This window comes from Rhopalosiphum padi, chromosome 2 (assembly GCF_020882245.1).
Source record: "Rhopalosiphum padi isolate XX-2018 chromosome 2, ASM2088224v1, whole genome shotgun sequence".
Classification (NCBI taxonomy): domain Eukaryota; kingdom Metazoa; phylum Arthropoda; class Insecta; order Hemiptera; family Aphididae; genus Rhopalosiphum; species Rhopalosiphum padi.
The window spans coordinates 16,404,932-16,455,763 of NC_083598.1; the positions used below are offsets into that span (position 1 = coordinate 16,404,932).

At 30.1% G+C, this 50,832-nt stretch overlaps 2 protein-coding genes and 1 pseudogene across 2 annotated transcripts; all 3 read right to left on the bottom strand.

Moving 5' to 3' along the window:
- Nucleotides 1–18,526: 18,526 nt before the first annotated feature.
- On the bottom strand, nt 18,527–19,711 carry LOC132923230 (uncharacterized). The gene has a single exon (XM_060987086.1). The coding sequence runs from the start codon at nt 19,709–19,711 to the stop codon at nt 18,527–18,529; it is 1,185 nt and encodes a 394-aa protein (XP_060843069.1).
- A 2,553-nt stretch (nt 19,712–22,264) lies between these two features.
- On the bottom strand, nt 22,265–26,468 carry LOC132923233 (uncharacterized; annotated as a pseudogene).
- Nucleotides 26,469–29,200: 2,732 nt separating this feature from the next.
- LOC132923456 (tetratricopeptide repeat protein 28) lies at nt 29,201–49,640 on the bottom strand. The gene is made up of 30 exons (XM_060987454.1): nt 49,224–49,640; nt 47,945–48,015; nt 47,462–47,852; nt 47,149–47,390; nt 46,873–47,077; nt 46,449–46,657; nt 46,195–46,380; nt 45,891–46,130; nt 45,545–45,823; nt 45,257–45,485; nt 44,966–45,198; nt 44,722–44,905; nt 44,546–44,652; nt 43,585–44,478; nt 42,603–42,834; nt 42,435–42,543; nt 42,206–42,349; nt 41,987–42,141; nt 41,729–41,918; nt 39,899–40,076; nt 39,730–39,837; nt 39,399–39,659; nt 39,124–39,333; nt 38,969–39,046; nt 38,124–38,277; nt 35,532–35,732; nt 35,359–35,466; nt 35,044–35,270; nt 34,737–34,962; nt 29,201–30,267 (listed from the first exon to the last, which is right to left on the bottom strand). Exons 2-30 carry the CDS (start codon nt 47,966–47,968, stop codon nt 29,462–29,464), a joined length of 6,810 nt encoding a protein of 2,269 aa, XP_060843437.1. The 5' UTR covers nt 47,969–48,015; nt 49,224–49,640; the 3' UTR covers nt 29,201–29,461.
- Nucleotides 49,641–50,832: the final 1,192 nt, after the last annotated feature.

Genomic DNA, 50,832 nt, shown 5'->3' on the forward strand with positions numbered 1-50,832 from the left:
TGTGGATCAATATTACAAAGGTTATTTAAAGGCTATAAATGTTTGATCTTTCATACAGATATGGCGCCATTATTTTAATTTTCGGTTCCCAGGCTTGGGTGTTATATGTTTTAAAAATATTTTCCGCTTTCACTTAATGACGAATATTACTACAAGTGTCAAATGTCAATATTGTCAAAAGCGTTGTATAAAACTAGTATAACCGTGACGACAACAATAACATGTTATCAGAGCTGTAAATTTAATGTATTTGCATGTTTTTGCATATTTAACAGGTTAAAGCAACAATTTCCAACATTTTTAGTAATGCGTAACAGTACCACCAATTTTGTAAGAAAATCTCAAAGACCCACTAATGCACACTTATAATAATAATAATATATATAACTATTATAACTATATAAGTTATATCATAAAAATACATAATAATATTATTTTAAATATATACGTTAGTAATGTTAATATTTTATGGTCTACGGGTCGCAGCCCAGTATCACGCTGCCCGCGGGCCATGGGTTGAAAATCGCTGGGTTAGAGCATAATATAAATCCATAATTTCGTATTAATGCTTTTTTTTCTTATGTTTACTTATATTTTTCTAATCAATCTGGTCTAAAAAATGTATCGCGAGATACAATCTTTCAATAACATTTAATTTATACTTATATGAAACACATAATATTATACCGCGATATATATTTATATCGCGTGTTCAATGACCTATATGGCTATATTATATAGGTATAATTATTTCAAATTACTTTTAACATTTCCAAAATATTAACTGGTGAAGAAGAAAACGTAAGTGATTTGGATAAGATTTAACTAGTAGCAACGTTACATATTTCAAGTTTTCCCCAATAACATCGATAAATATAAAACGTTCATGTTTTTAAATAAATGTCTTAGCACAAAACAGGAAGTATTTCAAATTCGAAAATCTCAAGAAATCATTGATTGCATAATTCAATAATAACTTTATAGGTAAAAAATTTAATTTATATTTAGTTATGAAATCTGTTCTAAGCATATATTTTTTTTTAGGTGATATTAGCGACGAAGATCAAACCTAGTGGATAGTCTTAAGATTCAAAGATATATATTTGAATTTTATATTAAAACTATAATATAACCATAGATATTATTACATGTTTTTTGTAGTAGCTATGATTATAAACTGATATATCTAAAAAATTATATAATAAATAAAACATTTAAATATAATTATTATTGTTTTTTTTTTTTTTTGCAGATTTTGATATTTTTAACATTTTTTATTACATATTTGGATGTTTATTTTATAGAGTTAAGTCCATTAAATTCAAACCGCATAATGTTATACTATTAAAAATGGCATTAAGTTTATTCAATTCAAGTATATATTATATTATGGGTAAAAGTTTTTTTTACTGCGGAATCACACTTGAATTAAAATCGGAAAATATTTAGATACCACGATATTATCGTTTATTGACTCCATACCTAATAGTGCAGACTAAAACATTTATTCTAATCAAGGGCGTATTTAGGAGTGAGTGATATGGGTGTTAGAAACCCCCCCCTCTCGTCGGCTGTATTTTGTTATATTTGACCAAACTCTAAACTTACTAGCAAGTAGCAGTGTAATTTGCTCTACACGAGTGCAAGAAATAATAATTTATAATAAATTGTAATTCTATTATTTTTCCTACGATTCACAGACTGTTGGTTATATCGGCAACGATCTTTGTCATTATACATCATCTGAGAGTGTACGCTCCTTTTCAACACTCCGTACACTTAAAAGTTATTTAAGAAATACCGTTGAAGAAAACAGGCGAATGGCTTTGCATTAATGAATATCCATAAAAATATACCTATATCTAGGGCAGAGGAAAACGCCCCCGTAAAATAAATCCTGGATACGACACTGATGACTCTAATGTTCTCTGCTATAAATTGAAATTTAGCCTCCGAGTTACAGACGGACTGCAGCGAAATTAAAACCATGATCGTCGCACTTCAAGCGGTTATTATTTCCAAAAACTACAATGCTATCGGTTCTATCCCAGTCGTGGATCTAAGAGCCCCCGCCCCCCCAAGACTAGTGAATTTTCTAGTATGTCTATTTTCGGCAGCAGATAAATTTGTTTTGTTTATTATTTTATTTTTATTTAATATTTATTGTTTATCATATATCAGTATTAATTAAACCATGTATATTACATTATTACTAATCTAATTATTATATTGACAACATTAATCAAAAAGGAAATGATTTTTGTAATATTTTAATTTTTTTTTATATAAAATTATTTTGTAATTTTTAAATGTTTTATATTTCATGTAAAATTAACTTAACCTAAAAATTATTCACACCTTTTATTTTGTTTTACTGATAAACTGGAATTTATATAATAATATTTACCAATTTACCTATTAGCTTACATAGTATTTACACTTTTTTATCAGACTGAAATTGTATTAAAAATGCCCCCCTCCCCGTAAATATTTTCTGGATCCGCGTCTGACCTAACCATGCTACCGTCTACACCGAGGCAAGGCCGTAACTGAAAAAAAATTTCGGGAAGGGTCCAACATTTTTTTTAAATATAAATGCTAACATTTTTTAGTCAATAAACTATATTCACCACTAAAATATTTCTACTTTTAACAACTTCGGGGGGTGTCCGGACCCCTTGGACCCCCCCTCAGATACGGCCATGCACCGAGGTGCCACGAGTTAACATTAGCGCAAAAAATTAGTCTGTCTACTCGTCATACTCATATATAAACTTGCCGCGCACCGTGGGCGCTTTTTTCTTTGTTGATTTAATGTAATTGTAAAGCAAGACGTAGCATTTAAATGCATTGGCCATAGATACTAGAAAACTTCAAAACGTTGACTGAATGTTGCGCTCAATAATTGTCACTTATTAAGTATTCATTAATAAACTAAGATGGTTAAAGGCAATAACGTTATAATTTATTTTATTCTATTTACTACTAAACAAATTAGTAGAAAATATTTGTACATGAACGATTAACAAAATGTTCTACAAAAATATAATATTATGAAGTATGATGGTATGAAGACTACGTATTGTGGAATGTAGATATAGATACGAGACTCGAAAGTTAGTAATGTGCGAACGCCGAACAGATCGCTCTCATGTGGCAATCTAACGAAAAGATACCTACGTATGAATCCAAAGGGGATTGGCCTATCGGTAAATTGGTAACCTTCACTTATGTGGGTTGCTATATTATTATACAATAATATGAAGAATGTTATATTTTTGTAAAATACGAATAAAAATAATATTACACATTTACAAACAATATACAGATAATATGTTGATATTTTATTGTTTTTTGAATTTATATTTTATTACGGTTTAATAAAATTGATTAAACCATATGGTGTAATACATGTAGAATGTAGTCTCACACTCAACGGTACTACAGTGTGGCATCGATTAGTTGACGTTTTTAATAAATTTTTTATGCGTTTTTAAGAGGAGCAACGAATGTATTGATTTTATAATATTTTTTTTTACTTTTTTGCAATTAAAAAATAAACAACTGTAAATATTTGAAATTCTCATAAAATGTTTATCTTTATATTTCTTACACATGGTATTATTTAATATTTTCTGATTATTTTGACTCTTTTTAAACTAAACATTTGAAATTTGAAATTTTTTTCCTTTAAATAACTATAAAAAAAACTATTCACTAAATCAAAACTTTTGAAAATTTAATACAAGATTGCACACAAGTTGTTCTTACATAAATGTGTAAAAATATTTGAAAATACATATCCACAACTTTTTTATATACATATGATTTTTAAATTTGGACAAAATTACATATTTAATAATGATGAACAAGATGTTAATATTTTTTTATAATTTAAAAACATTTAGTTTAATATTAACTTTACTGTTTTACGGTAAAATGGTAGGTATAGTATTACTATAGTATTGACTCGAAAGTTAATAAATGCAATGTTTTCTGCAATAATTAAATCAACCTATTGTAATACAAATAGTACAACAAATTAGTCGCTTTAATAGTTAATATATGAAATTGAAATATATACTTTACTGATATAGCTATATAAGCTAACAAACCCGCTCGGAATCATTTTTAGTGTACAAATGTACAATGATAGGTTTATCATTGAATTCAAACTTCATCCATTGTTATGAACACAGTGACCCATCTATACTCAGTACACTGATACCAAACCGGTTGTATACTTGTATGTGTACATAATATGATTTTATGAGGACGTTAAACTCGCGTGTGTTGTTTCTGTCTTACTAACGTACTTCATAGCAATTTTGCGTTCAGTAGAATACATTTTATATTGTTAGCTTTAATATTAAAATCAATTTACCTATTATCAAACTTAAAGGTAAGAACTAAGAATATTATGACATGTTATATTAATAATATCAATTTTAAACCGAGTTATATCTACGTAAAATGTTACAATTTAAAAACGTTCAAAGTATGAATATTATATAATATATAAATATAAATATTTAATGTTATAGTTATAACTTAGAAGGAACACGAAGAATATAATGATGCACCTAGAATTAATCTAAGAACTATTCGGTATTTCGGTTTATGTTAATTAAAAATAAAAGTAATATAATCGTGATACACTGATGCGCAAATAGCGATGGTCATTATAATTTATTCTTTATCAACGTGGAACGTTGATAATAAAGTGAAATACTAAAATATGTGTTCTATATAATTCTTGAATATTTACGCATAAATGTATGGCGTATTGACGTACCTACCTCCTACTCTTTATTTATCACTTATATTGATTGTGCTTTGTGCAAACATACTCACTATACTTACAGATTAACCGGATTATTATTAGTATCATTATTCTATACTATATTATAATTTACTGTTTTTCCTTGTTGGTTTTTCAAATATTTGAATAAATATTCAATACTATTGTGCAAACAAATGCCAATAAGTGCGCTGTATATCTATTAAGTATTATTATTACGGTCTGTGAACTTTTACTCGGCTGTAATATGTTCTATATGCATATAGAACATATTAATATACTTATACATTACACACCAGTGTAGGTGTATCGTATATAGTATTAAGTATGTCAGTTTTCAATATACATAATAAGTATCTATTACCGTGATTGTTATTTAGAATTCATCAAGTCGCAGTTATTTTTATACACGCAATATGGCCAATATGCAAATGTGGTAGGTATATCGGTATGACGGTATATATTATAATAATTAACTCTCTCCCGTCGACGTTGAACGAAACACATTGTAAATATGTGTAAATACTAAAAACGTCATAAATAAAACAATTATATGTATACTTTTTGTAACATTCGTAATTGTAATGTTTATTATTTTAAGTATACTAGCTAGTAGCTTTAAAAAAAAAATGAAAAACCAGGAGAATGTAATGTTTATGTGAAAATAAAATATTTATAGACGAGATAGCTAGCCTGATGAGGAATCACCTGGCACCTAGTCCCACCCACAGATATAGTTAATATCACGATATATAAGTACGATAAATAGTACCTATATCTTAATTCGTGGTTAATATTTATTATTCATGATCAATATCTACACTCCTACCCCATTACCCTACTGGTATTGATAATCGTGAACATAACCTTTTGCATTTTGATAAGGTATCCACAATCCACTAGTCATCAAATTATTTATCTCAAATACTTGGTTTCTTGAGATAAGTCATAATTTATTTCTGATTAATGATAATTGATTAACAATTTTTAATTTAACAGAGAAAAATTGTATTCAAGTCATAGCATTGAACTCCGAATAATTTAAATAACGCCAGCAAAATAAATTTCAAAATACTAAAGTCTATAAAAATAACAAAGCAACAACACAAATACACAATACTGTTACTGTATAATCATTAGTTAATTACCATACATTTTTATGTGTTATGGCGGGCACGGCAATACTATAAAATAAAAATCAATAATCATCCATAATATGGTGCGTTATCCGACTGTTGTATCAAGGTTCTTGATATAGACATCAGCCACCGCGCACCGTTGCGGTCGCCGTCCCAAATGTGTAATCAGACGTTATAAAATCTCCGTATCCCCTCTTAAACGTTATACGCCAACTGTTTATACAAAAGTTCCTTAATGCATACAATACGCGTATACAACTCTAATGAGAGAAAAAATAAAATAAATAATAATACTACGATAAGTACGATATTTCTATAAAGGTGTTACTGTTAGGTGACATATTATCTGCAAATAATAAATTAAAAAAGGTCAATGCCCAAGTGTTCTTTTTAAATACCAAAGTATAACAACTGTAAAAACAATTGTTACCTCTTACCTACCAATAATGTTATATGACCGTATAACACGTAAATAATGCATTAATGATATCTATCATATTGTATTCATTTATAATAATGCACATACGCATGTTATAGTGTATAGTGTAGATATACTGAAGGTCATACTGCAGTCATTAGAAACTCAATATTATATTTTATATTTATATGCAGTCTTTTCTAGGCTTCTACTGCTTCTAGCATACCTATTAAAATGCAGTTCCTAAAATATTTGTTAATGCCACTTTTAGAATATTAGTGATGTCCATGTCCAACATTTTAATGAAATAATTATATTTCTCTTAGTCTTAAAATGTTCGACAAATAATAGAGAATTTTTAGGATATTTTCTTCAAGTAGTTTTCATAATTAATATTAAACATAATACATAAACATGCTCTAATAAGCAAAACATTGAGATTCTTTTTCTTATCTCTTAGCTGTCATGCGATGATGGGTCTGTGTCCGTTGGAAGAAAAAATTGTATAACGTTGCTATAGTAGTTTATACCATTATACCCATACGGCCATACTAGGACATAGAGAACATTATTTATATTTTATACCACACATTATATCATTACATTCACTTTATTACATTGGCATGAAATAATTACTATCTTTAATTTTGTCGAACAATGTAATATTCATTTTGATATGCGTTTGCGTATTATAGCTTATATTCATAGACCTTAAAAAGTATAAGATTTATGCTTAAATTATTAGTAACAAAAAATACAATTATTAAATTTAGCTATTGTAATGTGGTTATATCATATTATATTATGTAGGTAATGCTTTGAAACGTGTTTTAAGAGTTTAAATTCAAAATTGTACCTCATTTATTTTACGAATAGTGTGTTGGTACTAATGTACTGTATAAGTATAATATATATTACGTCAAGTAAGTAATAATGTAAAAGTACCTATCTTAGATACAATTTGTACTTCCATTTCTTGGTTTATTCTTGCCTCTTGGTTAGGTAAGTTATTTTTATTATTTTATTTTTTATAGATAATGACGAGTATAATCTCTTTAGTATTATTATTGCAATAAATGGTATGATGTTCTGTTTTCTGTATTCCGTCAATATTTCATGTTTTGCATTGATCGGATAGATTTTTAATATTTATATTTTTTATAAGTATAAGTATGTTTTAATTTTAAATAATATCGATTATTTTTATCCATTAATAATTTATTCAAAATTGTAAATATTAAAAATCTATCCGATCAATGCACAAAAAATACTCTTCTTTATAAAATATATTATAGGTGCTTTTGTCCTAAACTGAACCAGAGAGTCGTAATCGTGGAAATACGGAGTTTCTTTGTTCCTATATTATGTGGGAGATAGACAGAGAAAACAAATGCCGGTGTAGCGGCACCATAATGTTAAGAGGCCGTCCCAGTAGAAAAAAATAGACCGAAAAACATGCTTTCGTACTTCCAATAGTACTCAGGCCTCGTTGATCTTAGAAACATGATTTTGGTATCAAAATAATCACGAGAAGTTGTACTAAATATTCTTGGAACAGAATTTTAAAATTTTTTTTCGTTCCAATTTTATATGTGTTTGAAATTTGTAAAATTTTTCTTTTTTTAAAAAAATAATATAAAACCGGCAAATTTAGATATCGAAAATCTGTTCCAAGAATATTTAGTACAACTTCTCGTGATTATTTTGATACCAAAATCATGTTTCTACGATCAACGAGGCCTGAGTACTATTGGAAGTACGAAAGCATGTTTTTGGCAAAAAATTACGAATTTGCCATCGTCATGTGCTGCTAAAGCGATTACAGCGGCAGCATTCTGAAATAGTACTTATTCCACCACCCCGCTTGCATATGCAGCCGTACCGCACCTTAGGTCAAAACTGGTTATTTATCGCAGCCGTGCACTGGTTATAAATAGCCAAGTACGTCAATACGAAAATAATAATTTTGTCAATAAATAATATTATTTTATTTTTTGATGTTATAATTCGTAATTGTATTTACTATCGTATTTTACGCAAAATGGAACTACGACCATTGATTATAAATAGTATTTATAATCAATGCTACGACATAATACTATATCGTAAAATTTTCACAAATCAGCTAGAAAACGTACGATTTAAACAATTTTATTTTCAATTATAGACAATTGTTCTATAAAATTAGCGTATTGACATTCAAGACGAAATTTATTAAATTTAAATTAGTATAACTGTATAAGTAAAAAAAGGTAAGCAAGTGGGTGTCGATCTGCTTTACAGTAGGTTACAAGTGAGTCACTATATACTTACTGGATTATTGTGTTAAATTTGAATTCAATGATATAATAACATTGTATAAGAAAAACGAATCTTATCGAAGACGAAGAGTCAGCCTTGATATATTATAATATATATTTTTAACTACAAAATAATTTAAAATTTGACAAATTTTTTCAAAATTCAAAATTAATATGCTTATAAAAAAAATTGTACCCATTTATTTTTAATATTTTTCAAATGCTATTGTAACGATTTATCTACATGAGCCTTGAATTAAATTTTCACGCTTCTTGACCCAACAAATTTAATAACTAAATAATTAATAACTATGGAATAAAAAATTGAAAATGTCCGTAAAGAGCTCAGAAAGAGTGAAAATGTTTTGAAAATTTTATCAAGTATAGCAATTGATAAAATAGACATATAGTGTAAATTATTTAAAATATCTAGATGCAGTTATTTGTTTTTTTAATTACAACAAAATAAGAAAATCGCTAGGTACATGATAAATCGAGTGAATACCAATGTTGTAAAAATTTGAACTTTTCAAACACTCATAAAAGTTCTAATTTAGTTTCTGGTAGAGATAATTTTTTTTTTAAATTAGACAAACTTACGAGGAATCTTGTATTAAATTTTTAAATTTTAGATTTAAAAAGAAAAATTTTTATGAATTTTTAACAAAATAATTTGCACATTTTCTTCATTTGTTTGTATTTTATATTTTGTCAAAATTCGAACTTTAAATGCTTATAAAAAAAAATGTGATTACTGAATATGTATAAAATGTATTATTAATATTTTTCAATTATTATAATTTATATAAGGCGCCTCGTCTTTAATTTTTAAGTTTTTATTACCCAACAAATAACATTTGATTGACATTCATAGAAAAAAAACTAAAAAAATTGGAAACTTAAAAAGTAAACTGTTAAAAATAAATTTAAGTATTTTAAAAATGTTATCGTGCTTAGAAAATTCTATAATATAAACAAAAAGTTAAAATTCCTTGTATCTACAGTCATTTGTTTTAGAGTTACACCAAAAACCAAAATTGATTTTGTGATTTTGTCAAAAACCGATTTTGCGTGAAAATGTCTGTTTTTCCCTGCTCTTTAGAAAATTACTAGGAATTTTTAATTTTGACCTTCCCAATGCACCAACTTGTTTTCGTGTATGTCATCACGTTTTGAAGGAGTAGAAATAATGCTTTAATTTTTGACTTCAGCCCCTCTTTGAAATGGAAAATGAATCTAAATGATACTTTGGTGAGTTAAAATTTCCAGTAGTTTCAAAAACGTCAAATAAAAACCTAAAAAAGGAACGGAAAAACGGGAATTTTTAAGCATAATCAATTTTTGAAAATATCGATTTTTTTATTTTGCTGTAACACAAAAATCATTTTAAATACTTGAAATTTTCACAAAGTCTAAATATTATGACTTTTTTAAGCTATTTATTGACAATTGAAATTTTCGATGTATCTATATCTAAGTTTTTTTGTTTGAAATGCCAATAAAAAAAATTTGGCATTTCAAAAAATTTTTAAAATAGATATAATACTGCAAGGTTTATAATAAGTTGCACTTAGCGTAGTAAAAAAAAATTCAAAAATTGTTAGTCATAATTGTTGTTTATAAGCTAAGCATTTAAAGTTCAAATGTTTACTAAATATGTCAAAACCGCGAAAATTTGCAAGGATTTTTTAAGTTGAAAATTCATAATGTTTTAGTGAATTATATCTAAATTCTAAAACCCAATACAAGGTTCTCTATAACATTTTCTTCAAATCATCACTGTAAAAAAAAAAACTCCAGCGACAATGTAGAAAAAAATGTACGAGCGTATGAAATTAAATATTTTACGAAATTGCGTATAAAATAATAACGATATGTCAATATATTACAATTTAAATATAGCTAATAATATAATATAATCCTAGACTGACAAATTATCTCCATCATCATTCAGAATTGATTTCGTATACAATAATGATACCTGTCATTGCATTCAAATTTAACACATCCATTATAGTGACCTACTCTCCATCACTACTATACAGCAGAGCGATACTCGCTTTTCCACCCTTTTTAAATTTAAATACGGAAATTGTCTTACAAAGTTACAAATTTTAATTATTTAAAATAGTAAATATGTTAACGGCAAATCAACGTTAATATATTTTCAATATTTTTGTTTTGTTGTTGTTTTTGATTTTCAATAACTCAAGTTAAAATTATTTAGCCCCCCCCCCCACCATAAAAAACCCCTGGCTACGCCTCTACATTAAAATTTTGATAACTCGAAATATTTGTAGTTAGTCGAATTATTTTTTTCCCCCTGAACTTTGAGTTACCGAGAGTACATTGTAATATTGTATTATCATTTTCTATACATGATAAAATTTTCAAAATATTTTAATTTGTTTTGAACTGTTTACGGATATATACTCTGCAGTTTCCAACTTTTTAGGTTTTTTTTCTATAAATGTCAATAAAATGTTATTTGTTGATTTGTTGTGTAAAAAAGCTTGAAAATTTAATAGAAGGCTTCTAACAGTAGTTGAAAAATATAAATAATACATAGTCACATTTTTTTTTATATAAGCATTTAAATTCTAATTTACAAAATATAAAATACATAAAATTGAAAAAAATGAGCAAATTATTTTATATTAGAAATTCTCAAAAAATTTTCTTTTTAAATCGGAGTTTTAAAAATGTAATACAAGATTCCTTATCAGTTTGTCTACCTTTATCAAAAAAAAAAAAAAAATGTTTACAAAAAAGTCACATTAAGTTTTTATGAGGGTATGAAATTCATATTATTACAACATTGCAGGATATTTATTCGGCCTCTCATGTAGGGATTTTCTTATTTTGATGCAATTCAAAAACGAATAACTGTAAATACAAGACATTTTCACTGAATGTTTATATTAGAATTTTCTATACATGAAAAAAATTTCAAAAAATTTTGATTTGTTTTGAGTTGTGTACTGATATACTCAGTTACCAACTTTTTAGGTTATTTTCTATAAATGTCAATAACATTTTTGAAATTAATTTTTTATGATTCTTAAAACAATAAATTCACAGCCCTGATTATAACATTTTTTATACTTATTTTATGTAGGTATTATATGTTTAAAATTAAAATAAGTAAATACACCAATATTTATTAATCAAAACTATTTAAAATGTTGTTAATATTTATTTAGGAGATTAAATTATCGTACAAAAATTGCTTCATGTTACTTATAAGTTACAACGTAAAATACGCAATACTTTTACTAAAAAATCTATTTAATCGTAATGAAATTATTATTTTACATGTATTTTAAAAAGTAATTGGGTTAGAAATATAAATCGAGTTCTGGTGTATAATAATTTGTATGCTTAATTTATTGGTTAATGTTTTTAAGCAAACAAGAGCTTTAATTAAAAAATAAAATTATAGAATTCACGGGCGACAATTTACGTAACGGCCTGTAATGACGTTTGACGCGAAACGTTCAGCACGAACGTCCGTGAAATAATAATGTAGTAATAAATGTACCTCTACCGCGATTACAATACGCGGCGGACCCCGTCGCGTACACGATGTGCGTGGTTACGGCCTACCGCGACGGCGGCGAGATGGAATTCAACGCCATCTCTTGAGCGTTGTATACGTAACACTTTTACCACGAAGGCCTCTTTTTTTATTTATAAATTTTAGAATAAATAAATAACTAAATGTGGTGCACAGTCCGCATTCGCACCACATATTAGGTTTTACCCATAATTATTTTTCATTGTTATTTTTATAGTGCAATCATAAATCAATTGCACGTTATTGCTGCAATACGTTTAATCTATAAATACTATTTATAATCAATGGTATAATATAATATTATAAATTTCTATACAATAATAACATTTTTGTTTTTAATTTATTTATACTCTTCATAGAATCATAGACCGCGTATGTAACGGATAAATATTTGGAACGAGTGATAATATAAGAGTATAAAGCTGTAAATTCCAGTGTGTGGGAGATGTACCTGATTTGAATTGAGAAATAGATCAATAATGATGTTTCAAAAATCAAATTGTGTTAATTAGGGACGAACGCATGCAAAATTTCTGGTAATGAGGTTTGAAAAAATGTCATAAGACTCATAACAGTCATAACTTTAGTATTGATCCTATATCGGTACATTATTGGTATTGTTGATATTTTGTGTGGAGATTAGATCTTCGTAGCGAAGTCTGGCAACGAATTGTCTTAGGACCTAGACCGTATTGGTTGTTTCTGTATAGGTGAGTAGTAAGTAATTTGTACATATTTACATATATATGATAATATTATTAAAATAAGCACGCCATATCAGAAAACATGTAAACTGCAGCTGTATGACTTATGTGTAAACATAATATATCAATAGTCAATAGGTATAATGCGATTAAAGTCACAGTAACACGAAGGTAACATTGTAACAATAATAATAATTATTAATTAAATAAAAAAAAATATTTAAAACCGTATACCTAGGTGTCAATTATTTGAAACTTGTGTTTCAAATTTAATGATTATTAATTTATTAACTTAATTATAAAATTTAAAATATTTGCATATAATTATACATGATACCTCTAAGAAATTAATTTTGCGTTTGCTAAATTTTTAAAATATATGAAGTGTGCAGATTATTATTATTATTATTTAGCTATAAGCAGTATAACTAGTATAAGCATAAACTACTATAGCTCAACAATTACAGAATGTGAAAACGAGAAATTGTAATTGCAGATAATATTCAAGCCGTTAAACTGTATAGTTTACGTATTAATTGTATTATATATAACAATATAATTGTAAAATAGAAAAAAATGAGATAATTCTACAGATACTGATTTCCTTAGAATTAACGAAATTACATAATTATTAGATATTGGCATATTGCAGGTTGGATTTAGAAATAATTACATGGAAATTATTGTGAGTTTATTAATAAGGACGTTGAGAAGGGAAAGTAGAGGGTTTAAAACTTAAATAGAGTTAGGTTAGGTTGGGAATTCGGTAAGGATACCAGAAATTGTATCGGAAATACTGTTTGAAGGTTGAACTGCGGTATATTAGCATACGATGGATCCGGATTGGATTTGGTGACGTGATGACGGTTGCCAAACTTTTGTACTTTTATTATGATGTTTGTATTAGTCTTCTTGTTATTGCTTTAGGCATTATCAATTTATCGCGTCATCATCATTCTCCCCTGATGAATCATTTATATCGGCATCGCATGTATTATGGTCTTGAGATTGACTGTATAGTATTGTTAATATTTTAATAACCATTTACGTAAACTGACTTGTAACCGTCGATTCATCGCCTAAAGGTACCTTATTATACGCTTAATATTATTCGTGTTTTTCTATAAAATGTAAGATTATAATAATTATATTGACATTTATTTTGATAATCGACTGCAGTTTGTCGGCGATAACGTAATATTATCTAAATCTAATAGAAAAATAATTACAAGATTATACATAGTTACAACTTCACAAGTCATAACAAGTTAAACTGAACAAGATGTCAAGACCAACCTGCGCAGTGTCCATATAGTATAAATATATAATAGTATATGTATATATTATATCATATTATTATACTCATTAGTCATTAGTCATTATACACATAACACATTAACAAATTGACCCTACCTAGTACCTGTATTACATCAACGTATTTTATTATTTAACATGACGCGTCGTGAACTGAAATAGAGGGCTATTGATTGATTCGAGTAATCAATATATGCTTGAAATTATATTATATTATTTGTTCTATAGAGTATAGACCACGAATTAAAATATACTGAATACCCAACGATAAATGATAAGGAGCTCCTAAAGTGAATTTCCATGTGCAAAGGTACACTAGCGCTCCAAGGGAATTAAATATATACTAATGTAGGAACGTATTAATAAATTTTAAATAATATCATGACAAATGATACAATAGTTATACCACAGAACAATATCAGAATGTAACTAGTAATCATGAATTAAAATATATTATATAATATATATTTTCTAGTAATTGTTAATTTAATTCGTGGAATTTAAACTTTGGCGGTAAATTATCTAGTAAAAGTCGCCATTAATATGATTCCAAGCGCTAGGTGTAGTTTGCAACAGCTGTTCTAGCAAGTCAATTTGGATTCCAGTAAAATGGTTGTTTGTATAGGTCGTTGGGTATCCAGTATATTTTAATTCGTGGTATAGACTATAGTACGCGAGACGAAAAGTGAGCCGCGATCGTCGCGCGTCAAGTGGCTGTTTTCCATCAGGGCTACTTCTACTGTTTTACCGCCTAAAACAATTTCAAACGACATAATGTAGAATTTTTTATTTAATAATTAAATACTATAAAAAATAATACAAATAATACATAAAATACAATTTTTTAATAAATAACATCATCTTCATCATCTTCTTCGTCAGTAGAACTATCGTCGGAATTAATTGTGATAATAATAGGCTCCAAAATGTCGTCTCTTAAACTTTCCTTAATCAAATCGTCTTCTTGAATTTTATCGCAGTGTTCGCCACATTTTGCCCAATGTTCTGGTGTAACTGCATCTAAAGCACTATTTACTAACACTTCTACATCTGCCATTTTAAAGGTGTTATTTTTTTCCGCGACTTTACCCTTAACTTGCGCCCAGATTAATTCAATTGGGTTATATTGACAGTAGTAAGGAGGAAATCTTACCATTTCGTGGCTCATTTGAAGTGCAATTTCGTCCAATTTATAATTTTTTTTCTTTTGGCATCGTCAATTTGATTTTTTCTTGTAGTTCGCTTAATGTCTCTACTGGAGAAAAGTCCACAGACTTGTTTTTTAACCATTTTTGTACATCTGCTTTTCGAGTATTTGCTTAAGGTACTCTTCTGTTAATGTAGAATGGTATGTGGCATTGTCAATCACAATTATACATGATTCTTCTAAATTGCCCAACATATCTATAAACCATTTATAAAAATGGTCGCGTTCATTTGCGAATGATAGTCTGTCTGCGATCCCGACTTGCAACGAAAAACCAGTTTTGAATTTTTGACAAAACCAAATAAAGGTGACCCGGCGTGACACACAATAAGCCGACCGACCTTTCCAATGGGTACTTTTAATCCTTCAGTGGTGTCGGAGTTTTGCCATATGCGCTCTAGCGCGTGGTTTTGGTTTACCCATGTCTCATTTAAGTAAACTATTAGCCTTGTGTCGTTATTACGCCTGAGTTCGTTCATTTTTCTCAACAATTTAACCCGAGAACAAAAATATTATTTATTAAAATTTGCACCTATCATTACATTTTTTGTACTTGAAATTTAAACTACGCAAAATATGTCGCACGGACCATTCTGAACTCGAATAATTAATTTTTTCATGCAACGGTCTCAATATTTTTGCACTTGTTAAGTACTGACCATTATCATAAAAACTGTTGAAATTGAAGCCTGAGTGCACTTGAATATTGAGGTATTTAACACAAATGATAACACGACTTTATGATTATAATAACAGTATAATATAAATGTAACATACAACTAGATATAGACACACAGCATACCGTGTCCAAGAGTGTCCGAGAGTGACCCAGAGAGAGTGGCTCTTGTACACAAAAATGAGCCCTATATATACGCGTCATTGACGTCACATAAACATACCTATGTATGTGTGTGGTATTAATAAGTATTGCTTCACATTACAATAGAAAGTTAAACTATGCTATATAATATATTGATACGTGCACCTGTGTGCTTATAATGTATGCATACTAATATTAATTGTATATTTCAACAAAAACTATGAACTGTTCTTCTGACAACTTCATTGTCAAAATCGTCTAAGTTGGTCATAGGTTTGGCACGCTTATAACTTTTCCTTGGAGACTTAAATAAAGAAAGTTCGGCATCTTGTCGATTTTCGCTCACCGATAATTTTTTCCCTTCGGCGAAAACTCGTTTGACGCAAACTAGACTTACGCCACAGATTTCAGTAGTCATTTCTCGGATTTGACGAAAAAAATTACTAATTTTTGACTTACCTTTGTCACCAGCCAATGTTTTTAAATAATTATAAACATAAAAAATTAATCTCTTCGTTTGGGAATGTGTGTCTTGATATGCAATTTTAAAAATATTTTTATATACGAGTAATTATTAAAGAAATAATTAAAATATCACAAATTTAAAAAGCGCGCACTTTAAAAACCAACGATGTACGAACGCAGGAAATATGATTACAAACGTAGATAATGTGTTATAATATAATAATAATGAGACTGTAAACTCGTATTTATTTGTTCTGCTACTAGCGTTCTCTAACACAGATTTGCTTTAGTCATAGGACTGGTCTACAGGTATAATAAAATATTGGTCAATAACAGTGTCAATTCTTGAATCGTGAACTTTTGGCTGAAAATAATACTTTAGTTGTCCTATATCATATATATTAAATTTTAATCATTAAGTGCTTGTGGTAGTGTGGCACGCCACTATGCAGTTTTGTTTATGTGATTTACGATACTCTAATATTTATAATATCAGATTTACGACACTGTCAGTCCGAGGAAGCGTCTTATGTCATGCACATTTGATGGTCTAGCAAAATCACCCACAGCACTTGCCTTCTTTCCAGGACTGATTGTCCCAATCGATATTTGAAACCCAAGGAATTCCAGAACAGTTTTTCCAAAATTACATTTGTTAAGTTTCAATGTCAGCTTGGCAGTCCTGAGTACATTGAAAACTAATCTGAGTTTTCGGATTAAGTCTTCCCAATCATTGGCTGGTATGATCATATTATCTAAGTAGTATCGTAGCACCCCATTGTTCTTTAAAACGTTAAAGACCTTATACATCAATTTCCAAAATATTGCTGGAGCGTTCTTGAGACCAAAAGGTAATCTTTCAAACTGTGCCGTTTCATCTGGAGTAATAAAAGCTGTTTTATGTTTAGCCTCTTCGCTCAATGGTATCTGTAGATAACCATTAGACAAGTCTAATGTGGCAAAAACTTTACTTTGAGACAGAGCACCTAACTCCTCGTCTATGTCAGGCATAGGATATGGCAGGTCGATCAACTGTTTGTTTAATTTTCGATAATCAACACATAAACGTTATGTTTTTGTTCCTGTGCTTTTGTTGACTAACACTGGGCTAGCATGTGGAGAATGTGTTTCTGTGATGATGCCATTTTCCCTCCATTCCTTCATAATCTTAGATATGCACTGATGGTCGTTAGGAGATGTCTTGTATGGATAACATGTTGCTGGTACAGCGTTTGGATTCTCAGTCAGGTCTACCTTTATCAAATCAGTGCAACCAGCTCCTTTAGACTCTTAGCGAAGACGTCCCTGTATTCGTTGAGTAGCTGCATTAGTTGTTCCCGTTCTTCTGGTCCCCTACTGTCATCAATGTGTACCTCATCCGCAACGATTGATTCCAACTTATTTGAAGTAGTGGATTGGATACACTGTTCACGATAGCCGGTAGCCTCTCTATAGTACGGCCAGCGAAACTAGGCGGGTGACCGTCGCGCGCCTGGTGGCAAATTACCGGCAGTGATTCCAAGTCTACATTCCCGCGTAAAATAATTTTAAAAGCGCGGGAGTTGTAATAAAAACTGAACATTCAATATTTCTGTACGTTAAACTCATTATTTATTAATTACCACATGTGCTAACAACTAATAATATTAATATTTTAATTGTTTACGCAATTTTATATATATATATAGTATGTACATTTAAAAACTAATAACTAGGTAATGAAACTTAATACTATTTTAATAATATTTACATAAAAAAATATATTTCCGAATTTAAATAATCTAGTCATCATTGTCGTCTTCATCTTCACTTGAACTGCTTTCGTCAGGGTAAATGGTCAATATTATTGGTTCTAATATCTCATCTCTTAGTCCCGCCTTGGCAAAGTCCTCCTCCTGAATCTTGACGCAATGTTCTCCACATTTGGCCCAATCTTCCGGAGTTACTGCATCGATCTCTTCATGCACAATTGTCTCGACATCTGCAATTTTGAATGTTGAATTTTTTTCAGCCACTCTGCCTTTAACTTGGGCCCAAATTAGTTCTATTGGATTGTACTGACAGTGGTAAGGGGGAAGCCTTACCACTTCATGACCTATTTGGTATGTAAGTTCATCGAGTTTATATTTTTTTTCGCGTGGCATCGAAAGCTTCACTTTTTCTCGTAACTCGTCAAGTGTTTCTACGGCAGAAAAATCTATATTTTTATCACGTAACCACTGTTGAACATCTGCCTTTCTACTGTTGGACTTCGGATAGTTCTCGATCAACGAAGAGTGATACGACGCGTTGTCCATAACAATAATACTCGGCTGTTCTAAGTTAAGTAACATTTGTGAAAACCAATTTTCAAAAATTGTGGCGTTCATTTGAGAATGATAGTCTTTATTGTTACCAGAATTGCATCTGAAAATAAGTTTAGATTCTTTAATGAATCCGAAGGAAGGAGATCCGGCGTGGCATATGATGAGGCGACTGCCTTTGCCCGCAGGTACTTTTAAACCTTCCGTATTTTCTTCATTTTGCCAAATTCGTCCACGGATATGGTTTTGATTAACCCAGGTTTCATCTAAGTAGACTACTGGCCGAGTATCACCGTTCCTACGAAACTCGTTCATTTTTCTTAGAAATTTAACGCGTACAGCTACAATATCCGACCGTTCCATTAAGAATTTGCGACCGTCGTTACATTTCTTGTACTTAAAATTAAGTTGTTTTAAAATTATTTTCACCGACGATTTCGATCCACGGTAATTTAATTTCTCACGCAATTCTACTAATATTTTAGCGGTCGTTGGAAATTCACCCTTGTCGTAAAAGCTATGAACAACTCTTCTGACCACTTCATTGTCAAAATCATCAAGTTCAGTGACAGATTTCTCGCGACTGTATCTTTTTCGTGGTGATTGAAATATAAGGTCATTAGAACTTCCAACACATAATGTTTCCTCTTGATTTCCAGTCATTTAGTATTCTTTACATATCCGTTGTACAGTTCTCAGACTCACCGCACAAGCCTCGGCCGTCCTCTCCTGGGACTGTAGAAAATAATCTGCCAATTCAGGCTTGTCTTTGCACTTGGCTAAGGTTTTAAAAAATGTATACACGTTGTATATTGTTTTTTTCGTTTGGGAATGTATATCGGGTCGAATTGACATTTTGAAAAAATAATTTATCACAAATAGTAAAAAAAAACACCAAAAAAATTATAAAATATTGTACAAATTAGCCGTATAAAAATATCACATTTAACTCAAACGATAGCAATCAACACATATACGAAGGGCAGAGGATCGAAGACTAACACGTTTTGAAAAAACACTGTTCCTGTACACAATTTGGTTTCAATAGAATGACAATACAATAAGGCCAATGGAATGCGGTCGCCAGCGCCAGATGGTCAGTTTGAATAAAAACGTCGCGCTCGATGGTTACCCTCACCCGCAGCTGTTTGTAGTACGCATATTTACATTATACATATTGTATATACGATATACCTTATACGATAATAAAATATTTGTAATGTGAGGGTTCACAATTTTTTTCATAAACATCTGAAACACAGCTACACCAGCTATTCATTTAATAAATAATACTTTTAGAACCCCTGGTTTACATGAAAACGGCCGCCTGGCGCGCGACGGTCACCCGCCTAATTTCGCTGGCCGTACTATAGTTATCTAGTCTGTATGCCAACCCAGCAGTGCACACTGAGGACCATCAACTAAGTACATCTCTATACTACTGTTAGCAGGATCCCCCCTTGATTTGGTAATTCTTTCATAAACGCTGGATTTACTGCAGTAGAAACAACCACAATTTTATTGTTACCCTTATAAATGTTCTGATTTCAACTGGTACCTTTTTCTTAACAAGTCGCACTTACCCGATACGTGTTACTCCCGCACGAACACATGTTTAAATTGTTTTTCAAAATCCACCCAATCGTCTAACACTCTTCCCGTGTATCAGTTTAACGCCGCACCGGCTAAACGGAGCGTACGTATTGTATGCGATAATTGAATGTCCATCCGTTTAACTCAGCGAGTCCCACTATGGTGTCGTACCACGAGCTAGCTTCCTGTGTTGATTCTCTCTCGTTGAACACATCCACGGATTGATTCAAGTTAGGAAACATACGGACGTCGACCACTGGAGACGATGTCACTGACGAATTTACTACATTATTTTGGCTTTGCGGTGTACTTTCCCGGCTTGTTCGTTCTAATTCGGCTAATCGTTCGCGTAACTGCGTAACTTGAGTAAACAAACATTAGAAGTCGGTGCTTGAAGATTTGCTTGTCCGTTGTCCATCTTCAACTTTGAGACGCGTCATTGTTGTTGTTACCAGTGATATCTTATCAGTACATATACCGTAAAATTGGTTGGAGAGATATCGCACGCGATCCCGTAACAGCCTAACCTCACTTCAGTAGGACGTTGTAATTTGAAAAGCAAAGGGAAAAAAAACAAAAACAAAACCTCGTGACAATACCTGATAGTAGTCGCACTATCCCACTTCTGAATTGTTAACTAATTATTATTAGTACAGGTCGGAATAATAGACGTTTGTTTTAAAACTAATTCACTTTATTTTAAAGAAAAGGAACACACTTTACTGTGGTATATATGCCCATAACAAAATAACAATTAAAATAAACTTAACACTTAATAGTTCTACGACGAGTGCCGTTGACTAGAGACGTGACTAAAACGATGTGAATACTAAGTGAGAGGTCCCCTCTCACTCAGGGTCTTCAGTGTAGCCAACAGCTCAAAAGACGGCATATTTTACCATATTTTTTTTCATAAATAAATGCAATATCGTTATAAAAACGTTTTGATTTTAGAATTTCTAACACTCGGCTTGGTCAGGAGTAAAAAAGTGGCTTATTTTTCGACGACAATTTTCTAGTTTAAATAATATCCACAGAGAGCGCCACAAGCTTCGGATGCCAGTTGTTTGAATAATTATTCAATAATAGCATTATAGCCACTATGCAATTATGCATTAAATCTTAATGAATAAATAAATAAATATTGTATTTGAGATGAAAAATATCTGTGTGTGCCTATGCATATTTATATAGTTTATTTATAGTAAGTATATTTATATATACTTACTTTATTATATTTACTTTTGATTCAATACACTTATACCTTATATTGATAGGTACCTCATCTAATAAATATTTAAATATATCTAAAATAATATTACAATATTGTACCTTGGTATAATATAAAAAATAATATACATAAAAGTAAGTAGTCATTGTACAATTCTCATAATGGTGACCGATTAATAAATACCCAGTGATACTTTAATTATTACATTTAATATATCATGGTATATGGTATATTCGTTGAATATATATTAGACGTTACAATTTACACTTTTTTAACATGCATTACAGCATCATACGTTACAATAACAATATTAACCTAATGCCTATATAAAAGCTACTGCACCGACAGTGTAGCCAAGCTGTTACAGTCATCATATAATATTAAATAAGTAGTTACAACTTTGACTGATAAATTGTTTTGTTTTTTTGTCTAGCTGAATTTTCTTTATTGTATGTAAAGTATATTCGGCATTGAGTATAAAATATTATTATACTTCGAGTATTTTTTTAGTTTTACTTATAATAAATTTGTTTTTAATTTAAATTTTAAATACTTCATTTGTCTCAATTGTGTACAATGTTCATGTGTATAAAACATTTTTAAATTAAATGTTCATCATTCGTGTAATTATGAGTGTTGTGACTTATAAATTATTTCCTGATTTGGAAACATGAAACTTAAATATGTTATAGAAATATTAAAATAAAGAAAAATTAGTATATTATACATTTTTACAAAAGTTTAAAATTGAATTAACATTTAGGTACAATAGCTACATAATAGTTATTTATTATTTATAGTAACTATAATTAATAAATTCAAAAAATAATTTAATCAATTAATTGTTTATTTTAAATTAAGCTAAAAGTTATAAAAGTGTTATATAATTAATAATTTTCATTTTAAATTATAATATTTTAAGTATTGATATCAGTATCTTGAAAATTACTTAAAAAGATAGTATGTATAAATTATTAGTACCATATAATAACATATTATTCTGGAACTATTTAGTAATTATCTATTTAAATTTAAAAATAATCATAAATTTTTTTTTATCTACTGTGATCCTTGTACCTTTGGAGCTCGAAACAATATAATATTTTTTCCTTCACTTCCACTAGGATATCCTGATTTACAGCCTGGTACAAAACATTTATTTGGCATTTTTAATTATTGAATTTACCTATTAAACTTTTGAAAAAAATATAAATTATTGTTCAATAACTCAATAGTTAAAAACGTTAAAAATGGACAGTCATAGTTCTCACAATAGTTTGGAAGTCTATATATTTATTTTATTGAATTCCTGCCTATATATAACATTTTTATTTATTTCAACTTGCTAGTATGATACAATCATATTTCATATGAATTATGAAATTTAAACAATAATATTAAATGTTATTAATTATTATTAAATTTCATATTTTATTATAAAGTTTATAATCAATGCATTAAATAGCAAATATGACCGGCCTTCGAGTAATGTGGCGGTGCCTGGCGGTATTCATGTTAACTAAATTAGTGCCGTCAAAAATCTGCCGCTTTTTTCATGAAGTGTTATCACCTTCTCTTCTTTACATCGTGGTTTCTAATCCCATAATTTTCTTGATAAATCTTCGATCGATTGGTCTTTAATATTTATTTTAATATAAATGCTACAAAATTCAAAGGTTGTCTTTGGGTTTTGTTTACTTGGGCACAATATAGACCATCTAAACAGATGGTCTTTAAGCTCGCTACAGACCCTATTTATCATTTTTATTGTTTTTTTTTGTTAAAAAACTATCCTTGTTATCACTGGCCATCGTACGTAACATTGCATTGGTATTGATATTAAAATTTATAATTATTAAACAACTTAATACTGAATAATAGTGATAATGCTTTTTGTGTTGTGCCGATTATAGTCGGGGACACGAAAAGTGGCGTGTGACCGACGCGATCCAAGCGGTTAAATCGTCTAATGGGTTCTTAAAAAGCCAATTCGCGCGCGAAATACGCCGCAAGCGCTGTGTGGCGCCGCATGTTGAGAACCACCGGCCGCTGGCCGGGTGTAGGTTGGGGTACAGTCAAGGTCACACGCCACTTTTCGTGTCCCCGACTATAGTGAGTTATAACATTTGTCAGATAAGATAAGTTTCTGAAAGAAATTGGATAAACTTTGAGATGTTGTGTTCTGGGTGTAATGTTTTGGTTAGATTATGATTAGATATTATTATTAGATATGGAAAATCCAAGGTTGTGCGGAAAGGCTATATGACATAAGCGCCAAAGGTACAAAAATGACTTATCATTTGCACCAAAATTAATATTTTATATAAGTAAAAATTTTTAATAATAAATTGTTAAAATATAAATTATAATATAGGTAAATTATGATATACATTATACATGCAAATAAATATCAATTTAATAAAGCAGTTGCGAATTTATACAAAAATGTAAATTATAAATAATAAATATAAATTTAATAAACTGGTTGATTTTTTAATCCCACTTTTTTCACATATGACATATTCTATACGATTTATTTCACCATCCTGGTATTTCTTCCATTGAACAATAATGTACAACGGTGGCGGATTAAACTATTTGCCACCTACAAGCAGAAAATTTGCTGCAGTCTCATATTATAATATAATATACTAAATATATTTTATTTTTTGTTTTTTAAGTGCGCCAAATCTGCCGCTCTAATCACTTGATTATTTTGCTTGTAGGGTAACCCGACGCTGATGAACAATTGTAAAATTGTAACCTTACTTGGAATTTTTTAACGATATAGTTCCAAATTTAATATCTGTTATTTAATATATTATATTAACCGTGACACATACTGTGCGTACCTAAGATTTTAGCGCTTTTGTACAATACGACTTTTTTTTCTTATCTCATTTTGGCGCTTATGACTTCCACCGGTGCGTAAGTAACTTCTTATATGCTGCTTGAACTGCCGACATGTGGGATTATTATTATATCCACCCTTACCACATATAGCACTGAAAAATGTTTCCAAATGATCTTGGCTTAACTTATAAGTAAGAAGAAAATTCATGTCACCCTTTTCTTGCAGAAGTTCAAACAGTTCTAATGAAGAATATAAACCCATTAATATACCTCTAAATCCTGTTTTTCTTTTTTATGTAATAATTAATGTTCCATTTAAAAACTTTAATTGTTGTATATATTGAATATTCTGAAAATAATTGAGTGAATTCTTGATATTTTGTTAATGTTTCACTTGTAATTGCATTATTATATGGGTTTTTTGAAAATAAACGTCTACTATTTAATGTATCAAAGGCATTGTTTATCATTTTACAGAATTATGCTGTAGGACAATATTCTTTAAATTCAGGATCCTCATTACTTAGATATGTTAATGCATCTCCCTCACTTTCAGATAAAACCGTTGCTGCAAATCTTACATTCATCTTTTCGTTGTGGTACAAAATATGCCTTGCCGTTATTTTGTGGCTGTTCATAGTCCTTGTAGTTTTTCTTTTTCATATAATTTTACTATATATAGCTCCATCAAAAGTTGTTGAACACAAATGAGCTCCAGTATCTGTTATTGTCAATTCAATTGCTTTATTTAAAATATTACTTAATAAAGATTAAAAATTGAATTTTTAACTACCACCAAATTACGCTTCCTTCTATTAGGTGTTATAAAGTCATCTTCATCCAAATCGCCAACACTTGAAGAAGAGTGGGACTTTCTTTTTATCATAAATCTTGAAAAATAATTTACTAATGTCTTATGTTGTATAATAAAACACACAAGGATAATAATAATAATAATATACATATAGAATATAGATTATACATTATACACACTCTTCAGAATGAGGTGTAGTAAGTGAACATATTGGTGTCTGGGATAATACATGTATTTATTCAACACTAAAAAGTATATGTAAGAATAAATTCTTATTGCTCAACAAAAATATTATTAATAAGTTAATAAAAAAAATATACTTTTGTGAAACAGAGGCAGTCAAACTAAAAATCTTTTGGCGTTAAAGATAATTCTTCAATATAACTGTAAGAAATATATTATGTTATAAATAAAAGTCAATTACATATTTATAATAGAAAATCTATGTAAAATGTATGTATTTAGGTTTAAAAACAGGTAAAAAGGTAAAAAATATGAATACATTACTTGTCAAATGCATCTGATAGTATTGCAACATTATCCAATGTTTCTCCTACTTCATGACTACAATTAGTATAAAAATATTACATTACTACTTTGTTGAGGTACATAATATTGTTAAAATAATTACTTTACTGGTACTGCATTCAATTTTAATATTTTCCTCGTATTGCTAAATTTATAGCTCATTGGAGAAAAATGTAGGCTGCATATTATTTGATGCCAATCTTTTACATGCATTTTAAATCAAGCTTATGAATCCATACTTCGCGTTTTTCAGGATCTTTTGGAAGTCTTATTAGGTTTAAAGTGGTTTTGATACTTTATTTTAAATATGAACAAATTTTGTTTTCCATTACTTACCAATGAAAACTTAGGTTTGGATTTTTAGTTGAATTGGAGTGGCAAATTACACACCGATGAACCATTCATCATTTTTATACATAACTAAATAATTTATTAGGTATTTTATATTAAATAATAAATATGTTAAAAACTGGTTTAAAAATCCAAAAAATTAAATTTACATCGATAATATAATCCAATGATAAGCACGTGTCTATTATCAATGTTTATTATCTACGATTATTAACATTTTTATAACATAACCTTGAAAAAAGCACATTATTGTCTATCTCTTTAACTCAAAAAAGATTGCGGCACGCTATGGAGCGACTTTAGGCCTGTCCATGAACATATATACTGAAATAGGGCATGTCCTATCCATTCTTCTATTATCTGTGAGTATCATATTTAACGGGTGGTATGTAACCAAGCTATAGACACTGTTTGATATTGGCCAAATCGGGTGTCTCTGGCCTTGAACACGGTCTCCAGCGGGCGTGACATACATTAAATAAATAATATCAATATTATCACAGAGAAATATATTTTGTAATAATTTTTTTATTTATTTATTTAACAATAAATCAGTGTCAAATAACAATATTACAGTTGCACTTATTCGTTTTACTAAGATTTATTAAAATACATAATAAATAATAGTATAATAATAATAAACATAATAAATGGTTTGTTTCCGTTTTTATAATATCGTAACAAATAGGGATACATATTACCAACTTCTAATCAGATTACGGATACGGTTTTAACTTTTAGAGTCCAATACTTCATACCATAGGGATACAGTAAACCAATCAGCTGATTGAGTATCGCTTCTATAATATTCTGTGATGTAACGTCAGACACTAGCGCTCCGAAAGATGCGCGACCGCGACCTGTTTTCGTTGCCGATGAGTCAACAATCGTTACCAACCGTATGCTATCATCGTACGGTAACGTGGTGAGAAAATAGGTGGTGGTAGCAGTGTTGGGGATGATCAATGGGCGGACACCGGCGCCGATAACCAGTAGTGGGGAGACGCAAGACATGCGCAGACACGACGAGTTTTGTACGCCGCCCAGTGTACTGTTCACTAAATACAGTATAAATCCAGCTGGGAGCCCTAAGTCTTTAGAATATTATTTAAATGCGTAAGGTTGTTAAATTAAAAACAGTCAAAAAAAATGTTGGGTTATATTGAGGGGATGTCACCGAGGCACTGAATATAATTCCATTGTTTTAAGCAAAGTGTGTGAGTGACAAATTATGAAAATAGAGGGATTGTTTTATCTTTGTTAGTTTCTACGATAATTTTTTCAGTATCACTAATATTCATTTTTACCAAAATAATAATAGAAATTTTACTCGACCAAAGAGTTTTTATTATATTATGTTTTTTTCTTTAACAATTTATGTGAATTTAAAATTATTATTATTTATATTAATTATAAATAAACTGAACTAATAATCTGAATAATCTGGTAGTTATGTAGATAATTCATTTTACACGTATATAAGACAGCGTCAAGAGATAACAGAGGTAACATAACGTGAGTAATGAGTACTACATTCTCTCAAACAAATGAGTTTATTATAGTAATCTGTTCCGGGATGTCCAGAATAGAACGGTGATCTCTTCATACTTTTCAGTATACAACTAAATAGTATATAAACAACACTAAGGAACCAGTTAAAAAAATATCAGTATCTTTCATGTGTTATCAATTATTATAGTAATCACTAATCAAAACGTCAAGCCACATGTGAAAAAAATTGTTTACAAGAGAAATTTATTATATTAAAAATGTGTAAGCGACATTTTTCTCCCCAAATGTTTTTTTTAAATATTTTCGAGAAGAAAAAAATAATCAGAATTACAATATTTTACATTCATAATACTTAAAATATGGAATTAATTCATGTTCCTATTACTTTAAAAAATAATAGAATTAATTTCTTCATTCGTTTCCTTAAAAGGAATCAATTCCAAGAATCATTCCTTATGGAACGCGTTCTTTAACAACATTGATTAGTATTCATTTATCTTCATTAAAAGGACAAATAATATGTTATGTTCAGGCGATATTGTGTGTAGACATAACAATAATAGAATAAAAAAAATTAAATCAATAGCTAAAGCTTGAATAATGAGTCTATCAGTCCGGAGGACTATTCCTTACACTTTAAGTGTTGGAGAATATTATCACCTACCACATATAAATACTGAATTCGTGCTATTACCTTCCTCCTAATCTTCGGAGATCGTGTACTCGAGAATTTTATCAAGTACACTATAATGATAAAACTTTTCCGCGTTTTAGCGTGATTATTTTCATTGCTTCTTTGTCCATATTTTCTATTTATTTATACTATTACATTATTTTATACTACACTCGATTTGAACGGTCGTCGGTCAACTAATAACATCTAAAGATGAGTAAAGTGGTTATAACTTCTAAGTAGTGTGAACTTTAATTTTACGATAATTATTTGATATCGTTCCCGGTTTCATCTGCATCCTAGCATGACAACGTTGCATAAAAATAATATAAAGATAATATAAGATATCTTATAATAATATAAGATATCGCTGATAATAAGCAGCGTACGCAATCGTATTCCACCCTTGCGTAGTAGCGATAAGAATATAAATGATTTTTGGACCAAGGTGTTATCCTTAAAATTTAAATGGATAATACATTTAAAAGTTAGGTTAGGTACTACACATCATGTACATAGAATAATGATGAAATGTAGAGTATTTGAATACATCATGTTCATTGAACAGTTTATATAACAATACCAAAAAACAAAAAATAATTTATAACTTTTTTGTATTCAATAGGTAAAACAAATTTAATATAATATATGTAGTAATAACTATAAGAGGAAAACATTACTATTCCCATATGACATACACAAAATAACTAAAATAATATAAATAATATATTTACATCGGTAGTAGGTTATGTAGGTAGGTAAAATACAAAATATTGTACAAACGATTAAAACGAAAAACAAAATATATAAACAGATGACTTGTACCGTTTAGTATTTACGACTAATCAACATCGTCCGTTACGAGTCGGTCATAGATGCAGGTTTGATAACAGAAGAAGAAGACGAAGATGACGACGTGCCAGGTGGCGGAGGGGGCGCGTAAGACGATTTTTTCTTGATACGGATTTTTGGTTCTTTGCACGAACCGTTCTCCTCCTCGACGAGGCTTTCAAAACTACGGATTCCAGCGGCGGTGGCAGTGTTCGGATGGTCAGTCCGCTTCTTGTAACTACCGGTGCTCGACTGAGATTCAGCGACGGATCGGCCATCGCCCTCGTCTCTCTTGTTTAGCTCACCGTAAGTCGTCTCCTGTGTGCTGTCCCCACCGCCGAATCTCTTTAGCATGGACGGCGACAGCCAGCTAGACCGGTTGTCTTTGGTGGAATGCTGCTGCTGCTGCTGTTGATGATGATTGTGGTGATGATGATGATGATGCTGCTGCTGTTTGTCGAGCGACAACAGCTTGAGTAGGGATGGCGCTAGGCCAAGTCCGATTTTCCGTTCGTGGTACACGTCCGATATCGTTGGTTTCGGTTCGTAGTTGAGCTGCCGCAATTGAGATGTTCTGATGTGGTCCTGTAGCCCACTGTTCACCACGTCCACGTTAGGCTGCACCTTGGACGGTGACGGTTCTTTTTCCGATATATCCAGCACTTGTGCTAGATACAGTGACATCTTGTCCGCGTCGTCTGGTTGGTGGTTTGGTTCGGTGTCCACCACAACGATATTGTCCAGAATGTCGTTAGCCTTGTGCAGTTTCTTAATTGGGGGTATGGGGGGTAGAGAGTGAGTTCCACGACGAAGTATGGTAGAGTGCCCGTTTCCTGTTAAATCGAAAATAAAAAACATCAGTCAGAGTTTAATCGACTTGGACGAGGACGTCATTATTTGTGGTACATATAAGAAAAAGAAGGTAGGCAAGTGGGTACCGCTCTATTCCAGTCTATATTTTTTGTAAATTTTGTTACTACACATTTAACCTTTTTTTTAGCATAAATAGACAAACATCTTTTATGGGTCGAATGAGTCATTATTATATATAATAATACCTATAGGTATGTTAAATTAAAATTTAATGTTACATAATTGTGCATGTAAAATAGTTAGTAATTAATTTTTGCGTTTTTGTTAAAATTTTAAGTTCAAAAACATTTTTAAAAAAATTGTAATAATATTAATATATAGAATATTATATAGGATCTTGTATTAAATTTTTAGGGATATCTACACAGCAAATAATTTTAATCGATATTTATAAAAAAAAAAAAACTAAAAATTTGAAAATGTTTCATGCTTATAACTTATAGGCTATAAATAACTAAAAAATAATTTAAAAAAAACATATCATATAATAAAAATGATATAAACATTTTATGAATTTCTTTAAAATAATTTAACAACTTCCACGGTTTTTATAAATTTTCGATATTATAAAAAATAAAAAATAAAACTTAATCGTTAATAAAAAATAAAAAATTTGTTTTCGAGTTACATAAAATTAAAAAAATAAATAAAAATTTCAGTTTTTCCTCAATGTAGCATTTTAATCATTTTAGCGATTATTTATAAAATCAATACATTCATCACTCCGCTCAGAATCTAAAATATTTTTGTTATCCGCGACCGCCACGCTCAGTCAATATTATCGAATGTGTTTCTAAATATACACGAGAATCTATTATACGTTAAAACTTTAAAAGTCGTAGTAGGTAATACGACATTGATTCATCAAAGATAACTGGATTGGTAATATCAATCATCATTATTAATTATTATGTTCGAATAATCGAATGCACTAAAAAGAAATAAAATTTAAACAAAATTCAAGTATTTTAAATTATCACAGTTTGATATTACCATTGATTATAAATACTATATAATTATAAATGCTTATAATCAATGATATTACAAAGTATTGCTTTAACCTTTTGCCTTTAACCTGATTCTTCACAAATAATACATCTTCGCTCACTTCACTTCTTACGAATTCTCGTCATAGGTTTAACATAAAATGCCAAAATGGCATAGTCATTTTTTAACTTAACCCTCAATCCCAAACCAAGCGACACCAATAGATGGCATCTTAATCATGCAACACAAATGTTTTATTTCCTACCTCACATATTATACTTATTGCGCTTGAGTGCTTGTTGTATACATTTTACATTTATTATTAAATTTATCATTTATGTACTATAATTTTGTAATTCATATTATTAATAGTTGGCTGAAATTATTGTTATTTGTTAAATGTCCAAAAATCTAGGCAAATACAATTTTTTATCTAAATTTACTTGAACGAAAAAAATCAGAATATCCGAATAAGCATCTATTTTTAAATAACTATTATGCTCGACCACATAATATGTGTATATAATATTATCCCAACAAAAACACTTCGTCGAACTCTTTGTAAAAAATTGCTGTTAAAAAAAAACTGGTCATCTTCAGCATTATAAATATGTGATATCATTAATAATTGCTAAGTAAATTACACTTAAAATAAATGTATTCTATCTCAATAATTTATTTCGACAAATAAACATGTTTATTTGTAACTGGAGTAAGTACTGGACTATTTAACAAATTTCCATGACAAATGTTACTAATTTGTTTTGTAAAAAGGTCTTAATCTTAATTATTAATTTATATTTATAAATAAAATAAATTCTCGCAAAGTAAATAAATTATTGAGATAAAATACATTTATTTTAAATATAATTTACTTAGCAATTATTAATCATTAAACCTTTATAATGCTGAAGATGACCAGTTTTTTTTTGACTTAGCAATTTTTTACGCGGAGTTCGACAGTGTTTTTGTTGGGATATCAGTAATTTTTTTATATCATATTTTTATGTACCGTCATGTAATATGATTTGTAGGTTTTTATGTTTTTATTGATTTATTAAATAATCATATTATTATTATGTTTGCTTATTTAATGTTGTATTCAATTTTTTTTCCATTATTATCTAACATATAAACAATTAATATCTCGGCGTGGCGGTGAATACACACTATAGTTAAAATATATATTATTTATTTATTAATATATATTTCAATTTTCAACCATGATACACATTATAGTGACACTGTGTAGTGTGTGTATCACAGAATGTCGCCAGAAACACGAATACAAAAAGCGAAGGTGTAGCTGGACCTGGCAACGATGAGAACCGCTGTCCAGTGTACGACCGCGACGAAAACGTATACGGCATAAAAGGGGTAATATGGTCACTGGCGCCAGTGGCGTAATTATGGGGCGGGGGGGCAAGAGGGGGCACTTGCCCCCCTGACAATTTTTTGAAAGCTAAAGGTATATATTTTAACCGGGGAGAAGGGGTGTCAGGGTTTTAATAATAATAAATATATTACATTCATTATACATTGCCCCCCTAGATTTTTTCCCAGTTACGCCACTGACTGGCGCTGCTACGTGAAACGTTATAAATAAAACGGTCGAGTACAATATCTTTTTGCATCAAAAATACTTCACTTTTTTGATAATATATTCGGTATTTTTCAACCAATTTTTTTAAAAATGATAAAGGTAAAATCTGTATATCATGTCCGATCTATTGATACCACAAACGGGCCAATTCGTCCATTCATTAGGTCTGTAGCTCTGGCTAAAGAAAATGGGAAAACTCTGGCTCGTGTAATGTACTACGGTAGTGACCACAACGCTTTTTTTTTTACTTAGCTTCGTGCCACTATCGTCGCGCTGGATATACACATACGAGTTAAAATCGTTATCGTTATGAGTTATAAACGTTCAGTACACTGTCAGTTACGTGATCTATATATATCAATAGTGTTGATAACATATAATAATTTGTATTTTATACTGATTAAATCGAAAACATAGTACTATATAAATATAATACCTAAAAGTCTAATAACAAAATCATAAATATACAAATAAAATAGGCGAAGAAGTCTATTTTATGACCATAATAATGTGGTTATTTAAATTTAATACTAAAGTCGTGTATTTATATTTATTCATCATTTATTTATATAGGAATCTAAAAGTGCAAATGTCCATCACATAATGTATTTACGGTATATCATTCATCATATTTTTAACTTCTCCGATTTACATTCGATATTTAATTAAAATATATACAACTGTATAATACTGACTTTCCTAACGGGTGTTGTCGTGTGAATAGAAAAATTATAATAATGTTAGATAGAAGATAGAACATTGAGGTTGTTTTTGTGCGCGTGTTAAGCGATTATCTGTAATAATTAATAACTCAATAGTTCATTCAACTTGTCACTTGAGAATTCAAATTATACTTATAACTAGTGATGGGTCGAACACTGATTTTTTAAATCGAACCGAACTTGAACCGAACTTTAAATTATTTTTTCGAACTCGAACCGAACCGAACCTTCATATTTTCTATCAAACCGAACCGAACCGAACCTAGAATCATTTTAAGTCGAACTCGAACTCGAACTCAATATTTTTTATCATTATTATTATAAATGATACATAAGTTGCCTGTTACAGTTTATAACTTTCTATCGCCAATAGTCTAATTATTTCTAAAAAATGATTATCAATTTTTACCTTTTTTAAATAACTTTTGAAGAATTGTACAAATATTTGGTCTCTGAACTATCGTGGTCAGTAAGTCTGGTTCGACAAATATTATCAAGTTCGATTTTCAAACAGTAAAAGATGTTTGATAGTTCGGTTCGAATTTTTTTCGTGTCGAGTTCGAATTTCGAACCGAACCGAACATCAAGGATTCGGTTCGAGATTCGAACAGTTCGACCCATCACTACTTAAAACCTACTTGTCAATGTACATTTTTGATCAATTGATAATTGTTTTATTGTAATCGGTTAATTAGTTTCTGAAATTATTCGTTAGTATTCACTATTCATTGCACAATTCTATATGTTGTAAAAGTATCCTAATTTTTAATTTAATTTTACTAAATAGATGACATTATTAGTGTATTGGTTCCTATTTTCTCAATATTCTGTGGAGTGTGGACAGTAGTTGAGTCTATACAAATTAAAACTATGCTTAAAACTTGTTCCGCAATGTATTTTATTATTAAAAATTTATTTTAATTTGGATAAGTAGTTCCAGAAATCATTTATTACAAAGATACTCATTTTCCAATTTATATATATAGAAGATGTAAATAGATATTTGATGTTAATGCATGATGAATATTGAATATAGTCAGATAGTTAGTTAAAAATTAAAAGGAAAAGCAATATATTTTGTTGAAATTATTAAATTTACATTTTTTAAATTACTAACCTTCCCAATCTGTGGCAGAGCTAGCTGAACTTGATGAATCTGGTCTGACGGGAGTAGAGTATAAATTTCTGATTTTAGTTTGGTGTGCTAAAGTTTTGCTTAAAGCATCCCCTAATCCAGGAACTGGTGGTGATGGTGTAAATGCAGCATCACTTTCCCCGCCACCATTAGTACCACCTGATCTGCGGCTCAATATTGTAGGCATGATCAACACTCCAGTAGAATTCTAATGCAGAACAAATATAATAAAATGCACATTATATTTTTATTTAAAATTTTCAAAGAAAATTGATCTAAGCTAATTTACCTTAGTGATTTGAGTGGACGCATCTGAGGCAGTTCTACCATCTGGTTCTCCTCTTTTTCTTACATAACTGGTAAAAGCTCCAGATCCATTACTACCAGACACTCGCAATGAATTGGTTGAAGTGGGTTTCAACGGAGAATCTTTTTGCCTTTCGTCTTCAACAGTTACTACACTTTCAAGTGAACTTGATGAACACAAAGAAAGACTTTTGGGAGCTTCTTGTGTATCTGCACATTTTAAAACAATATTTATCAATTTGATATAATGTAAAATTGATAAAAATTATACAATTAATTAGATATAATGCATACTTACCAAATAAGGCTAATAGAGCTTGAAGAACAAATTGAATACTGCGTTTATTAGCTTGTTTACCAGTACGTAGGGTGACTTCGTCCATTCCAACTTCAATTAAATCGAAACCTGGACAAACAGATTTGATAAATTATAATCATAAAAATAAAATAACCATGCATAACAGTATTTACCTAGAGATGCTAAAAGCTCATGACATCCAGGAGTGTGCCATAGTTTAACATTAACTGGCATCTCAACTGACTGTTCATTTTCAGACAAAAGTCTATTGTTTAATTGTTCAACTACATGGCGTATGACAGCAATTACATCATCCGTAACATCAGATGTTAATATCAATTTTGAAATTGCACTTAATGTTGTACTATTTAGACCTAAAAACATAAAAATAATTTCTCAAGTTACTTCAGTTATTATGAAATAGTATATAATAATATATCCACATTGATTAAATATTTAAACAAATAATAAAAAGGATGGAGTCCAGAATATCCTTCTATTTCAGAATCTATAGGTTAATAATATAATGTTATGTACCTACTATGTTATCATAAAAGCATTTTGTAGTTAAAAATTAATTTTTTTTTGTTCACCTATGGTTAAAACTAACCTCAAGAGCACCTTAGAGAAGAGATTGCCTCCCTCATTATATTATATATTTTTTTATGGCAGGCATTTAGTTATGTAGTCATTAGACAAACTCTCACCTAAGCTTAACTTAACTTAATTGACCTCACCTAAGCATAGGTGTGCGCACGAGCCAAGCCAGACAAGCCCCGGCTCAATCAGAATCTTTGTAGGGGCATAGTAAAACTTCAAATTTGTGTATATTATATTTAACTCTATCATTATATAAGTGAAGATCATGAAAATTGTCATAATAGTGAAATAAAATAAAATATTTGTGTACCACCACATAATTTTTATTGATTTATTTATCCGACTAAAACATTGTGCTCAAAATATCAAAATATGTACCTATTATGATTAAAAAAGTACTAAAGAGTCTATACTATATAGTATAGACCAGCGGTTCCCAAACTGTGCACAGCGGTGCCCCTAGGGGCACCGTGAGCACATTCTAAGGGCACTGGGGTCTACGTAAAATTGGTTATCAATGAGTATTTTTTTTGTTCTGTCTTTCGTGATATTCATAGCAGGGCACCGAGGCTAAATTGGGTTCAAAAAAAGTTTTGGGAACCGCTGGTATAGACAATGGCCTATCGCCTATGGAAAATAGGAAAATTAATTTACCAACTATTACATAATTACACATTTATATATTACCTACTAAGTTTTTATATATAGTTACATATAAAAACATGCATTAGGTATGTATTAATATGATATGTAATTTTATTTTTAACTTCAAAAATATAAAAGTACCTATGTCTAGCACATTAATTTTCTATGCACATACAACTTGATTCTATTTGTATAGGTATATTGTATATTGTATATACATATTATACAATTTTGAATTTACAATTATTACAATTAGAATGTATGTACCTATAGTCTGTTAATATGTCAAAAAAAATTAGGGACACTGTTCAAGTATTTGGGCACTAATTCTTCCAGGCTCGACCGAAAATTAAAGTCTGTGCACACCTATGCCCCTAAGTTTATTATATACAGTGGCAGCGCTAAGATTTTTTTCTAGGTAGGGCCACAAAAAATTTAAAATGAGTATATTATTACGTTCAAGGTTAGATCAGCGGTAGGGCCAGGCATTTACAAGTAGGACCATGACTCTACCTTGCCCTTCCCTGGCATCACCACTGGTTACAATACATAATGTATAGATTGCTTAACCCAAAATTGTACATTAAAATCCAGCCCATGCTGAAATATTGAGTTAATTATTAAAACTTTGAAGTTTTGAATTATAGTAATTTATCTACTACCTAACCTACCTATTTTTTTTATACTACATTAAAACTTCTGTTAACGGTCACCTCTATGTAAAGGTTAGGTTTTTTGATCCCATCAAATGTTATGTCATGTATTACCTCTATAGGACAGCCACCTCTAAATTCATTATTTATGGTCCCTTCGATGACCGTTAATTGGAAGTTTCACTGTAATACTTAGCGCTATCTGCTGACATACTGTGCTATTAATTAAGAAGACATCATATCCGCACGTGTTGTTTCTGTCTTATGAACTTAAAATATAGAAAATTTGTGTTTAGCGGAATCAATGTTATGCTGTTAGTTTTATTTTAATAATAGTTAATTTACCTATTATTAAACTTTAAGGGTAATGATATTATCTAAGGCATCTCTAAGGATTTTATTAATATTTTAATTTTTAAGTAAGTGAGTTATAGTTATGTAAAATATTAAAACTTTAAAATGCTCATAACTTACTTTAAAATTAAAATATCAATAAAAGCCTATGCCATGCTCTAGATAATAATATTACCATTAAGTTTGATCATAGGTAAATTGACTCTAATACTAAAACTAATAGCATAAAATTGATTCTACAAAACACAAATTTGCTATGTTTTATGTTTATAAGAAAGAGACAACACACACGGGTGGTATGATGTCATCTTAATGAGTTTTCATATTATTCAATGCAGTGAGATATGCATAAGTTTTTTTTAAATTTAAATTTTATACAATTAATTATATTAAGTAAAAAACAAATAGTAATAAAAAATTAAACATACCAATTTATTTTAAATCTAGATACCTATTATAAACTAAATAAGCTAAGAACATCTTATTTTTACAAAAAATAAAAAAAAAACATACCAAGTAACGCTTGTAAACTTGCACTGCATTGAGTAAGCCTGTCTTCTGGATCACTTTGAGGGAAGAATACTGAAGAAGGTATACCATTAGCAGCAGGTTCAAAACGAAATCCAACCGATTGGAGAAGTTCTTTCCATCCAGTAACATCACCAACCTTTAAAAAAAATTAGGTTAAAAATACTACTACAGTTCTACTACATTGTCCTGCAATTGTATAATTGTATTTATTAAATTTGTAATTATTTTATTCTAACATAAAAAAATTAAAAAAGATGTTAACACTGTTTGTTTTCTCTCTTTGCTAATGTACAACATAAACAAAACACATTCGTGTAAATTCAATTCAATAGATCAGCGGTTCCCAAAATTTCTTAATCTCAGAACCTTTTTTAAGTAGAAGTTTCTCGTGGAGCCCGCAAGAAATATTTAATGTTAATTTTTATCTGTCTGTGTTCTATGCAAATTTATTATAATATTACGAACGTAGCCCTTGATAAGCCATTGCAGAACACAGTTTGGGTACCGCTGCAATAGATCATAGCAAAACATAGACAATAATATTTTTGAGGGTGACTTATCAATTTGTCTATATAGTTTCAAAAAATTTAATATCCATTTATATTTATAAATTTATTTTTTAAACAGAATATTAAGTTAAGCAATAATAAAATATAAAAGCAATATGCCAAACCCTCAAAAATATTATATTCTATAATTTTACCATATAATTTATTTATATTATAATATTATCTTAGTTGGGTATAAAGTCTGAGAATAAAAACAAATATTCTTAACCCATTTATAAATTTGTTAACTTATTTAAAAAAAAAAAAATTACTGCATACTTTATTTTCAATACTCTTTTGAGTGGTGTACATTGCATTTTTCTGTCCACGATGAATACGTTGCAAAGATTTTTCAACCTGAACATATTAAAACACAAAATAAACTTAAAATGTTTTTTTCAGAATATTATATAATAGTAATAAAATATAAATACCAGGTGAAGAGTAACTCTTAAAGCGTCTCTACATCGGTCAGGTGTTTTTAATAGTTCACATAAAGCTTGCCCCATTAATGCCACTTTGCTTGATAAACGTACATCTGAACCAATCAAAAAATATCCAGCCCAGTTCGATGGATGAGAAAAATGTTTTGTATGTTGAACTGTTTGCATTGCATCACATAGTGCACGGCACACTCTTGATCCCTAATTAATGTCACATTTAATATTATAATAATAATATATTGAAACAAATTTAATTGATAAATTACTTGTAATAAAGCAGAGTAAAATGCTCTTAATAAAATCTTAGCAGCAGTACTTGGTACTGGCCATAAAGATACAAGTATGCATTGAGCTCCAGCCATGAGCAAACCATTGGTAAGGTCATATAATCCTTTTGATGTAGCCCAATCATCTCGTGCATGTGACCAACTTAATACTACTAGCCTTGCATTTAACTTGAGAGACAATAAATCTTCTGTAGTTAATAATACTTCGGAAATATTCATATCAGATTGTGGAGTAGTTTCCTATAAATATATAATTACTGATTAGGAAACCATTACATATAAATAGGACATAAATTAATAATATTATTACACTTTCATCTGGAGATAAAATTATGGCTGATAATTCCCAACTAACATGGGTAGCTAAATGAATGCACTCTGCTTTGACTAGTTGTTCTAAAATGTTATGCTTATTTGCCTAAAATAAAATGTCCAATAATGAATTTTATTATTATTATAAATAATTCAATTTTACTTACTTGCGCTTTAATTAAAGGTTTTGTTTGTAACATTTCAGCCACCATACTAGCTTCCTGTTCTGTATGTGGTAGTTCATTTAAACTAAGTTGTTCATTAACACAATTTGGGAGTAATGGATTACCAACCACAAGTGTGGTCATATTTGAAGATTCATTAACTCCAGCTTTCTTTTGTGCTCTAAAAATAAAATTTTTTTTTTTATATTGATTATAAATGTATTTAAGGCTGGTAAATAATGGTTTTACAATAATACATTTTTCCATGCATAACATTGCACAGTTAACTTTAAACTTCATACTGCATAGTTTATCAGTGGTGTATTTAGAATTTCTCTAAAGGGGGAGCCGAGGAGGTCGTGACACGTCATTTGATCCGATAAATAATATCCGACAACAAATGATCCGGTAGATAATAACCCGGCGACAAAATAACCGGCATCAAAAATATCCCGTGACAACGATAACCGGCGATAATCAGTTTTCTGGTTTTCGTGTTGTATAAATACAACACACTACAATACTGATAGAACAAAAGATACATATACAGAAGTATTAAATCAATTGTTGAAATGAATGTAAGCCCGATCTTGATCCAAAGTCAATACATATTGATTTTGAGCAAGTGTTTATTTCAGCATTTAAAGACATTTTTCCTAATGCAAAAATTAATGGATATTTTTTTCACTTTTGTCAGTGTGTTTGGCGTAAAATACAATCATTAGGATTACAAATAATGTATTCTGAAAACGCAACATTTGCTCTTCAAGTAAAACAGTTGTGTGCTTTGGCGTTCGTACTTGTATATGATGTAGTATATGCATTTAAAGAACTTATAGAGTCAGAATACTACATAGAAAATGAATCTCTTTTCCAGCCCATCCTGAATTACTTCGAGGACACTTGGATTGGACGTCCTGTACGAAGGAAAAGAAGAAGTCCAATTTTTCCATTAAATATATGGAATGTATATGAAAATGTTTTAATGAAACGACCAAGAACAAATAATGCAGTAGAGGGGTGGCATAATGCATTTAATTCTTCCATAGGAGTCTATCATACGACAATATGGAAATTTATTAATTTTATTAAAACTGAACAAAACTTGGTGGAAGCTAAAATAGAAAAAATTAATTTAGGAGAAAGCCATGCATCAAAAAGAAAAAAATATAAAGATTTGGACCAGCGACTAGAAAATGTTGTATTAAATTACCAAAGAGGTGATATATTAAATTACTTAAAAGGTATTGCTCATAATTTCAATTTTTAATCATTAAATTATATATATTTATCATAGAAAAACAATTATTTTATATTTTGACTGTCAATAATTTTGATTTTATATTATTTATTTATCATAGAAACACAATTATATTTATCCTACAATAATTATTATACCTACATTTATATTTATATATTTTTTTAACTGTCAATAATTTTGATTTTATATTATTTATAAAATACCGGATATTTTTAACCTGGTTAATTTGAGTACAGGATATTTTTGCACTGGATCTAATAACGCGGATCATTTGTCGCCGGATATTATTTATCGGATCAAATGTCGTGGAACCGAAGAGGTATGACTAAAATTGTCGATACCAAACATCCCGGTACTTTAATACCTACTAATGAAGTGATAAATGAAAAAAAACTATAACTATAACTTTAGAATATAAGCTAAAAAAAGGAAGTCAAGATGGGAAATAATATATCTCCCAAATCAATCTCTCCCATAAATACGTCATTGTAGTTTATAGTGTACAAATCTACAAAAGTTAGTTTGATATCCAAAATGTTACATAAGACATAAGTCATAATCACAATACTAACCTTTGATTTTCCTTAAATTTCATTAAGGAAGGTGTAATAAGTAAGCTGAATTTTTCACTTAAGTATTCTCCTGATAAATGGCTATCATCATCAATTTTTGGGTGTAACATTGAAAAAGGCACCAACAATAAATCTTGTTCAAGAACTAATAATAATTCTTTTCTACCTGAACATCCTTTACTATGAGAAGCTATACAAAAAAATATATTAAAATGTAAATTTATGTGTTGATAATTTCCTTCAGTTTTTAATAATTACCACATGGCGCAAAAAGAAAATCTTCAAAAGGAGCTATCAGTAATTCATACAATTTGTTTAGACTATCGGGAATTAGCCATGCTTTTGTTTTTTTTGCTCTCACACTACCCGGTCGACTAGCAGAACCAACCGTACTTCCACCTAAGCTTCCAACACTAAAACAAAAACAATTAATATTGATTTTTTTCATAAAACAATATTATAAGTAAAAATAAATACCTGAACAAACTACTCAAACTGTAATTACTTGAGTTATATAAATGGTTTCGATTAACCATTCTTAAATAACTACGTTCATTTTCTTGAGCTAGTCTATCTCCTAGTTCATCTAAGTGACAAGCTTCATTCAAATCCGAATCAATTCTGGAATACAAAATCCACCAATTATGTTGTATGATTAGGCGAGATTAACATAATATATAAAATATAAACTTATTTGTAGACTTACATTGGTTGCTGAACATTAAGTGTATTTTTCACATCTTTGAGATACTGTGTCAATAGATTATCCATGCCATTTTCAATTTGAATTAAAGTTTCGTGGAATTTAACAACACCTGAATGATAAATACATTTGTATAAACATTTTGCTAGGGTAAAAGTTGAACAGGCTTACCTTTATTTGGAATAATAAGCCAAGAAAACAAATAACCAGATGCTATACTGAAATAGAGAACTGAAGCTTTTTGTTTATTTACAATATCAAGTATACTATCTACAGAATTTATTTTATGGTAATCTGGAGAAGATTTGATTCTCGTATTATGACTAGAAGTTTTTGCTCTAATACGATATTTTTCTGTGACTAAAAGAGCTTCCTCACATCTATTTAATTGCACTAACACAGTCTAAAAAATAAATAAAATGTATTATTATTTACCAATGTATGTTCCAACGTTTTACACATAATAGGTTAAAAAAAATTTTTCATGTTTACATTTATTGAAATAGTTTTAAAATCTTTTCTATGACAAATCATTTAAACAAAAAAGAAAATTTATTTAATTGATGAAATAACAGGCTAGACCTAGACTTAATTACTAACTATTTATTCTAAAATTTGTTTAATTTAAATTTATTTTTCATAATGAAACATACACATTTAGAATAAATTATGAGTAAATAATAAGTGATTTTTAGTAATAATAATTGATATTGATGTTTCATTAGTACTAAATATTAAATTATAACAAACATTTCTTCAAATAGTATATTTTAATTTAATCAATATCTTATTCTTCTTATGAATTAAAGAAAATATTTTTAGTTAACTAGAAAAATGTTCAATATTCATTACTTTTTTAACATTATCAAAGGAGGCATTTTCAAAAATATAATTTAATAAAAATAAACCTACAAGAATAGGGCTAAAACAATTATTAATTTTTTATAGAAAAATTAAGAGTAGACACTATTATGAGATTTAAGTTTAACTGAATGAAAGAGAAAGGATAATCAGTTGGAAAAAAAATTTACTAAAAAAGTTATTGGTCACATCTTGTAGTAAGTTTAAAGATTTAAGTATATATAGGTTAGGTATAATATAATAATAAATAATTTTGATAAACCTAATAGGTACTTAGTTTTAATAAACTTACTTGTAAAGCTTGGTAACATTCCAATCTTAATTGAGTAATAGAATGAGAATTTTCTAAAGTAATGGTATTAAGAGCATTGTCTAATAATTCAGAAGCTTGTTCTAAATGACCTCTAGCTGCATCAGACTGTCCATCAGCTAATAATGCCATTCCTAGCTTATATCTAATACACCCTTCTTCATCTGGTTTTCCTGTCATATCAATACTTTGTAATGCTTGGGTGAGGTAAATGACTGCTTGGCTGGTATGTCCTAATGTATGGTGCAATGATCCTAAACTTCCATAAGCAGCAGCCTTTGCAGTCTTATCATCAATTTGACTAGCAATTGACAAATGTTCTTCTTGATATTTAATAGCCTCATTTAAATTTCCTAAAATTTCTTCTACATTTCCAATGTTTCCATATGCTCTGCATTGCAACAATGGTTGATTAAGTTCTTTGCCAATTTCTAAATCTAATTTATGGTAGTGTAGAGCCACGCTATTCTGAGCCATTAACTGATGTGCATATCCAAGAGCAGATGCTGCGTTTGCTTCAACATTTCTATCACCTAATTCTCTAGCTATTGATATTTGATTTTGCAAACAGGACACTGCTTGTTGGTAATTGCCCATCATAACATGATTGGAACCCAATTCACCATATGCAGAAGCTTTCATCTCTGAGTTGTTAAGTTCATGAGCAATGACTAGTATTTTTTCAAAACAAACAAGACTTTGATCAAGGTGTCCAATTCGTCGGTATGATTGACCTAGACAGAAATATGCTTTTTCAAGGTCCCGAAGGTTTTGAAGTTGTACGGCAATGGTTAAAAATTGTTCATGACATTTAACAGCTTCATCGAAATCCCCTAAAGCATCATAACAATCACCAAGATTTCCAAACGCTCGTCCCTGTTAATTCAAATAATAATTAAAAATAAACAAAACTAATTGCTTTTAATTAATTAATTAGGTGTACTTTATCTATTAAAGATGTATGAGATGACAACTGTTCTAGAGTAGCTAATTGTTGTTCAAAATATCCAATTGCTCCTTCATAAATTCCCATATTCATTCTTGCTATACCTATAATACATAAATAATCATAAATTTATGAAATAAATAAAAATACGTTTTATAATTTCTGAATAGTACCTAAATTTCCAAAAGCTTCAGCCTCAATTGCATTATCTCTCAGTTCTTTTGCTCTTTCGAGCTGTAATTGGTAACATTTTATTGCATTGGTATAATTTCTAAGAGACATGTATACTGCTCCAATATGTCCATGAGCACAACATTCTCCTTTCAAGTCGTTTACTTCTTGTCTTAGAGCTAATTCCTAAAAATATAAACCATAATAATAAATAGTATTCAACATAATATGTCGTATAAATTGTACTTGGCAATGGTAAGATAGAGCCTTATCATAACATTTTATATATCTGTTAGCTAAGCCTAAAGAACTGCATGCTGCTGCTTCCATATTTGTATCTCTAATTTGTCTGGCTAGCGTGAATTGTCGATGATACATTTTGAGGGCCTCTTCTGTGTCGTTCATTTTAATAAGTATATCTCCAATATTGCCTAAAGCACGGAGTTTTGCTTGAAGACTTTTCGTCATATGTGATATGGCTAAAAAAAAGATTATAATTATAATAACAAATTACTTTTGGATTTTTAAAAAAATTACCTAAAAAGTACTTTTGACATTCTAATGATGTTTCTAGATTGCCTAATGCTAAATGAGCAAGACCTAAATTACAGTAAGCTCGGCCCATATTCATTTTATCTTGAAGATCTTTAGCTAGAGATAAATCTTGATCATAGTATCTTACAGCTTCTCGATAATTACCCAAACAGTAATGAGCATAACCCAGAAAGTGGCACGCTTTTGCTTCTCCTTCAATGTCATGTAATTCCTTTAAAATCAATAAACATATTAAGTGTTTTATATTATTAATTACTAAAAACAGTTTACCTGAGATAACATTAGATAGTTTTCATAGTATGGAATGGCTTGCAAAAAGTCACTTCGTGTACTTAAGCAATTGGCTAGGTTTAATAAAGCACAAGCTTCTCCAGCTGTATCTTTCAATTCTCTCGCAATATTTAGGTGAGCTCTATAATGTAAAAGAGCCATTTCAAATGCTCCTAAAGATTGATAGGCTACTGCTAGGTTTCCATGAGTAGATGCTTCAGAATTTCGGTCCTTGACTTCCTTTGATATTGTTAATTCTTGTTTATGATATTTAATTGCCTAGTTAGGTATATTTTATTATTTAATCTTAATTAAAATATTATAATATAATTATTTCAGATTTTACCTGTTCATAAAAACCCATGGCACTGTAAGCATTTCCTATATTTCCAAATGCTCTTCCCATAGCAGCTCGGTCGTGTAAAGACTTGGCAATATTTAAATGAGCATGATGAAGTTTTAATGCAGACTCGTGAGCTCCAAGTAACTGATACACAATACCCAAATTTGAACATGCTCTTCCTTCTCCTATTTTATCATGTGTATTTAATGCCATGTCTAATTGTTTTTCATGCCAATGTTTAGCCTAAAAATTGCATAATATTTGATTAATTGATTGGAAATAAGTTTTCTCTTATAAAAAAACCTACTTGAGAATAATTTCCTGCACATCTTGCTGCATGGCCAAGTCCAGCATATGCTCTGGCTTCAATCACTTTATCCCCAAGTTCTTGGGCAAGTCTTAAGACATTTTCATGATAATTAATAGCTTGTGTAAAATTACGCCTATAATGATATGATGAACCTAAGTTGCTAAACGCTCGTGCTTCTTCGACCTTAACAAATGAAATAACATATTTAGATTACACGTGGAATTGAAACCAAACAATAAATTATATTTTACTTTATTTCCTAATTTTTTTGATAACTTTAAATGCTGCATATGACAGTCCAATGCACTTTCAAATTCACCCATAGCTAAATAAACAGCACCGACATTTCCAATCTCTCTAGCTTCTTGAAGAACTTCTCCAATTTGTTTAACTAACTGTACACATTGTTTGTGTGATGCTAAAGCATTTGGATAATCACCAATTGCAGTATACACATGACCTAATTAAAAAATTGTATAAAGCTATAATTAATCTTTATTAAAAACCAAAATATTGGTTTGGTTAAATAATACATAATACAATTATAAATAACTTTTTTTTTTAATTAGAAGTATAAGATTTTATAACGAAAATTATTATTATGTAAACTAAATTTAAATGTGAAACTTAATTTTTGTTATATAGATAAAAAATTAAAAATAATTAGCGACTTACCCAGACTAGTGAGAGCAGATGCAGCAGCTTTCATTTCTCTGGCTTTCATTGCAAAAACTAATTGGTATCTATGGGCTGTAAGTGCTTCTTTATAGCTTCCTTTACTAAAATAAGCTGATCCTAAATTACCATGTGCTCGACTTTCTCCAGCTATATCTTTTAAAGATTTAGCTACTAATAAGTCTTGTTGCATGTATCCAATTGCCTATGTTAAAGTAGTTAAGATCATAATAGATGAATTTATCAAGATTCAAATTAATTTTAATATATACAAACTTTATCTAAAGAATTCAGTGCCCAATAAGCTGAAGATAATGCAGAAAACACAGAGCCTCTTAACTTAGCACTACAAGTTCCTATTCTAAGGGCCGATTCTAAGACAACTACAGCCACTGAATACTGTCCAGCTGCTAATAATTCTTGACCTATCACAGACATGACGAGAAATGGAGATTTGTCCAATGTTATTCCATTATGATTAATACTTTGTAACTGTTCGAACGTAGGCTCTAACACACCTATTAAATATAGAAAGAAAAAAGTAAAATACACATTATACAAAAATAAGACATATTTTCTTTACTATTACCTCTAAGAGGAGACTTTATAGAAGCCTCGATTAGACCAGCTAATAGCTGAGTTGATTTTGGTTCAATGGATAGCCCTGTACTAAATACTGCAAGAGCGTCTCCATGCCTCCCCAAACATTGTAAAGCAACACCCTCTCGGTAATGTGCTTTTGGCCAACTGGGATTGGCCTGACGGGCACAAGTGGCATCATGCAGCGCTTCTGTAAACCTGCCCAATTTGAGCAGAGCTGCAGATCGATTGGAATATAGAATGTGGTTGTCAGGATAATGACGTAGAGCTTCACTATACAATTGTATAGCTCGCACATAGTCTCCAGATTCACATGCAGCGTTGGATTCGCGCACTTTTTCCATAAAACCTTCTTCGCCACACCCATTTTCTGGCTCCACCTAAACAAAAATAAAAATAAAACATATTTCAATATCTTTAATTTATTGTATAGTAAATTAATTTAGTAATTTATTTAATTTAAAATAATTACCTCAGATAGGTCTCTTTGTGGCATGATTTTGACAACATTTCTATATTCACATATCTGTAGATATTTTTACTCTAAAGACATAGATTAAAAATAAAAAATATATTACTAATAGGCACAATTCTACATACTGAAAATGAAACAATAAAAACCAATCGAAAAGGTAAAAAAAAAATAAGAATGGTATTTTATGTTTTATAATTAATTAATAAATTGTGTTAAATGTTTGTTGAATGTTAAATTATTTATTTAAATAAACAATAAAACCTATTTAAAAGTCTTTATACTTGATTATCTATGACATGAAAGTAGCAAACTAGCAAAATGTATTGATCTGATTAGATATTGAGTTTAAATCACTTCACTAATTAAATTAGTGCCTCATCGCTGAGACCAATGATAAGGTATTATGAATAGTCAAAAGATCTAAAAAAAAAAAACAGTTTACTTCTTATGATGTCATAAAAAAGAGCCATACATAAATATATGTTTTCGTTACCAACAAACTGTTTAATAATCTACATCAAATTGAAATCTGTACCAAGTTCTAATACCACCAATGTCTATAACCTACCTATTCATTATTTTATATCTAAAACATAAATACCTATGTAAATTTAAGAATTTTAAACACATACATAGAATTTAATTTAACAAGTTACAGTTTAATGTTGTTGTTCAACAAAATTTACAAAATAGAAATCAATTTTGCGGTATTTATAACAGTTTTAGTTGTATACTTGGTAATTGAAAATTTGAAATCGATTAATAGAATTTACCCAAGTTATATAACCAGTGAAAGTATATCAATAACCTAAGTAAGAATATTTAAATTTAAGCAAGTACTAACATTATTGCATGTAAAAAATGGTTTCTAATAAATACCCGTCAAAGATTTCTGTAAAATGGTATGTGTGCGATTTAACATGATACATATTGTGTCATTCATACAAGAAAATGAAACAATCACATATGGTTATTATCACCTTATCTTAGTTATAGTGAAAATTTACTGCAGATCATCCAAGCGTTTCAGCGTAAAGGCGGTAAAAATCAAAAAAGATTTTCTCATAGTGCTCGTACACATCGCTATAAGAGTAGAAGCTATAAAACCCCGACAGATAAAAACCCATCGCTTTCGGAGCGCTATTTACGATGGTCGTAAATGGATAGATCGGAAAACATGGGTTCATCAGGCAATAAATATCATAACATGGGGACTGTGGCCTGTAGGGTTGTACAATAGACTGGTGTGAAAAATACCATCAGATCGTCAACTTACGCAGTATTCCGAGATGTAACAATTTATCCTTACACATATTTATCTCAATCTATTATGCATGTCGTGAACTCGTGAATTGCGATTATCGACATCACGGTACGATAAAATAGTATTATATTGCGGCGGAGACTTTAACGGCACGTCGCATTCATAATATTATTATTATTTAGCGTTATCGTAAAATCCTATCGACATTACGAGGGCTGCGCGTGATCATCGTCGCCGTCAGAGCGCTCAACGCACACACATATACACACGCACACGCACCGTCACATCGACACAAACACACGCGTTCGGGCAATCAGGCGCCTCGGAGAAACGTAGACCACGGACTGCGGTAGAATTGTTATTTCTATTACAGTCGGTCCTCTCCCGACGACGACGGTCGTCTCCTCTTCGCCGGCCCGGCGACGGTCTTGCAGAACGGCCGTTACCGCGGTCGCGGCGCGGCGGCCGTGTTGTTGTTATTGTAGGCGATGGTGGTGGTGGTAACGCGATCCGGTCACAACCGGTGACGCAGTAGTGGGGACGACGAGCGGCCGTCGTCGTGATCTCTCTCCGTGAGGGGGGTACGGGCGAAAAAAAATACGTTGTGTCGTTTGTGTGTGCCGGGCACGAAAACGCGTCGCATTCCGATGTCGGCCATATTGGAATGCGGTCGACTGACCCCGCAAACGGATCCTCCCTTTAACCTTGATTCGCCCGGGTGGCGGCGTAAAGCCGACGAATTTTACACACACACAAGCGCACGCGTATACGTATTGTGCGCGGTGAACAAAACGCGCGCTTGATCATTAATTTAAATATCTTATTAAGATCGTCGGGACAGATATCATTGAGGGTCGCCCGTCGTCGCGGGAACACCGCCGCGCTGGGAGACGAGCGCGCAAGACGGTACGATCCTTGCGCGTTGTCGGTTTTTTTTCTTCGTTTTTTCGCTTTTCATGTTCCACGCAATTTCGGCAACTATAGAGGCTAGCAAAATTTGTAACTAAATAACAGATTCCCGCGGTGGACAGGCCTCTCTCTCTCACTCGACGATACATCACAGACACCCGCACAACACTCATGTCCGACATAATATTATATTCCTGCATTATACTCCCAAAATTCCTAGAAAATAAAAAGTAAAAATAAATTGTAATTTTTTAGAGGAATATGTTATGGTAGGTATGATGATATACGTTAGATCTTAGATAGGACTAAAAATAAGTTAAAATTTTAAATTAACAAAAAAAATAATGTCGTGTATTCTTTTAACATAATTATTAAATATAAAACCTAATGTTCTTATGAGGTGGGATGTACTATGAATTATAAACATAGTTATATATATATATAGCTTTTGTTAAAATTCCTATTAGCCGTACGGGATGATTTGAAATTGCAGTAATTTTTGAAGAAAAACATTTTTTATGCCGTAAAAAAAATTCACACAGTTCTTTCAAGTGCCCATTATAGAGTGTTGAAGGGACTTAATAAGCTTCACTCAAACTACACTCCCCACTTATATTGCGTCTAAAATCACCGTGCATCCAGCGTACCACCCGTCGGTTATTTTATTAATTTAATGTTCCGTCGCGTGCCATCAAATTATAGGTAATAATAA

Bases quoted from the DNA above. Each gene is read 5' to 3' on its own strand.
- LOC132923230 (XM_060987086.1), bottom strand. From the start codon at position 19,711: ATGACTGGAAATCAAGAGGAAACATTATGTGTTGGAAGTTCTAATGAC.
- LOC132923456 (XM_060987454.1), bottom strand. From the start codon at position 47,968: ATGCCACAAAGAGACCTATCTGAG. The intron at 45,199-45,256 runs GTAATTTTTTTA...TCTTTTTTTTAG, and splicing joins ATGTCAAAAGTACTTTTTAG to CCATATCACATATGACGAAA. The intron at 39,047-39,123 runs GTATTTATATTT...TAATATGTTCAG, and splicing joins TAAGAGTTACTCTTCACCTG to GTTGAAAAATCTTTGCAACG.